A 72,089-nucleotide genomic window follows, 5' to 3' on the forward strand; every position below is an offset into this window, starting at 1 on the left:
GGCCGAACGGCATAGGCAAGATGCAAGTAGATGGTATAGAGTACAGTATATACATATGAGATGAGTAGTGTAGGGTATGTAAATATTATATAAAGTGGCATAGTTTAAAGTGACTTGTGATACATTTATTACATCCAATTTTTAATTATTAAAGTGGCTAGAGATTGAGTCAGTATGTTGGCAGCAGCCACTCAATGTTAATGATGGCTGTTTAACAGTATGATGGCCTTGAGATAGAAGCTGCTTTTCAGTCTCTCGGTCCCAGCTTTGATGCACCTGTACTGACCTCGCCTTCTGGATGATAGCGGGGTGAACAGGCAGTGGCTCGGGTGGTTGTTGTCCTTGATGATCTTTTTGGCCTTCCTGTGACATCGGGTGGTGTAGGTGTCCTGGAGAGCAGGTAGTTTGCCCCCGGTGATGTGTTGTGCAGACCTCACTACGCTCTGGAGAGCCTTACGGTTGTGGGCAGAGCAGTTGCCGTACCAGGCAGTGATACAGCCCGACAGGATGCTCTCGGTTGTGCATCTGTAAAAGTTTGTGAGTGTATTTGGTGACAAGCCGAATTTCTTCAGCCTCCTGAGGTTGAAGAGGCGCTGTTGCGCCTTCTTCAGCACGCTGTCTGTATGGGTGGACCATTTCAGTTTGTCCGTGATGTGTACGCCGAGGAACTTAAAACTTTCCACATTCTCCACTACTGTCCCGTCGATGTGGATAGGGGGGTGCTCCCTCTGCTGTTTCCTGAAGTCCACGTTCATCTCCTTTGTTTTGTTGACGTTGAGTGTGAGGTTATTTTCCTGACACCACACTCCGAGGGCCCTCACCTCCTCCCTGTAGGCCGTCTCGTCGTTGTTGGTAATCAAGCCTACCACTGTGGTGGCATCTGCAAACTTGATGATTGAGTTGGAGGCGTGCATGGCCACGCAGTCATGGGTGAACAGGGAGTACAGGAGAGGGCTGAGAACGCACCCTTGTGGGGCCCCAGTGTTGAGGATCAGCGGGGTGGAGATGTTGTTTCCTACCCTCACCACCTAGGGGTGGCCCGTCAGGAAGTCCAGGACCCAGTTGCACAGTGCGGGGTCGAGACCCAGGGTCTCGAGCTTAATGACGAGTTTGGAGGGTACTATAGTGTTAAATGTATACCATACCTTTGTCTGTACACTATACCTTGAATCTATTTTATCGCCCCCAAAAACCTGCTCCTTTTACTCTCTGTTCTGGATGTCCTAGACGTCCAATTCTCATAGCTTTTAGCCGTACCCTTATCCTACCTCCTCTGTTCCTCTGGCGATGTAGAGGTGAATCCAGGCTCTGCAGTGCCTAGCTCCACTCCTATTCCCCAGGCACTCTCTTTTGATGACTTCTGTAACCGTAAAAGCCTTGGTTTCATGCATGTTAACATTAGAAGCCTCCTCCCTAAGTTTGTTTTATTCACTGCTTTAGCACACTCTGCCAACCCGGATGTCTTAGCCGTGTCTGAATCCTGGCTTAGGAAGACCACCAATAACTCTGAAATCTCCATCCCTAACTAGAACATTTTCAGACAAGATAGAACGGCCAAAGGGGGCGGTGTTGCAATCTACTGCAGAGATAGCCTGCAGAGTTCTGTCCTACTATCCAGGTCTGTACCCAAACAATTTGAACTTCTACTTTAAAAAATCCACCTCTCAAAAAACAAGTCTCTCACCGTTGCCGCCTGCTATAGACCACCCTCTGCCCCCAGCTGTGCTCTGGATACCATATGTGAACTGATTGCCCCCCATCTATCTTCAGAGCTCGTGCTGCTAGGTGACCTAAACTGGAACATGCTTAACACCCCAGCCATCCTACAATCTAAGCTTGATGCCCTCAATCTCCCACAAATTATCAATGAACCTACCAGGTACAACCCCAAAGCTGTAAACACGGGCACCCTCATAGATATCATTATAACCAACTTGCCCTTTAAATTCACCTCTGCTGTTTTCAACCAAGATCTCAGCAATCACTGCCTCATTGCCTGCATCCGTAATGGGTCAGCGGTCAAACGAACTCCACTCATCACTGTCAAACGCTCCCTGAAACACTTCAGCGAACAGGCCTTTCTAATCGACCTGGCCCGGGTATCCTGGAAGGATATTGACTTCATCCCGTCAGTAGAGGATGCCTGGTTATTCTTTAAAAATGCCTTCCTCACCATCTTAAATAAGCATGCCCCATTCAAGAAATGTAGAACCAGGAACAGATACAGCCCTTGGTTTTCTCCAGACCTGACTGCCCTTAACCAACACAAGAACATCCTGTGGCGTTCTGCATTAGCATCGAACAGCCCCCGTGAAATGCAACTTTTCATGGAAGTTAGAATTGGTTTCTAACTTCCATGAAAAGACCCGGGCCAGGTCGATTAGAATTGCCTGCTCGCTGAAGTGTTTCAGGGAGCGTTTGACAGTGATGAGTGGAGTTCGTTTGACCGCTGACCCATTACGGATGCAGGCAATGAGGCAGTGATTGCTGAGATCTTGGTTGAAAACAGCAGAGGTGAATTTAGAGGGCAAGTTGGTTATGATGATATCTATGAGGGTGCCCGTGTAGTTAGAAAGGCAGTTAGAAAAGCCAAGGCTACCTTTTTCAAGCAGAAATTTGCTTCCTGCAACACAAACTCAAAAACGTTCTGGGACATTGTAAAGTCCATGTAGAATAAGAGCACCTCCTCCCAGCTGCCCACTGCACTGAGGATAGGAAACTCTGTCACCACCGATAAATCCACTATAATTGAGAATTTCAATAAGCATTTTTCTACGGCTGGCCATGTTTTCCACCTGGCTACCCCTACCCCGGTCAACAGCACTGCACCTCCCACAGCAACTCGCCCAAGCCTTCCCCATTTCTCCTTCTCCCAAATCCAGTCAGCTGATGTTCTGAAAGAGCTGCAAAATCTGGACCCCTACTAATCAGCCGGGCTAGACAATCTGGACTCTTTCTTTCTAAAATGATCTGCCGAAATTGTTGCAACCCTTATTACTAGCCTGTTCAACCTCTCTTTCGTGTCGTCTGAGAATCCCAAAGATTGGAAAGCAGCTGTGGTCATCCCCCTCTTCAAAGGGGGGGACACTCTTGGCCCAAACTGCTACAGACCTACAGTATATCTATCCTACCCTGCCTTTCTAAGGTCTTCGAAAGCCAAGTTAACAAACAGATCAGCGACCATTTCGAATCCCACCGTACCTTCTCCGCTATGCAATCTGGTTTCAGAGCTGGTCATGGGTGCACCTCAGCCACGCTCAAGGTCCTAAACGATATCTTAACCGCCATCGATAAGAAACAATACTGTGTAGCCGTATTCATTGACCTGGCCAAAGCTTCCGACTTTGTCAATCACCACATCCTCATCGGCAGACTCAACAGCCTTGGTTTCTCAAATGATTGCCTCGCCTGGTTCACCAACTACTTCTCCGACAGAGTTCACTGTGTCAAATCGGAGGGCCTGTTGTCCGGGCCTCTGGCAGTCTCTATGGGGGTGCCACAGGGTTCAATTCTTGGGCCGACTCTCTTCTCTGTATACATCAATGATGTCGCTCTTGCTGCTGGTGAGTCTCTGATCCACCTCTACGCAGACGACACCATTCTGTATACTTCTGGCCCTTCTCTGGACACTGTGTTAACAACCCTCCAGACGAGCTTCAATGCCATACAACTCTCCTTCCGTGGCCTCCAACTGCTCTTAAATACAAGTAAAACTAAATGCATGCTCCTCAACCGATCGCTGCCTGCCCATGCCCGCCCGTCCAGCATCACTACTCTGCACGGTTCTGACTTAGAATATGTGGACAACTACAAATACCTAGGTGTCTGGTTAGACTGTAAACTCTCATTCCAGACTCACATAAAACATCTCCAATCCAAAGTTAAATCTAGAATTGGCTTCCCATTTCACAACAAAATATCCTTCACTCATGCTGCCAAACATACCCTCGTAAAACTGACCATCCTACCGATCGTCGACTTCGGCGATGTCATTTACAAAATAGCCTCCAACACCCTACTCAACAAATTGGATGCAGTCTATCACAGTGCCATCCGTTTTGTCACCAAAGCCCCATATACTACCCACCACCGCGACCTGTACGCTCTCGTTGGCTGGCCCTCGCTTCATACTCGTCGCCAAACCCACTGGCTCCAGGTCATCTACAAGACCCTGCTAGGTAAAGTCCCGCCTTATCTTTGCTCGCTGGTCACCATAGCAGCACCCACCCGTAGCATGCGTTGCAGCAGGTATATCTCACTTGTCACCCCCAAAGCCAATTCCTCCTTTGGCGCCCTCTCCTTCCAGTTCTCTGCTGCCATTGACTGGAATGAACTACAAAAATTCTGAAACTGGAAACACTTATCTCCCTCACTAGCTTTAAGCACCAGCTGTCAGAGCAGCTCACAGATCACTGCACCTGTACATAGCCCATCTATAAATAGCCCAAACAACTACCACTTCCCCTACTGTATGTATTTATTTATTTATTTATTTTGCTCCTTTGCACCCCAGTATTTCTACTTTGCACACTCATCTACTGTCAAATCTACCATTCCAGTGTTTAATTGCTGTATTGTATTTACTTCGCCACCATGGCCTATTTATTGCCTTTACCTCCCTTATCTCACCTCATTTGCTCACATTGTGTATAGACTTATTTTTCTATTGTATATTATTGACTGTATGTTTGTTTTACTCCATGTGTAACTCTGTGTTGTTATATGTGTCGAAATGCTTTGCTTTATCTTGGGCAGGTCGCAGTTGTAAATGAGAATTGTTCTCAACTTGCCTACCTGGTTACATAAAGGTGAAATAATATAAAATAAAATACTGAGCTATAGTCGATGAACAGCATTCTTGCATAGGTATTCCTCTTATTCAGATGGGTTAGGGCAGTGTGCAGTGTGATTGCGATTGCGTCGCATGTGGACCTATTGGGGCGGTAAGCAAATTGGAGTGGGTCTAGGGTGTTAGGTAGGGTGGAGGTGATATGATCCTTGACTAGTTTCTCAAAGTACTTCATGATGACGGAGGTAAGTGCTACGGGGCGATAGTCATTTAGCTCAGTTACCTTAGCTTTCTTGGGAACTGGAACAATGGTGGCCCTCTTGAAGCATGTGGGAACAGCAGACTGGGATAAGAATTGATTGAATATGTCCGTAAACACACCAGTCAGCTGGTCTGCGCATGCTATGAGGACGCGGCCGGGGATGCCGTCTGGGCCGGCAGCCGTGCGAGGGTTAACACGTTAAAATGCTTTACTAACGTTGGCTGCGGTGAAGGAGAGCCCGCAGGTTTTGGTAGCGGGCCGTGTCATTGGCACTGTATTGTCCTCAAAGCGAGCAAAGAAGTTATTTAGTTTGTCTGGGAGCAGGACATCGTGGTTAGCGATGGGGCTGGTTTTCTTTTTGTAGTCCGTGATTGACTGTAGACCCTGCCACATACCTCTCGTGTCTGAGCCGTTGAATTGCGACTCTACTTTGTCTCTATACTGACGCTTAGCTTGTTTGAATGCCTTGCGGAGGGAATAGCTACACTGTTTGTATTCAGTCATGTTTCTGGTCGCCTTGCCCTGAATAAAAGCAGTGGTTCGCGCTTTCAGTTTTGCACGAATGATGCCATCAATCCACGGTTTCTGGTTGGGGAAGGTTTTAATAGTTGCTTTGGGTACAACATCACCGATGCACTTGCTAATAAACTCACTCACCGAATCAGCGTATTCATCAATGTTATTGTCCGACGCTATGCGGAACATATCCCAGTCCACGTGATCGAAGCAATCTTGAAGCGTGGAAAAAGAGAGATGAAGTGATAAATGTGTGTATGATGGGTTAATAGAGATTTTATAAATGTGTGTATAATGGGTTACTAGAGATTTGATTAAGTAACAATACAAAAACCTGGAGAAAACAATAAAAATTGAAGTGATTTGGTGTAACAATAGGGGACTAAGAAAACAATTAGAAATCATAGGTGATATACCCTCTAAATGTACCGATACATTGGCCCCTCCCTCAGTTCCCGTTACACAGCCTCAACGACCACCACCAGTGGTTTTGTGTCCTCCACTGAAAACAGAAGCCCTAACAACAGTAGTGTTACACTGCTATCCTACTCGAGTAGATTGGACCAAACTTACATCCTGTGTTTTGAATGATGGTGAAGATGCCCATGGTTTTTCGATCAGAATGAGAGACTTGTTTTTTCAAGCACTCTGGAATGGCGTCTGATGCGGAGGGGGTTAACAGGCCCCCTGGTATCAGCATTATTGTCAGAGTCTATCTAAAAGATAGCGAAGGAGTCAGGCGCAGGACACAGGTAAGAGTAACAATCACTGATTTACTCAATCCAAAACGTAACAAAATCCCGTTCCAAACAAGGACAAAACAGGACTCAAAATACAACACACCGGAATACACGAAAGACAATCACGCACAAAATAGAAAGGGAAACCAGAGGGTTAAATAAGGAACATAATTATGAGATGGGAACCAGGTGTGTAAACAGACAAAACAAAAGGAAAAATGAAACATGGACCGGTGACGTCGACCGCCCGAACAAGGAGAGGGAACAACTTCGGTGGAAGTTGTGACAGTACCCCCCCCCCCTCCCCCTTGACGCGCGGCCCCAGCAGCGTGCCGACACCGGCCTTGGGGACGACCCGGGGGACGAGACGCAGGGCGATCAGGATGGAGTCGGTGAAATTCCTGGAGTAACGATGGGTCCAGGATGTCCCCCACCGGTACCCAGCATCTCTCCTCCGGGCCGTACCCCTCCCACTCCACGAGGTACTGAAGGCCTCTCGCCCGACGCCTTGAGTCCATGATGGCTCGCATTGTATACGCCGGGGCCCCCTCGATGTCCAGAGGGGGCGGAGGAACCTCCCGCACCTCAGACTGCTGGAGTGGACCAGCCACCACCGGTCTGAGGAGAGACACATGGAACGAGTGGTTAATACGGTAATCAGGGGGGAGCTGTAACCTATAGCAAACCTCGTTTAGTCTCCTCAGGACTTTGAATGGCCCCACAAACCGCGGACCCAGCTTCCGGCAGGGCAGGTGAAGGGGCAGGTTTCGGGTCGAGAGCCAGACCCGATCCCCCGGTGCATACACCGGGGCCTCACTGCGGTGGCGGTCGGCACTCATCTTCTGCCGCCTGATGGCCCTTTGCAGACGCACATGGGCAGCGTCCCATGTCTCCTTTGAGTGCCGAAACCATTCATCCACCGCAGGAGCCTCGATCTGGCTCTGATGCCATGGTGCCAGGACCGGCTGGTAACCTAGCACACACTGAAAAGGTGACAGGTTAGTGGAGGAGTGGCGGAGGGAGTTTTGAGCCATCTCTGCCCAGGTGAGAAACACCGCCCACTCCCCCGGCCGGTCCTGGCAATAGGACCGCAGAAACCTACCCACCTCCTGGTTGACTCTTTCCACCTGCCCGTTGCTCTCGGGGTGAAAACCTAAGGTAAGGCTGACCGAGACCCCCAGGCGCTCCATAAACGCCCTCCAGACTTTAGACGTGAATTGGGGACCCCGATCAGAAACGATATCCTCAGGCCGGAATACGTGGGTGAACAGGGCCTCCGCAGTCTGTAGAGCCGTAGGGAGACCGGGCAAAGGAAGGAGACGGCAGGACTTAGAAAACCGATCCACAACAACTAGGATCGTGGTGTTACCCTGCGAGGGTGGAAGATCCGTCAGGAAATCCACCGAGAGGTGTGACCACGGTCGTTGTGGAACGGGAAGTGGTTGTAATTTCCCTCTGGGCAGGTGTCTAGGTGCCTTGCATTGTGCGCACACCGAACAGGAGGACACATAAACCCTCACGTCCTTGGCTAACGTGGGCCACCAGTACTTCCCAGCAAGACAGCGCACTGTCCGACCGATGCCAGGATGACCAGAGGAGGGTGAAGTGTGGGCCCAGCAGATCAAACGATTGCGGACATCGAACGGAACATACTTACGCCCAACCGGACACTGGGTAGGAGTGGGCTCTGACCGCCGAACACCGCCCGAACAAGGAGAGGGAACAACTTCGGTGGAAGTCGTGACAATTATGTGTGTGGGTTTCCAAGGTCTCTGAGATACTCAACCAAATTACTCCAGGTTGGCAAGCTAAAACCCTACCGGAAGTTACTATCCTACTTCAGCATTGCATGGGAACTATTAAACATAAATCCACCAAAACTGACCATCAGCTACAGTTTAACATGACAGGAGCTTTTTCAACCTGGGGGCCGCGGTCGAAGCAGGGGACGGGGGTTGCAGCCATGGGTCTGGGTGTGGCAGGGGTTGTAACAATGGAGCAGCTAGGGGGGATAGAGAGAGGGATAGGAATAGGAATGGAGATAAAGGCATCTTCTATTGTCACGACCCCAATCACTGAAGAAGTGAATGCTCAAAAATACAAGAAATGCGGGAAAGGAATAACCAGCCACAATAGGGACATCCCTCAGGGGAAATAACATCCTTGATACAGTAATGCCCACAGGTAAAGGTGGACCAATCTGGCCCAAACATTATGGTAAAAATACAGGGAAAATAAATTCCTATGTTGGTAGATATGGGTGCAACTACATCCACCTTTAGTGAAGAAACTGGACTTGACTTACCCCTAATCAATAAAACTGTAACCGCTTATGGGATTTCCTCCACCCCGGTAGTACATTTTGAAACAAAACCCATGCCCTGTTCTATAGGACCAGTAAACGTTGAACAGGATTTCCTATATTCAACCACTCAAACATTTAATTTACTGGAAAGAGACTTGCTGACAACACTAAATGCTACAATTTATTGTACTACCGATTTAAGTTTTTGTTGATATCCCTAACAATGAAATTCTAAACCAATTCATGAGTAGGGAAATTGAACCTCTCCCCGAAACGGAGAGGGAAACTGTCTCTGTCTCAAGTTCCAGACTCATTATGGACAGACCACTCCAATGTCAGTGGACTGATAGGCAGTGCTAGTCCAGTTATAATACATTTTGATCCTAAAAAGAAACTATAGTCTCGACAGCTACCTTAAAAAGGAAGCTCCCTCCAAAGTTTCTCTCCCCTCCTTCTGAATTGGCTGATGTATTCAGAATTTTGGCGCATTACATATTAATCTCAAAATAGACATTTAATGAGTGTGAAACAGAAAGTAATTATCCAACGGAAATTGGATATTCACTCAAATACGAACAATGCCTTCCAATAAGGAAAAGTAAAAGGGAGCAATGGCATCCCGGTGAACAGAACTTATCATGTTTTTTTTATTTTATTTTTGTTAACCTTTTTGTTTGTAGCTCTAGGTACAATAGGGGTGAGAGCAGAACATTGTTTGAGAGTGATCCATGTGTATTCAGAGAAGTGATTGAGAGGGCTTTCCTATTGGAAAGAGTAAAGGGTCCTAGTTGAAGGAAACAAATACGGAGACTAGTGAAAGTAACAAAGACAGTGATAAAGAAAGCAAAATGGAAAAATTCATGTTAATCATGATCTTTCAGTTGATGTCAAATTGAATGAGTGCTGACAGTATGGTGAATGGTAATACTGTATGTTATTAGTGGCTTGAGATAGCACTCTAATAATGCAATATCTTAGTAATATGGAGAAGCTAAGGTTTCAATACAAGGTCACATGACGAATACAAGTGTGAAAAGCATTTGGTTGCCATTGTTTGGTTTTATTATGCACCTAAGCGAACAGAGGGTTTGAGCTTGGGACTGATATTAAAATAGAGGCCGCCATTTGGTGTTTGGGTTCAAGATAAGCTTCCTGTGGACCCATAGATAAGGCACCAGTGAAAGTGAGTGGTACTCACTGAACTCAGGCTGTAAGGGACACAGTGGGAACATTTGGAACAGAGGTATGAATAATAATTTCCAATATTATTATTTATAAATTTGATAGAGGTTGAATAATATCAGTGATTTAAGTAAGAAGGTAATGTAATCTAAAAACAATAATCTGTTTCAATTACGTAGAACACTGTCCAAAATTGAAGTGAGTAGATCCAAATAAATGTTTTAGTACACGGACTGTAGAAAAACAAGAAAGAGCTGATAAGATGGCACCAACTTTGTGAAGGCCCTAGCAGATTTCATATTTTGACTAGTTGATGTCCCAGGGACAGAAAGTACATATAAGGGCACAAGGCGAAACCCAAATGCAGACACAGGAGGCAGGCAGATGGTTGAGCTCCGATATTTATTATACCAAAAGGGGTAGGCAAAAGGCAGGTCGGGGACAGGTGAGAATTCATAAACCAAGTCAGAGTCCAAACAGTACCAGGCGATAGGCAGGCTCGAGGTCAGGACAGGCAGGGGATCAGTGAACAGGTCAGAGTCCAGACAGTACAAAGGGATAGGCAGGCATGAGGTCAGACCAGGCAGAGTGGTCAGGCAGGCAGATACAGTGTCAGGACAGGCAAGGGTCAAAACCAGGAGGGCTAGGAAAAAACAGAGACCGGGGAAAAGGGTGTTCCGGGCATACTCCACCCAGACCAGTTGTCGGCTCCAGGTAGTGGGGTTGGTTCAGGCCAGGCATCTTAGGGTCGTTTCTAGGTCCTGGTTAGCTCGCTCCGACTGGCCGTTGGATTGGGGATGGAATCCGGAGGACAGGCTGGCTGACGACCCAAGAAGGGTGCAAAACGCTTTCCAGAACTGAGATGAGAACTGAGGACCACGGTCGGAGACCATGTCCACCGGGAGTCCATGGATCTGGAAGACGTGCTGCACCATAAGCTGGGCCGTCTCCTTGGCAGAGGGTAGTTTAGGGAGAGGGATGAAATGGGCGGCCTTGGAGAACCGGTCCACTACCGTCAGAATGACAGTGTTGCCATCAGACGGAGGGAGCTCAGTGACAAAGTCCAGAGAGATATGGGACCAGGGATGATGAGGGACAGGTACTGGCTGAAGGAGGCCAGTAGGAGCTTGCAGTGGTGTCTTGTTCTGAGCACACAGCAGTATCTCCTCCCCACCAGATGTTCATGACCACAGAAGCGAACTTAAATGACCTGACGGATCTGGCCACTGTTTCACCCTTCATTGGGTATTCAGATTGCCCTATTGGAAATGACCCCGATCCCTACGAACCTCCCCTTTTCTCCAGATTATTATTATAAAGTTACCTTTCAGGAGTTCCATTCAGACCACCCCTTTCTGTGTAAAATGCCAATTTCCCAGAAACCAGAAGGTTTTAAGTTCTGTCTGACAACAGCTCAGATATATCATGTATGGTGATGCTTATGGTTTCCATAGCATCAAAGGGGGAATTGTTGTGACAGAATTGGGGTGAGCTGTTGTATCTTCTCAAGCGTTATGTTATTGTTCTGTGTTGGACTGTAATATGCCTTTCATAGAATTCTGTTATCACTACACCTTAACATGAGGCTATTGTGTTCTTGAACTGTTGCTTGTATAAAAGAACTGTTGTGTAAACAATATGATAGTATTATCACCTCCCACTATATAAGGAACATGTAACCATTTATTCTTCAAGCTCTTTCCCTGACTGCAATCAGAGGGGGATCTACCTTCCAGCTGCTCATATGTATTAAAGATTCACTATTATCATTTTAAATTAGTCTCTGCCTAATCTTTGGCTCGAATTTTCCACAACAAGGCCTATTTATTAACCTTTTAAGACCATATTTTTTAACTATTACTTGTAAATAGCTGTTTTTTTCACATTTTTGAGGGCCTGTAAAATTTCCACTGATCAGCAGGACACGTTTTGTTTGTGAGTTTTGACAAAGGCTACTGTTATTGTCATGTTCGATGGGGACTTGCATGATTCGTGGCCTATCTATTACATTCAATCACCAAGATGATACTTTTTTCTTTCAATAATATTTTTTTAAATATATAATATCAGTCCCAATGAATAGAGAAACATTTTTTATTTATTTTTACTTAGAGTCAATTATAAATGTGAAACGATGTCAATAACCATAAGGTCGATTCAATTCAGGATCAGCTCATAAACCGCATGAGGGTTTAGTTTTAGTGATGCAGCACCGTATAGCTGGAGGAGTGGCTGCTGCTGGTGCTCTCTCACGAGCTGCGCATCTGGACCAGTGATGTGTACAAACCCTGGATGACTAACAAGGGGCGCTGTATTGAAGCCATCGCGCAGCCATCTTGGTACTCCTCCATCGTAAAAAAATATATTTTGGAAGCGATAGAGATGCATGTATTAATGTCTACATTCGTTTTAGACACGTGTATTCTATTACAGACACCTTAATGCACACTTTTGAATTATATTATGTGAGCTAAACATAAAAAACATTTGTTGTTGTTGTTGTTGTTGTACTAATGTTACTGTCTCCACTACAAAAAAGTATACCTACATACATGTTATTTTGTCCTTGAAACATTTAATTGAAATACTGTAGAATTCCATTCATTCCTATGGAAGACCGCGCCTACCGGGGAGGGCCAATATGGCCGACCGGTGGCTTCAAAGCCACACAATAGACAATACATAGCATCAGCAATCCAGGGTTTATATGCATAATTCATCTGGACCGACGGAGGTAGAGATGAAGAGAGGATGAGAGAGAGCTGTCCGCACCATGTGAGATCTGACATTTGGATGAAATGATGCGCGAGTAAATTGCGAATGATAGCTTGATAGAGCCAGTAGGGCTATAGTTTCAACATGGTAACAACGTAGTATATGGGCCACATATGCATTTGACCATCGTGATACGAATCTATTGCAGTTGAGGAGGATGGGCTCGCAACTGGTACAGACTCTGCGTCAGGGGGTTTGGGCATCATTGACCGGAGGTTGGTACCATGACCCGGACCAGAACACATTCAATAACTCCTGTCACCTCTATTTGTGGATGTTCCTTCTTATGTTGCCACTATCACTACATTTGGTGAGTATAAATTCAATCGAAGGCCCAGATCTTGTGTTGGCTATAAGGTTTAGTGCGCCGCATCACTAAGCGCCCTTTTCATTTACAAACACGGTTCTCTTGGAGCAACATTCCGTTCTCATATTTGATTTACAGTGATATTTTTATCCTCAGCACTGAAACGTTTCCGCTTATTTATTAATTGTATTGGCAGAAAATGGAATGGTCGCATTTTTCTCTGCATGCTGTAGGCTAGTATGTAGCACAGTGATGGAACGCATGGCTGCCACAGTGATGAAAAAGCAGAAAAGTCCAGGCATTGTAACACTGACTGTAGGTAGCCTACACAGCGTTCACAAAGACAAACGGCGGCACACCTAACCTTTCTCTGCCGTTTGGATGTGATAGTATAGCCTACAGCACGCACTCATCTGCATTTGATCAATTTATTTTAGTGGCTAGTAGTCCTACGTCATTAATGATGCTGTTTGGGTTTGGTTTAATTTGGTCAAGATAGCCTATAAAAAATTATTTCCGGCACCAAATGTTGTGGTTGTGGTCTCTTTAATGTGTCACTTTATTTCCATTGTAATGGAATTGAATGTATTTTCATTTCAAGAATTCTATGCTATTTGTTGTACAGAATAGGCCTACTATGTTTCAGAATATGGCCTATTGTCTGGTTAAATAAAGGAAAAGTTTCAATTAATATTCATTTAAGAAAAAACCCACAACGCTTGTTTCAGAGTTTATCTATAAATAACTTGATAAAAAAGGTCAAACGACATACAGTATGAGCTACTCTGAAGACCAAAAGCCTTCTGATTATTTGTGCAGATGTTAAAGTGATGAAGGACTGTCATTCTTATGTAATGGTGTAATATTGTCCCACCACTAACCCATTTCAAGGAGATTAGTTTTGTCCTCTATTTCAAGTTCTTATTTTATTCCCTATACCACAGAATGTGATATTGTGTCACTTCATAAGGGCCTGAATTTCCATACGCTCGATTTCTCAGAAAATAGATATCGATATATGTTTTTATACAAATAATATAGAAATAGCTCTTGTCAATTAATTGTTTTTGGTTGATATATTACTTGACAATAAAATAGGCTGTAATTTTAAATAAGAATTTGTTCTTAATTGATTGACTTGCCTAGTTAAATAAAGGTAAAATAAAATACAAATTGAATACAATGTTATTGTGTGATTATGAATTTTTTGGACTTGGTCCTCAGGGTTTGATGACAAGGAGCTAAGCACAAAACGTATGATATCCCTTAGGCTGACAGTTCCTCTGAATTATAGATCAGAGCAAGTCACAAGCCCACGGTTTTACTGTTCATAATTTCATGTAGGCCTATAGCATACCTGTGTTTCCACATAAATGAACACCATGGCTAATGCACATATTTGTTTCTAGTGACAGGTTGGTTGATTCCTCTGATGACTCACTCATCTCAGTATGTAGCTGAGTGGCCACATGACTACATTATATGGTCGGAGCATTGACTTTTCATTCAGATCATCCTCAGACAATAGTTTTTCTTTCAGTGTCGCTCTTGGCTGTTTGAGCATAATATTGCAGTCCCAAATAGCTGCTTTGGTGTTGTGTTTCAGACTTAATTTGAGACTAGTTATCATATTATTGAGGAAAGGTTGGGATGCACTCTGTGATGAAGAAGATTACCATTTTTTTTAATGGGAGATTATTTTATTGTCAGGATATGTGTTTTGAGATATTGAGGGAGTTTGTGTGTTCTATCCTCAGGCTCTTCCGCCCACCACCATGGCACTTAGTATATACTGCACCTCAGTCACCATCTTCTTCATCACGATAAAGATGGTCAACTATCGCCTTCATGTGATGTTTGATAAAGGTGACGTTGTGCCCCCAAGCAGTCTCTCTGATGTCATCCAAGGTGCAGAGAATAAAAGCAACGCGTCAGATTCATGTCTTGCTGCTAAATTAAGGTGAGCCTGTTTATAAAAACAAAATGTATGACAAATATAATCCAAAGTATACAGTCCATTCGGAAAGTATTCAGACCCCTTGACTTATTACACATTTTGTTACATTACAGCTTTGTTCTAAACTTGATTAAATTATGTTTTACCTCATCAATCTACACACGATATCCCATAATGAGAAAGTGAAAACAGGTTTTTATAATTTTTTGCAAATATAAAAAAAATAAAAAACAGAAATACCATATTTACATAAGTATTCAGACTCCTTGCTATGTGACACGAAATTGAGCTCAGGTGCATCCTGTTTCCATTGATCATCCTTGAGATGTTTCTACAACTTGATTGGATTCCACCTGTGGTAAATTCAATTGATTGGACATGATTTGGAAAGTCACACACCTGTCTATATAAGGTCCCACAGTTGACAATGCGTGTCAGAGCAAAAACCAAGCCATGAGGTCGAAGGAATTGTCTGTAGAGTTCCGAGACGGGATTGTGTCGAGGTACAGATCTAGGGAAGGGTACCAAACATTTCTGCAGCATTGAAGGTCCACAAGAACACAGTGGCCTCCGTCATTCTTAAATGGAAGACGTTTGGAACCACCAAGACTCTTCCTAGAGCTGGCCGTCCGGCCAAACTGCAATCGGGGGAGAAGGTCCTTGGTCAGGGATGTGATCAAGAACCCGATGGTCACTCTGACTGAGCTCCAGAGTTCCTCTGTGGTGATGAGTGAACCTTCCAGAAGGACAACCATCTCTGCAGCACTCCCCCAATCAGGCCTTTATGGTAGAGTGGCCTTATGGAAGCCACTCCTCAGTAAAGGCACATGACAGCCCGCTTGGAGTTTGCCAAAAGAAACCTAATGGACTCTCAGACCATGAGAAACAAGATTCTCTGGTCTGATGAAATCAAGATTGAACTCTTTGGCCTGAATGCCAAGCGTCACGCCTGGAAGAAATCTGGCACCATCCCAACGGTGAAGCATGGTGGTGGCAGCATCATCATGCTGTGGGGAAGGTTTTCAGCGGCAGGGACTGAGAGACTAGTCAGGATCAAGGGAAAGATGAATGGAGCAAAGAGATATCCTTGATGAAAACTTGCTCCAGAGTGCTCAGGACCTCAGACTGAGGTGAAAGTTCACCTTCCAACAGGACAACGACCCTAAGCATACACCCCAGACAACGCAGGAGTAGTTTCGGGACAAGTCTCTGAATGTCCTTGAGTGGCCCAGCAAGAGCTTGGACTTGAACCTTATCGAACATCTCTGGAGAGACTTGAAATTAGCTGTGCAGCGATGCTCCCCATCCAACCTGACAGAGCTTGAGAGGATCTGTAGAGAAGAATGGGAGAATCTCCCCAAATACTGGTGTGCCAAGCTTGTAGCGTCATACCCAAGAAGACTCAAGGTTGTAATCGCTGCCAAAGGTGCTTCAACAAAGTACTGAGTAAAGGGTCTGAATAATTAAATGTGATATGTTGTTTTTTTAAATATAAATTTGCACAATTTTTTTATTTTTTGCTTTGTAGATTGATGAGGAAAAAAACAATTCAATCCATTTTAGAATAAGGCTGTAACGTAACAAAATGTGGAAAAATTCAAGGGGTCTGAATACTTTCCAAATGCACAATAGAATGTCTCTTTTGGGTAGTGCTTTTGTCTTGAAAAACATGATGTCATCCTTTGATAAATGAACTACCACAGATGACCACATACTCTACGTCTTTCCAAATAGGAAAAGCAGCACGGTTCCTGACAGTGTTGCCATGACAATGTTGACGAGAAACAGGCCGAGTCCAGTCATCCAGGTTACAGTGAAACAGACAGAAACAGACCCTGGGTTGATTGGTGTGGTTAGTGTACTATTATAACTACCCTCAAGCTCCATTCTACTACTATATTATATTATGGAATAGACATTTTTGAGTTAAAGCTAAGATGTGAATGAGCACTGCCCCCCCCCCCCCCCCATTTTTCTATTCATCATCATCCATATCTTTTGCCCTTACAGGAGGGCCCAAAATCAGAAGACTTAAAGAATACTGAAGGTACTGTACTCTCCTATATTTTTAACACTGGTCGGATTCCCCCCTATAGAAATGGGTTTTCTATTTTCAAATCTCACTGTGAGAATAAAATGCTCTTCCTGGAATGCATTGTGTGGATGTAGTGATAAAATGATTACTACTCATTATGCTAGCCTAGCACATTATTGCTTCAAATATGCTCAGATAAGCATGTTGTCAGCTTCCAATAAATATTCTCACATAATGTTGGTTTTGCAAAGTGTTGCTGAGAAGATCTATATTCTTTATTGTTAGTTAAGAGAAGAACTTGTAAAGACTGAGACGTTTTTTTTCTTTCATTTATGAGCCATTCTAAATTCCTGTCAATATGCTCTTTGTAACATTAATATATCTGTTGCAGCCCAGAGTGACAGTATCCCCAAGGAGAAACAACCCAGAGTGAGCCTACAGCCTGAGCAAGAGCTCTCCCCAGAGGACCTGTCTAGCCCCAACCCTGACCAGGCTGCCCCTCTCCTGCTGGGGGAGCAGAAGCATGTGGCTGATAGGGAGATTGCTGATGAGGGACTGCCCTCCTCCAAGGGGAGTGATGAAGAAAGCACAGATGAGACAAAGCAGGAGAAACAGCCGCAACAGGACCCCAACAACAACTCTCTAGAGATCATTCAGGAGCGTGATGACCCCCTCCCACCTCCTCCTCAGAATGACCAGCCAGAGGAGACATACTGCTCAGATGAGATCGCTGTTGTCTTTGTGGACAACTCTGGCCCATCAGCCCGCCTGGATGAGAACGACATGGTCAAGATCATCATCACCATGAGCTGTGATGCCCAGACGGCTGCGGAACTGGAGGAGTCGGTCAAACAGAGCATCCTGGAGTCTGCCCAGGCACAGATGGGCATCGACCCCCATGGAGGGGCTGCTGGCGACTGCCTCATCAAAATCCCTGTTATCACCTTTGACTCACCTGAGGATGATGAACGGAGTGGTGCAGAGAATGAAGGGGAACCCTTATCTGAGGCTGACTCTGCTCAGCTGCAGACCCCAAGCCCAGACGGCCAGATCACCAAAGAGTTGATGAGCGCTGACTCTGCCGCTCTGGACTGCCGGGACATAGAGTACAATGAGGCAGACCTGGAACACCCCAGCCCCCAGTTGACCACAGCCGACAACAGCTCCTCTGGCATCGATGTCCACTCCCACCCTGACGAGAACGACCCTCCGGACCTCAATGTGGATGCAGATGGCTTCCTGCGAATCCCGTCTATGTTCAGGAAGTACGGCCCGGGGGGCAGGACACACGTGCGAGGCCTGAGCATGGACAGCGGGAAGGATGCAGTCCTCATTGCTGACAGATCACAGAATAAACAGACCACCATGACCTCATCCAAGTCAGACCTGGAGGCCAAGGAGGGCCAGATCCCCAACGAGTCCAACTTTGTGGAGTTTGTGTCGCTGCTGGAGTCCATCAACAGCACCAGGGGAGCCAGTGGCAGTGAAAAGCCACCAGAGGAGGTGACAAATGAGGATGACAGAGCCATGGAGGAAGGTGGGTCCAGGTATATGTAGGTTGTCAGATAATGATGATATACATGTAGACAGTTAAGATTTTAGGAGAGAAGCTATTGTCTCTGTTGTGCAAATAGCTGTTTTACTCATTCTTTATTGGTAAAATTGAAAATGAGTGTTGCTTTTGCAGAGGACGTCACTGCAAAAATTGAGGATAACACAGAGCCAGAGAGACAGCAGGAGCGGCCAAACCCTCCCAATACTCTGGCCACAACAGACACCCTCCACACCATCCCCGAAACACGGATCCCCATTGTGTCTCCAGACAGGTAAACCTTTTCAAATGTCTCTTAGATATAAAAGGTCATCATCACAATTTACTTTATTTTGTTATTTGATCTGATCTTTATTGTAAATGAATGCATTTTTTTAATATAATCGTTGTATAGTTTGTCCTCTACTCTCAGTCCCCAGACAGACCGAGATAAAGACCCAGACTACGACTCCCTACCCTCCCAAACATCTCAGTCAGAGAGCTCCATGCTCCAGGTCATATGCAGACCAGAGGCCACCAACAAGGAGGACGCCTATACGTTCCATACAGTCCACAGTAAGTGCAAAATATTGTTGTGCGGCATCAGTTCACTGAAGTCTCCAAACTGGTTACAAACACTGGATAATGTGGTAGTGAACTGACCCTTCAATAATCTCCGCCCTAGAATTTTGGCTAACCAATCGCAGCACTTCAATGGATATCAACTGTCGATACATCGGACAAGCATCCGTTTAAATCGCATGAAAACTGAGCGTTTTCTTCAAGAAATAAATGTTTAAATGGCTAAATAATTGAATAGTATCTTGCTACTGCGATTCTTGAAATGCAGAGCCTGTTGGAGTATTTTTTTAAAATGTGAAATTATACTTTTGTTTAGTTCAGCTGGTTAGCTAGCTCTAAGTCACATTGACCACCAAACGTTGCTAACACTAGCTAGCCACTTAATATAACCTGTTTTTCTCAAAATGTACAGTATGTTAGCTAGCTAACTCCCGTCTGCTGTCAACATCAGGATATGACCCACTAATTGGCTCCAAAAGTGGTTATAGCTTTGACTGCTTGCTGACAGTGAATTCAGAGCCAGTCAGTGGCAAGCTACACTACAAACTTAATTTTACCAGGTTCCCGTGAAGCAATTGTAATGACAGTCCACCACAACATACCCAAGAGTTTCCTGATTAGCAAGGGGTAGTCTGTATTTAATTTAATTGTGTATTAGAAACACAGTTTGAGATCATTGTGAGGAGATTTCGGCAGTGGTTCAATGGGAAATTGGGCTTCCCGGGAAAATGTTGGCAGAGGTTGCAACAGTAACCAAGGGTCAATTGTCTGTGCTATTATTGCCCAACTATTGTATAACATACTGTAGTGTAACATACTGTATATCACTTACGTCATATCAGGTAGGTGTTTTAAATGTGAGGTTCTGTCTGCTCTCTATTCCAGGAGACAGACCTCGTAAGCTGTATGCTGAGAGAGCCCTAAACCTACCCCTCGGAGCTGAACTTATCACAGGCAACATGTGGTACTATAACTTCAATTATTTAATATGTAATATTTGTATGAAGTTCTTGTTGTGTTCTATTTACATTTGACAATGTTTCATTTGAGTTGTTTTTAAACGTCATGGGCTTTTACATGTGAACCTTGTCGTGTACCCAGTGATCTCCTGTCTACTTCCTCCAACTCGGAGTGCCAGGACGGGCTGGCGGGTGGACATACAGACTGCCCCTTCCAGCGCCGCATCATCCCTTCACACAGGCTTCGGCCTCGGAGAACTCACCCTGAAATCTTCCAGGTGACTACACCCCCCCCCCCCCCCCCCTCCACCTCAACCCCTTTCCCCCATCCCTTTTCCCCCACCACCCATTCCTCCCCTCCTTCCCTCACCCAAAATCTTCCAAGTCACTACACCCCGCCTCTCCACTCTTTCATCCCCATCTCCTCTCTCCACTCCACCCATAAACCCCTATCCATCCCAGACAGTGGACGCAGGCAACCAAGGCCAAGCGGTGCTCAGACGCAGCACTGCAAATCAGAGTGCTGGCCATTAATCAAACTATAGTGACTCTGTGAGCAGAACAGAAACTGCCTGCCTGGCTCAGACATCACATAGCACATCGTTCCTCTCAGCGCCTAATTCACAATGTATGGTTCACACCACACACACACACACCACACACAAACACACACACACAGGAAATACACTGGGTGAAATGTACTGATGATTATTACTTACAATGTAGCTGTATGAGAACTGATCTAAACATTATCTGTGTCATGACAGCGTGTAGTCAGTTATTATGAGACGAAACTAACAGTCATGACGGTTTAAGACATCTATTATGTCAGTGTTATGTAACCCTTATGACTAAGGGTTCAATTAAAGTGATATTGAGATTTATTTTACACTACAACCTGAATTCCACCTCTGACAGGAGGAGGACTCGATTGATGAATCATCAGAGACCTCCACACAGGAAAAGCCTTCTCGTAAGCTGTACTACAAGCTCAAGCTTTTTCCTGGGAAGTGGGTAAACATATTGTATGACCGGCTCGCCTTGTTGGCGCTATTGGACAGGTAAGAGAAAAAGCTCCCATTCTATCTTTCCTTTTCCATCTCTCAGCGATTGATCAACTAGTTAACAGAGACTTTACTTTGACCTTTGCTCTCTCTCCTCAGGAACCAGGATGTGGTGGAGAACATAGCAGTTGTGTTCCTGGCTTTCCTGGTGGCCTTCCTGGGATTCATCCTGCTGAACCATGGCTGCTTCAAAGACATCTGGGTTTTCCAGTTCTGCGTGGTCATAGCTAGCTGCCAGTACTCATTGTTAAAGGTAAGGAAGGTATCTATTTTGTAACAAAGGATAAGGCTTAATCAACCGTACAACCGTTGCTTATCTGTGTTGACATAATTCAGATCAGTGATAGGATACCAGATCTGTGATAATACTGTGCCATTTTCAATGCTCTACCACATACTCCACTGTAACAATGGAATTAAGCTTTAGCTAAGTACTTTTTATCTGACACATTGCTGATGGAAACACATTTCTCTGTCAGTCATTGACTGTATATCAGTTAATCACGTTAATAACACTTTGAACAAATTGTTTGTATTACAGAGTGTCCAACCTGATGCAGCCTCGCCAACACATGTGAGTCTGTATGGAACATATTCTAAAGGCATACTGTGAAGATACAAGTAACTGCCAAAATAATGGAAACACTTGATTAAATGAGGGATACAAAGTATATTGAAAGCAGTTGCTTTCACACAGGTGTGGTTCCTGAGTGAATTAAGCAATTAACATCCCTTCATGCTTAGGGTCATGTAGAAAAATGCTGGGCAGGCCATTATTTTGGCTACTGTGGTTATGCCCCCATAGGATGACAACACCCCCATCCACAGGACACGAGTGGTCACTGAATGGTTTGATGAGCATGAAAACGATGTAAACCATATGCCATGGCATTCTCAGTCACCAGATCTCAATCCAATTGAACACTTATGGAAGATTCTGGAGCGGAGCCTGAGACAGTTTTTTCCACCACCATCAACAAAACATCAAATTATGGAATTTCTCGCTGAAGAATGGTGTCGCATCCATCCAATAGAGTTCTAGACACTTGTAGAATCTATGGCAAGATTCATTGAAGCTGTTCTGTTGGCCCAACGCTCTATTGAGACACTTTATGTTGGTGTTTCCTTTATTTAGGCAATTACCTTTACATTTTCACTGGTTGTTTAGTATTTACATGTTTTCAAACTAGATGGTTCAAGGCTTTCTCTGCTTCATTTCTCTCCCCTCTTGATGTTTTCCAGGGACACAATCAGATTGTTGCCTACAGCCGGGCTGCTTATTTCTGTATTTTCTGTGGCCTTATTTGGATTCTAGAACAGATGTTAAGAAGGAAGGATCTGCCTGTGTCCACTGTATATGGCATCACCATAGTATTAGCAGATGCTCTCAAATTCCTGAGAGACATTTTAGTGGGTAAGTCACATACCATAAATCATTTCTTTTACCTTTTTTCAGTCATCTCTGTTAAATAATTTTAGATTATATTTTATTTTGACATTCTAAAAAGCTTATAGTTCTAAAGTCCTGTCTGTTCTATATTCGACAGGCATCACTTACTGCTTTCCTATCACATTTCTCGTTGGCCTGTTCCCACAAATCAACACCTTTATGATTTACCTTCTCGAACAAATAGACATTCATTTCTTTGGTGGAACAGGTGAGTAGCACTCTCTTTTCTGTTTTGCTTGACCTTCATAGTCATGAACTGAATGCATACTGTACCACCATAAACTTAGCCCTTAACCTAATTCCTGTGTTTCCACTTCCTTTGTCAGCTGCAACTGGACTCCACTCAGCAGTGTACAGTATATTCCGTAGTCTGACAGCATTATCTTTGCTGTATGGTTTCTGTTTTGGAGCTCTGAAGGTAGGAATGAATTCATTATTGAGTAAAGACGTGTATGATTACATGAAGGATATGTTTTGCACTGCGACGGAACAGTTTGTTGCTGCGGAGGCAGTTTAGTCGAGCTTGAAATGGTACAAAAATCAATATTTCTATTCTATTCTAAAGGAGCCCTGGGATGAACAGCATACCCCAGCCTTGTTCTCTGGGTTCTGTGGCTTGCTGGTGGTTCTATCCTATCATCTGAGTGGGCAGAGCAGTGATCCGACTGTGCTGATGTAAGCCGCCTGCTTTTCTGCTCCTATTGTTATGCCTGCTAACATGCTGACTGTATGAGAGTTGTTAGTGCTAAGGCTAAGATATTCTCCTTTTTTTGTGTACATACAGGTCTCTGATCAAGTCCAAACTGATGCCCACTCTTGTGGACAGTGAGGAAGAGGGTGAAGACTCAGAAGACATCAAGGATCCTCTTCCAGAGAAGCTCATGAATTCAGTGGTAAGTCAGAGACTTGCATTGTTTCCTCCACTTCCACTCAAATGCTGTCCTCTGTTTTTGTTTCAGGACAAAAGTTTGACTTTAACACATTATTATATTCCGCAATTGTGATATTGTATGATTTGCTTTTGCAGAAGGAGATTCTTCTTTCGGATCTTGTGGTCTGCTCCATTGCCTACATTTTAACTTTTGCTATTACTTCAAGCACTGTCTTCCTGTCCCTAAAGGTGGGTTACCTACATCCAAACACCATCCCTAAACGATGTGTCATAAATGTTGTTTGTGTCGTAAAGCAATGTTGTCTCATCAGTAAATAATTACTGTGGTGTCATAAATAAAATGTTATCTGATCGGTTCAGTATTCAGTCAACCCCCTTTTCTCTCCATCTCGCTCTCTCTCCTTTCTCTCCATCTCTCTCCCTTTAAATCCCTTTCTCTCCCTCTCTATCCCTTTCTCTCCCTCTATCCCTTTTTCTCCCCTTTTCTCTCTCTCTCCCGCTATATCCCTTTCTCTTTCTCTCCATCTCTCTTTCTCTCTCTCTCCTGCTCTCTATTTCTCTTTCCTCTCTCTCTCTCTCTCTCTCTCTCTCTCTCTCTCTCTCTCTCTCTCTCTCTCTCTCTCTCTCTCTCTCTCTCTCTCTCTCTCTCTCTCTCTCTCTCTCTCTCTCTCCATTTCTCTCTCCATTTCTCTCTCTCTCCCTTTCTCTTCCTCTCTCTCCTTTTCTCTTCCTTTCTCGCCACAGCCCTTTGTGACCATAGTACTGTATGCGCTGGCAGGGACAGTGGGCTTTGTCACCCACTATCTCGTACCCCAGTTACGGAAGCACCACCCTTGGCTCTGGATCTCCCACCCAGTGCTAAAGAGCAATGAGTACTCCCAGTTTGAACCCAGAGGTTAGTCCTGTCTTTATTGTTTATTTAAAAAAAAAAAAGTGACACAATGCAGTCTTTCCTACTGTAGACCTTTTGAATCTCTGACTCTTTGGTACAAATTTGATGAAAGACTACATTTAATAGCCTATAGTTCTATACACGTGTGGGTTCAGTTAGTTGGGGAAGACCTATCTCCCGTGCTTTCATCTATACGGATTTGTCAAGTACTGCAAAAGTAAGAAACAGCTCTTGCGTGTTGTGATTAAAGTTGATTTCATTTTCCAGATGATGCTCAGTTGATGTGGTTTGAGCGTCTCTACGTGGGCCTGCTGTGTTTTGAGAAATACGTGGTTTACCCAGCCATCATTCTGAGTGCGCTCACCAACGATGGATTCTCACTCAGTCACCACAAGAAGCTAGGCATCCAGTAAGTACCTTTCTCCTAAAGTTTTTAATAAAAAAAACATACTCCCTCCTTTCCCTGAACCAAGACCCAGACCTGGGTCAAATGCAAAAGTATTTGAAAGTATTTGATGTACGCTTGGTGTGATTTAGGGTTTGCACTTTTGGAACTATTCCAGTGGTTCCATTGTACCAAGCTAACTAAATCAAGTGCATGCCAAGTATTGGACGTATGTATTGAAGGTTGACGTGTATTGTCATGAGTCTTGCTTGCCCTGGAGGCAGAACTGATTGGTTTCCACTAGATAGGCCAACTGATTGTCGATATCATAAAAATTCATGAAAACAAAAATGTGCTTTTTGGTCTTAATTTAAGGTTAGGGTTAGACATTAGAGTTAGCAGTGTGGTTAAGGTTAGGGTTACGTTTAAAATCAGATTTTATGACTTTGTGGTTGTGCTAGCTAGTGACCAATCTGCAGAGCTGCCTTCAGTACATGAGTCATCTCAATAAATGCCAACCTGTGTATGTATTTGACCCAGGTCTTCTAAGAACCATTTTCAGTCTGTATAACATTCAGTTTGGAATGTAAAGTTAATCTCTTTGCAGGTAGACAGAATGAAATCCTTTAAACTTGCCTCTGTCTCGCTTACGTAATTACCCTAAAATGTCAACATAAATCTTAATGTACAGGTCACTGCCAAAATAACGGAAACACTTGAGTAAATGAGCATTGCAAAGTATATTACAATTAGGTGCTTCCACACAGGTGTTGTTAATTATGCAATGAGTTAATTAAGCAATTAACATCCCGTGATGTATAAAATGCTAGGCGGGCCATTATTTTAGAAATCAAAAGGAAAAGGCGCAACACTCGCTCACCATTACATTTTTTTGTTTTATTTAAGCTAGGTTAAAAGATTAACGTTTTAGCCTTCATCTGAATAATCATCAGGATTATTCTGATGAAGGCCGAAACATGAATCTTTTAACCTTGCTTTTTTTTTGGTTGCACATCGACTGGCGTCGGTTGGTTGAGCGTCCGCCACTTCTTTCCACTGGTATTATTTTGGCTACCGTGGTTATGCCTGCATCCACAGGACACGAGTGGTCACTGAATGGTTTGATGAGCATGAAAACGATTGAAACCATATGCTGCGGCCGTCTAAATCACCAGATTTGAACCCAATTGAACACTTATAGGAGATTCTGGAGCAGCGCCTGAGACAGCATTTTCCAGCACCATCAACAAAACAGCTGGTTATGGTATTTCTCATGGAAGAATGGTGGCGTATCCCTGCAATATAGTTCCAGACACTTGTAGAATCTATGCCGAAGTGCATTGAAGCTGTTCTGGTGGCCCAACACTCTATTCAGACACTTTATGTTGTTGTTTCCTTTATTTTGGCAGTTACATGTAGCAGCTGGGGAAACCTTATCCAGAAACACACAGTTCTTCATAAGTTTATAAAGTCTCCACCACTCCCTTCTGTGCATCTTGGAGGTGGAACAAAACCCTTAGTACCTTAATCAATCACATAAATATCACTTTCAACCCAGTCTGAATTATGTACAGGTACTAACTAGTAGACAGTCAGTCACTTTGATGTCATCATCTGAGCCTGGTCATCATGACAACAGTCACTTTGCATGTCACTTCCCTTGCTAGGGAAGAAAGTGTGATGTATATACAATATTCGCTAGTATTGGTGCATTTGTCTCCCCTGCTCCCCTCCCACTCCATGTCACCCCTCTGCTTTGCTCCGCTGTGTCACGCCTGTACACCTGAGTCGCTCAGGTCTCTGTGTCTCGCTCCAGCTGTGATGTCTTGTTGATGACAGTTGCTGGGATGAAGCTCCTCCGCGCCTCCTTTTGCAATCCCAGCTTCCAGTTCGTCACTCTCATCTTCACTATCGTCTTCTTCGAGTTCGACTGCAGCAGGGCCTCAGAGACCTTTCTGCTGGACTTCTTTATCATGTCCATTGTCTTCCACAAGGTCAGTCTGCGATGTGACCGGAGACTGGTATACACACTCCCAATGACAGACCTCTCACTACAATAAGATAGGAAAGGAATACAACTCACTATGACTGCGGTCCCCAAACTCCCTACAGTTGATTAACAAACATACCGTTTTTTCGGGGTCTATATGAAGCAGCGAACACCTGCCAGCTGCTCTGTATGTAGTGGCCCCTACTTTTGATTATATTGGATTTATTTTTAGGATCTGGTCTAAAAATAACTGGCTTTGCTGTCTGTCAGTGACTCACAGCAGGTCTTTGTTCCTCTACAGCTCAGTGATCTGCTTCACAAGCTCCACTTCATCATGGTCTATATCGCACCGTGGCAGATTGCATGGGGCAGCGCCTTCCACGCATTCGCTCAGCCCTTCGCTGTGCCTCGTATCCTTTGGTTTTGACATGTGTAGGAACTACACAAGCTTGCGCATATGTTTTGACGTTGCTCTGACTGAAACTGTAATGTAACTGCGAATTTGACAGAAGATATGTGAGTGTGGTAAACCTGTTGTCTCCAATTTAATTGATACCTGGTGGATTTTCCTTGGTTGTGGTGATTCTCCTTCATGATGCAGCTCAGACTCAGCCATGTTGCTGCTGCAAACATTTGTGACGACTCTGTTCTACACCCCTCTCAGCCCCTTCTTGGGCAGTGCCATCTTCGTCACCTCCTACCCACGGCCCGTCAAGTTCTGGGAGAGGAACTACAAGTAATGGCCTTTCACCGACCACAGCATGAGATAAAGCACCATGAAATATGCATGCACCCCTTAAAGCACCACGGTGTGTCGGCCGCACCCCAGGGCATTCAGCCTTAGAGATGGGACGTGGGAAAGTCCATTATGAATAAAGAAGGGGACAAGGGACATCCGACTCAATTTGAGTCTATGACCAAACCATTGAGTTAGGTCGCTGTCAATAATTATTCATTTGGTGAAAGTTCATTGTTAGTCACTCACATCTGTTTCATCTGTTTTTAATGTGCTCAGAAAATATGCAAGTGGTGAATTATATGGCCTCCTAGAGCCCCTGTTGACATCCATATAAGGACATTTCTTTCTCAGAGATGATGTCATGCACTCAGCTGACTGAGCCGTGTGTTAGTGCTATCCTGGATCCTTGGGATCCTTAAACCCTAACCACTACCCTTACCCTAACCTTAACCTTAACCCTTACCTTAACCATTTTAAATGTAAACTTCAAGGGGGTAGGAACGTCCCAAAGATTCCGGATAGCAAGGACCCTGAGCTAAGTGCTCTAGGCTAGGGGTATACAAGCAGAGTATAGAGACCACTAAAGATTATGGATAAAATAAGTCTTACTCAAGACGTTTACCACTGAAAAGAATTGTCACAGTTCCGGTCTGCTTAAGGGATGTCTCTCCCATTGCGATAGCAACTGGGTCTGGTCTGCTTAGTTCATTGACTGTATATGAACCAGAAAAAAGGATCGAGTGAGATGTCTCGCTTCCTTTTCCGTCTCTAACTCCACTCCAGTCACTGAGTTATTGATGAGGATATATGTAATTAATTTAACACACAGAAAAGGTCCTAAAAATAAACCAGAATTAGACAATGTTTACCTTATTTTACTGTCTCCCTAATCTATGGTTTTGTACCATTTTGCAGCACCAAACGCATTGACAACTCTAATAGCAGACTGGTATCTCAGGTTGATAAAGAGACAGGTAACCTATTAAGTTTATTGAATAAATATCAACATGTTTTTTCCCCTAATTAACGTTAAAATAATAATCTGAATTAGAATTTCTCAACTCTACAAAGACCTTCTCATGGTTAATACATGTTGGTTTGTTGGTGATGTCAGTCAGTGTATTTTACATAAGCCTTTATTCCCCCAGGATGCGATGACAACAACCTGAACTCCATCTTCTATGAGTATCTGACACGCTCTCTGCAGCACTCTCTGTGTGGTGACCTGATGCTGGGCCGCTGGGGGAACTACAGCTCTGGAGACTGCTTCATCCTGGCCTCTGACTACCTCAACGCCTTCGTTCACCTCATTGAGATCGGCAATGGTCTGGTCACCTTCCAGCTCCGAGGCCTGGAGTTCAGAGGTCAGATACTGACTAATATTCAGCAACACAGTGAGGAGCACTATACCACACCCAGAACCATATAGATCTATATACATATAGATACTCTGTGGCTCTGATCACACTCTACTGATATGGGAAATATCTTGACTGTTTTGAATGTTACATGTTTGATATGTTTCATTTAATTCTGAAGTTATTCAATTTTTATCTGAAATTGTTTTCTAATAATCCTTAACCTTACATCTCGACCACAGATTTAAAATCACCATTAACATGATGGTCTGTGCTCCTTCTCCTCCTCCCCAGGTACATACTGCCAGCAGAGGGAGGTAGAGGCCATCACTGAGGGGGTGGAGGAGGATGATGCCTGTTGCTGCTGTGAGCCGGGCCACCTGCCCCACATCCTGTCCTGCAACGCGGCCTTCAACCTGCGATGGCTGGCCTGGGAGGTCACCACCACCAAGTACCTGCTGGAGGGCTACAGCATCAGCGAGAACAATGCTGCCACCATGCTGCAGGTGTACGACCTGCGCAAACTGCTCATCACCTACTATCTGAAGGTTGTAGACATTTTTACTTCTTATGGAAATGTAACAGACAATAAAGGTTTTTGAATTTGCATTTAACCTATGATCTAAGCAGTATTATAAACTGGGTGGTTTGAGCCCTGAATGTTGATTGGCTGAAAGATGTAGTATGTCACAACGTATACCACGTGTATGACACAAATTACTTGTTTACAGTTCTAATTATGTTGGTAACCAGATTATAATAGCGATAAGGCACCTCAGGGGTTTGTGGTATATCGCCAATATACCACGGCTAATGGCTGTATCCAGGCACTCTGTGTTGCGTCGTGGATAAGAACAGCCCTTAGCCGTGGTATATTGACCATATGCCACTCCCCCTAGGCCTTATTGCTCAATTATATTATTTAAAAAAAAAAACTTTCAGCATCTTTGTAATTCATTACCGGTTTTATTTCATAAGCAGTTAAATACGTTTCATCCCACGGTAAGTCTGAGCTTGGTCTTATGCAAGCAAAAGGGAGTAGACCATAAAATCATCAATCTTCTGTTATTATTCCCTTTTGTTTCACCTCTAGAGCATAATCTACTACCTGATCCACTCTCTGAAGCTACAGACGTGGATCAAGGATTCCTCTATCACGGAGGCTCTGGTGTCTTACACCAAGTGGCACCACATAGAGAGAGACCCGGCCGTGTTCAGCGTTAAGATAGACGAAGACTACGTCCATTGCCTCCAGGGCGTCACCAGGGCTAGCTTCTGTAACGTCTATCTGGAGTGGATCCAGTACTGTGCCAACAAAATGGAGGAGGTAAGTAGAGATGTCAGATTGCAATGAACAGTACAATCATGCATGTAGTCAGGAAAAACTCCAGGCCCTAGTCTAGTTAATTTTTCCTGATAAGGTCATGTGGTCAAGAAAAACTCCAGGGCCTTATCATGACATGCAGTATGACCCCATGTTGTACAGTTTGGTTTCCTTGCTGCTGGTCATTTCAGTGGATGTGAACAATGAGAACCTTTGACCTTTGTGCTTTGCCAGCCTGTGGACTGTGACGAGGACTCCCCTCTAGTCACTCTGTGCTATGCCTTGTCTGTGCTGGGCAGGAGATCATTGGGGACAGCATCTCACAACATGTCCAACAGGTAAACCTTCCATTGCTGTCAAATATTCATTCCTTTCATGTTAAATATGGGATTTATTACCCTCCAGGCATGGACGGTAAAAACACATCAATCTACACTAAGCTGTAGTTCCATTGAGATTCCATAAGGGGGCAGCTACGGCTCTCGTGTGGTCAGGTGCCACAAAGAGGGACCTCGGAAAATTACAATTGGCTCAGAACAGGGCAGCACGGCTGGCGCTTAAATGTACACGGAGAGCTAACATTAATAATATGTACAGTATATCACAAAAGTGAGTACACCCCTCACATTTTTGTAAATATTTGAGTATATCTTTTCATGTGACAACACTGAAGAAATGACACTTTGCTACAATGTAAAGTAGTGAGTGTACAGCTTGTATAACAGTGTAAATTTGCTGTCCCCTCAAAATAACTCAACACACAGCCATTAATGTCTAAACCGCTGGCAACAAAAGTGAGTACACCCCTAAGTGAAAATGTCCAAATTGGGCCCAATTAGCCATTTTCCCTCCCCGGTGTCATGTGACTCATTAGTGTTACAAGGTGTCAGGTGTGAATGGGGAGCAGGTGTGTTAACTTTGGTGTCATCGCTCTCACACTCCCTCATACTGACTGGTCACTGTAAGTTCAACATGGCACCTCATGGCAAAGAACTCTCTGAGGATCTGAAAAAAAGAATTGTTGCTCTACATAAAGATGGCCTGGGCTATAAGAAGATTGCCAAGACCCTGAAACTGAGCTGCAGCACGGTGGCCAAGACCATACAGCGGTTTAACTGGACAGGTTCCACTCAGAACAGGCCTCGCCATGGTCGACCAAAGAAGTTGAGTGCACGTGCTCAGCGTCATATCCAGAGGTTTTCTTTGGGAAATAGACGAATGAGTGCTGCCAGCATTGCTGCAGAGGTTGAAGGGGTGGGGGGTCAGCCTGTCAGTGCTCAGACCATACGCAGTACACTGCATCAAATTGGTCTGCATGGCTGTCGTCCCAGAAGGAAGCCTCTTCTAAAGATGATGCGCAAGAAAGCCCGCAAACAGTTTGCTGAAGACAAGCAGACTAAGGACATGGATTACTGGAACCATGTCCTGTGGTCTGATGAGTCCAAGATAAACTTATTTGGTTCAGATGGTGTCAAGCGTGTGTGGCGGCAACCAGGTGAGGAGTACAAAGACAAGTGTGTCTTGCCTACAGTCAAGCATGGTGGTGGGAGTGTCATGGTCTGGGGCTGCATGAGTGCTGCCGGCACTGGGGAGCTACAGTTCATTGAGGGAACCATGAATGCCAACATGTACTGTGACATACTGAAGCAGAGCATGATCCCCTCCCTTCGGAGACTGGGCCGCAGGGCAGTATTCCAACATGATAACGACCCCAAACACACCTCCAAGACGACCACTGCCTTGCTAAAGAAGCTGAGGGTAAAGGTGATGGACTGGCCAAGCATGTCTCCAGACCTAAACCCTATTGAGCATCTGTGGGGCATCCTCAAATGGAAGGTGGAGGAGTGCAAGGTCTCTAACATCCACCAGCTCCGTGATGTCGTCATGGAGGAGTGGAAGAGGACTCCAGTGGCAACCTGTGAAGCTCTGGTGAACTCCATGCCCAAGAGGGTTAAGGCAGTGCTGGAAAATGATGGTGGCCACACAAAATATTGACACTTTGGGCCCAATTTTGACATTTTCACTTAGGGGTGTACTCACTTTTGTTGCCAGCGGTTTAGACATTAATGGCTGTGTGTTGAGTTATTTTGAGGGGACAGCAAATTTACACTGTTATACAAGCTGTACACTCACTACTTTACATTGTAGCAAAGTGTCCTTTCTTCAGTGTTGTCACATGAAAAGATATACTCAAATATTTACAAAAATGTGAGGGGTGTACTCACTTTTGTGATATACTGTATGTAAATCTTTCACGGCTCAAGATGGAGAAGAGATTGACTTCATCGCTACTTGTTTTTGTAAGAAGTATTGACATGCTGAATGCACCAAGGTGTCTGTTTAAACTACTAGCACCCAGCTCGGACACCCATGCATACCCCACAAGACATGCCACCAGAGGTCTCTTCACAATCCCCAAATCAAGAACAGACTATGGGAGGCGCACAGTACTACATAGAGCCATGACTACATGGAACTCTATTCCACATCAGGTAACTGATGCAAGTAGTAGAATCAGATTTTAAAAACTGATACAAATACACCTTATGGAACCGCGGGGACTGTGAAGAGACACACACACAGGTACAGACACACCCATACGCACACACACGCTAGCACACGCACTCTACACACACGTACATTGTAATATTGTTGTCTGGTGGTTTTATCCATTTTGTGTTGTAGATATGTAGTGGTGTATTTATGTTATATGATGTACTGTTTTATCTTTTGTTTTATGTGTGATGTAAGTGCCTTAATGTGTTTGGACCCCAGGAAGATAAATACCGATACAGTTGAAGTCGGAAGTTTACATACACCTCAGCCAAATACATATAAACTCAGTTTTTCACAATTCTTGACATTTCATCCTTGTAAAAATTTCCTGTCTTAGGTCAGTTAGGATCACCACTTTATTTTAAGAATGTGAAATGTCAGAATAATAGAAGAGAGAATGATTTATTTCATCTTAAATTTTTTTCAGCAAATTCCCAGTGGGTAAGACGTTTACATACACTCAATTAGTATTTGGTAGCATTGCTTTTAAATTGTTTAACTTGGGTCAAACGTTTTGGGGAGCCTTCCACAAGCTTCCCACAATGAGTTGGGTGAATTTGGCCCATTCCTCCTGACAGAGCTGGTGTAACTGAGTCAGGTTTGTAGGCCTCCTTGCTCACCCATGCTTTTTCAGTTCTGCCCACAAATTGTCTATAGGATTGAGGTCAGGGCTTTGTGATGGCCACTCCAATACCTTGATATAGATACTTTTGTACCTGTTTTCTCCAGCATCTTCACAAGGTTCTTAGCTGTTGTTCTGGGATTGATTTGCACTTTTCGCACCAAAGTACGTTCATCTCTAGGAGACAGAACGCGTCTCCTTCCTGAGCAGTATGACGACTGAGTGGTCCCATGGTGTTTATGCTTGCGTACTATTGTTTGTACAGATGAACGTGGTACCTTCAGGCATTTGGAAATTGCTCCCAAGGATGAACCAGACTTGTGGAGGTCTACAATTATTTTTCTGAGGTCTTGGCTGATTTCTTTTGATTTTCCCATGATGTCAAGCAAAGAGGCACTGAGTTTGAAGGTAGGCTTGAAATACATCCACAGGTACACCTCCAATTGACTCAAATGATGTCAATTAGCCTATCAGAAGCTTCTAAAGCCATGACATCATTTTCTGGACTTTTCCAAGCTGTTTAAAGGCACAGTCAACTTAGCGTACGTAAACTTCTGACCCACTGGAATTGTGATACAGTGAATTATAAGTGAAATAATCTGTCTGTAAACAATTGTTGGAAAAATTACTTGTGTCATGCACAAAGCAGATGTCCTAACCGACTTGCCAAAACTATAGTTTGTTAACAAAAAATTGGGGAGTGGTTGAAAAACGAGTTTTAATGACAACCTAAGTGTATATAAACTTCCAACTTCAACTGTACAAATACACTGTAGTATCACAGTGTACGCAAGTCTCTTTAAACTCTAACCCTCTGTTTGCTGTAATGTGATTAAAAAAGACAATGCTCCCTTTCTCTGTCTCTCTAACTCAGTTTGGAGTCCTTCTTGTATGGGTTCAACACTCTGTTCAAAGGAGACTTCCGTATCGCTACTAAAGATGAGTGGGTGTTCACGGATATGGATCTGCTGCAGAAAGTGGTGGCCCCAGGTGTGAGGATGAGTCTCAAACTCCATCAGGTATTCACAATAGCCTATCTTGAAGACAATAACATTTGCTCTCTTGTTCCCTTATTGAAGTAGAATATGTAGGTGACTGTACATTTAACCTTAACTCTTCCTGTGCATTCTCAGTGGACTGTACATGTATCTATTAACCATGGTATCTTGCTGTACAGTGCCTTCAGAAAGTATTCACACCCCTTGACTTTTTCCAAATGTTGTTGAGTTAAACTGAATTTAAAATTGATTAAATGGCCTACACATAATACCCCATAATGTCAACATGGAATTATGTTTTTACAAATGTTTACAAATTAATTAAAAATGAAAAGCGTAAATGTCTTGAGTCAATAAGTATTCAACTCCTTTGTTATGGCAAGCCTAAATATGTTCAGGAGTAAAAATGTGCTTAGCAAGTCACATAATAAGTTGCATGGACTGTGTGCACTAATAGTGTTTGACATGATTTTTGAATGACTACCTCATCTCTGTACCCCACACATACAATGGTCTGTAAGGTCCCTCAGTTGAGCAGTGAATTTCAAACACAGATTCAACCACAAAGACCAAATAGATTTTCCAATGCCTAGCAAAGAGGGGTACCTATTTGTAGATTGTAAAAATATATATATTTATATATCCCTTTGAGCATGGTGAAGTTATTCATTTCACTTTGGATGGTGAATCAATACACCCAGTCACTACAAAGATACAGGCGTCCTCCCTAATTCAGTTGCCAGAGAGGAAGGAAACCGCTCAGGGATTTCATCATGAGTGAATTTAAAATTGTTACAGAGTTTAATGGCTGCGATAGTAGAACACTGAGGATTGATCAACAACATTGTAGTTACTCCACAATACTAACCCAAATGAAAAGAAGGAAGCCTGTACAGAATAAAAAATATTCCAAAACATGCATCCTGTTTGTCCTGAATACAAACTGTTATGTTTTTGGCAAATCTAATACAACATACAGTATTACTGAGTACCACTCTCCATATTTTCAAGCATAGTGTGGCTGCATCATGTTATGGGTTTTCTGGTAATCGTTAAGGACTGGGGAGTTTTTCAGGATAAAAAAGACGGAATGGCGCTAAGCACCAAATCTACACTGGAGTTTCTTACCAAGAAGACAGTAAATGTTACTGAGTGGCCGAGTTAGTTTTTACTTAAATCTACTTGAAAATCTAAGATCTGAACATGGTTGTCTAGCAATGATCAACAACCAATATGACAAAGATTGAAGATATTTGAAAATAATAATGGGCAAATGTTGCGCAATCCATGTGTGGAAAGCTCTTAGAGACTTACTCGCAGCTGTAATCACTGCCAAAGGTGATTCTAACATCTATTAAAATATATATATTTAACCAGGCAAGTCAGTAAAGAACAAATTCTTATTTACAATGACGGCCTACCCCGGCCAACTTGTGCGCCACCCTATAGGACTCCCAATCACGGCCGGATGTGATGCAGCCTGGTTTTGAAACCAGGTACTGCAGTGATGCCTCTTGCATTGAGATTCAGTGTCTTAGACCACTGCGCCACTCTATTGACTCAGGGGGTTGAATACTTATATATCTAATAAATGTTTCATATATTTTTTTTTCAAATGTTTGAATTTTTCTTCCACTTTAACATTACAGAATATTTTGTGTAGATTGTTGACAAAAACATTAAATTAAATCAATTTTAATCCCACTTCACTTTGTAACACAAAAAAATGTGGAAAAAGTCTAGGGGTGTGAATACTTTCTGAAGGCACTTTACAGTAGAGCTGCAAAGATTGATTTATTTAGGCTAGGATGCAATCAAAGACGCATTGTCGATAAGTGCACTGACTGCACTTTGCTTTTAAAGGTTATTTACCCTTGAGCTGACATCTGCAGCATTTACTGTGAATGTGATTCCCGCAAATGTCAAGAGAAATTGCCTTTAAAATGAGCAATTCACGGGTAAATAGGCGGATGTCGGCTCCAGTGCAAATTGCGCTATAAAAGTTTTCGACAATGCTCTGTTAATTGAATCCTGTCCTTTAAGTGGTTCAGTAAATCCCTGAAATAAAGCTTTTACTTATGGCGGTTCTACTTACTGCTCTGTTCCTTGGTTGTTCTCAGGACCACTTCACATGTCTGGAGGAGACAGAGGAGCCAGCCATCTTGTACGAGGCCATTAGTAACTACAAGACCAGTCTGGTGATCTGCCATGAAAGCGACCCAGCCTGGAGGAAGGCGGTTCTGTCCAGCCGGGACACTCTTCTCACACTGAGACACATGGTGGATGACGGCACGGACGAGTACAAGATCATCATGCTCTACAAACGCCACCTCAGCTTCAAGGTCATTAAGGTGGGTGTGGGATGAATGGTGTAGGGTGTAGTTGCCCCTATACACTGATCTTGGGTCAGTTTAGCATTTTCCCCACCAATGGTTAAAAAACTTTACCCCAGATTGGAATGAACAGTTGTGCTGAACACATGATGAATTCCAAGCCCCTATTCTGTAGCCACTTCTGTAGATCAGTGAGGAGTGTATAATGTAAGCAATATGGCAGTTTTTCTACCAACCAAAAGACAAGATGAAGCTATTACGATATTGCTTACATCTATCCAGTGCTTTCAGATCTATAGAAGTGCCTATGGTATTATAGTTCAAACTGGAATTATTCAGAATTGCTGTCTATTCAAGCTGTGTGAAGCTGTCTGGAACATGAGATTACTCTGATGTGCCTTCAAAAATTATTCACACCCCTTGACTTTTTCCACATTTTATGGTGTTACAAAGTGGGATTAAAATGTATTTAATTGTCTTTTCTTGTCAACAATCTACACAAAATACTCTAATGTCAAAGTGGAAGAAAAATGATAAATTATGTATTTAAAAAAATAAAAAATAAAAAAAATATGAAGAAAAAATACTAGTATATCTTGATTAGATAAGTATTCAACCCCCTGAGTCAATACATGTTAGAATCACCTTTGACAGCAAATACACCTGTGAGCCTTTCTGGGTAAGGCTCTAATAGCTTTCCACACCTGGTTGATTGGTTGATAATTATTGATAGACAACCATTTTCAGGTCTTGACATAGATTTTCAAGCAGATAAGTCAAAACTGTAACTCAGCTTCTCAGGAACATTCACTCTTCTTGGTAAGCAACTCCAGTGTAGATTTGGCCTTGTGTTTTTGGTTATTTTCCTGCTGAAAGGTGAATTAATCTCCCAGTGTCTGGTGGAAAGCAGACTGAACCAGGTTCTGTTTCTTTTTTATCCTGAAAAACTCCTCAGTCCTTAATGATTTCAAGCATACCCATAACATGATGCAGCCACCACTATGCTTGAAAATATGAAAAGTGGTACTCAGTAATGTGTTGTATTGGATTTGGCAAAAACAAAAACACACTTTGTATTCAAGACAAAAGTAAATTGCTTTGCCAATTTTTTTTGCAGTATTACTTTAGTGCATTGTTGCAAACAGGATGCATGTTTTGGAATATGTGTATTTTGTACAGGCTTCCTTCTTTTCACTCTGTCAATTAGGTTAGTATTGTGGATTAACTACAATGTTGTTGATCCATCTTCAGTGTTCTCCTATCACAGCCATTCAACTCTAACCTTTTTAAAGTCACCATTGGCCTAATGGTGAAATCCCTGAACAGTTTATTCTCTCTGGCAACTGAGTCCTGTCTGTAACTTTGTAGTGACTGGGTGTATTGATACACCATCCAAAGTGTAATTAATAACTTCACCATGCTCAAAGTGATATTAAATGTCTACTTTTTTAAATTATTACCCATCTACCAGTAAGTGCCCTTCTTTGCGAGGCATTGGAAAAACCTCCCTGGTCTTTGTGGTTGAATCTGTGTTTGAAATTCACTTCTCGACTGAGGGACCTTACAGATAATTGTATAAGTGGGGTACAGAGATCATGTTAAACTAATATTGCACACAGAGTGAGTCCATGCAACTTATTATGTGACTTGTTAGGCAAATGCTTACTCCTGAACATATTCATGCTTGCCATAACAAAGGGGTTGAATACTTATTAACCTAAGACATTTCAGCTTTTCATTTTTAATTAATTTGTAAAAACATAATTCAACTTTAACATTATGGGGTATTGTGTGTAGGCCAGTGACAAAAAACTCAATTTAATCAATTTTAAATTCAGTCTGAAACACAAAATATGGAAAAGGTCAAGGGCTTTGAATATTTTCATAAGGCACTGTATATTAATAGTTTAGAGTGAGCAGTGAGGGGTGGACGAGTTGTTGGTTTGGTTAATGAAGTAAAGAAACTTTATCCAAATGGGTCTGCCATATCCAGTTGATTAAAATTGTGATTTAATCAGAGTAAAGAAATGTGGAATTGGACAAGGTGTGTGATGTGTTTTCAGGTGTCAATAGTACTACCCTGATCCCTCTCTCTGCCATCGCCAGTAGATTGAAGTCATGATTTAATCCTAGTATCATAGTTGATTAAAATGGTGATTTAAATCAAAGAAGTATGGATTTGGACTGTGTCATGTGTATTCATATGTCAGTAATACTACCCTCTTCATCCTCTCCTCTCTTCTAGATCAATAAGGAGTGTGTAAGGGGCCTGTGGGCCGGCCAGCAGCAGGAGCTGGTGTTCTTGCGCAACCGCAACCCAGAGCGCGGCAGCATCCAGAACTCCAAGCAGGCCCTCCGAAACATGATCAACTCGTCGTGCGACCAGCCACTGGGCTACCCCATGTACGTGTCCCCCCTCACCACCTCCTACATGGGCACCCACAAGCAGCTGAGGAGCATCTGGGGCGGCCCTCTCAGCCTGGACAGCATCAGGACCTGGCTCTTCTCCAAGTGGCTGCGGTGAGTGCTGGCTGCCAAGGGGAAACAGAAGAGTATCCTTTATCAACCAGTCTGCTAGAGCTCTGCTCCCCTATGGGTGGAATCCAATCAGGGACTTTTCTGCTGTGACAGCACCACTCTTTCCAAACCCTATAGGGCTAAAGTGCTGCGACATGTTTGGCTGCATCCAGAGAGATTGAAATAACTAACTGACCATTAGCATCTTCTGTTAGGCTAATGGAACTTTTATGTTTAGAGTGTTTATTGGCTGGAGGTACGGCTGCACTGTGTAAGCCTTTTATAGGTCCATGCTTTCGATTGACATTAGATGTAGATTTTTCAATTCAGATTCATTGCCCTTGAGTTAAACATCATTTTAATAGAGCTGTCGGACGGCATATAAAGGTAATATAAAGGTAACACACACACGCTATGTGTGTGTGTGTGTTGTGTTGCAGGGTGCGGAAGGATAACCTGACCAGTTGTAACAGTGGTGTGAACATCGAGGATGTGGACTGTGCAGGCGGCTCCTCTTCTCTGAGCCACAACCCAAACTCCATCACCTCCCAGAGCCTGAGTCTTTACCAGGCCAGGCCCAACAGGACCTCTCACGCCAATAGGCAGCACGCTGCAGGTTTGGTTCACCAGCTTTTCTCTACTGGAGATGCACACGTATGCTCAACAAATGCAATACATGATACGTTTAAAGGGATGGTTCACCCAAGTTACTAATTTACATATTGGTTTCCTTACCATGAAAGCATTACACATCTAAGTAGAGTACATTGATGTGTCTTGCACAGTTATGTTCAGGGTTTTGCCATGTTAGGTTCTGACATCTATGTTCAGGGTTTTGCCATGTTAGGTTCTGACATCTATGTTCAGGGTTTTGCCATGTTAGGTTCTGACATCTATGTTCAGGGTTTTGCCATGTTAGGTTCTGACATTTATGTTCAGGGTTCTGCCATGTTAGGTTCTGACATCTATGTTCAGGGTTCTGCCATGTTAGGTTCTGACAGCCATGTTCATGGTTCTGCCATGTTAGGTTCTGACAGCTAGGTTCTGCGAGCTATGTTCATGGTTCTGCCATGTTATGTTCTGCCAGCTATGTTCATGGTTCTGAAACGTTAGGTTCTGCCAGCTATGTTCATGGTTCTGAAACGTTAGGTTCTGACAGCTATGTTCATGGTTCTGACATGTTAGGTTCTGACACGGACTGTGTCTTCTTTTCTTTATGTGCATCCAGCCAGGAGAGAGTACCGGAGCCGCTCAGTGCAGCCCCAGAGCCAGCGGCCTCCAGTCACCAGCCAGTCAGGGCCCATCCTGGACAGCCAGCAGGTGTCAGCTTCTGCCAACGGCCTGGTGCAGCGCCTCTCCAACAGCCAGCTGTCCTTCAACACCTCAATCGCCTCCATCTTCTCCCAGGTGCCGCGGCTCTCCACGGCCGGGGGCCAACTGAGCTCCCAGCTCCAGGCTGCAGCCCACCACCGCTCAAGCCAGGTGTCCTCCTCCAGTTCCACCCTCAGCCTGCTGTTCGGCAAGAGGAGCTTCTCCAGCGGTCTGGTCATTTCCGGCTTGTCGGCGGCCGAGGGGGGCAACACCACGGACACGCAGTCATCCAGCAGCGTCAACATCGCCATGGGTGGACCCTCCTGCCGGTCCACTAGCCGAGCCACACAGGTAGAAGCTCCAGCCCGATAACATATTTAGTAGCATTTATTAAGCTTAATTCATGAGACTATATTAACGTTTAACTATGTTGTGGTTACCTATGTTAGCATTTAATGTCAACAGTTGATTGGGGACACTTGTCAGAACCTTTAAATAAGTCAAATTCAAATGAGACTAAATTTGCTTTTTAGTTGGTACAATGCATCAGATTTCAGATTGTATTAAATAAATGTAATGAAATAATTCTGAATGAATTTTTAAAAATCTATCTTTTCTCTGTTGCCCCCCAGTGGACATCAGAGCCCTACGAGAGTATAGATGCAACCTACTCCAACACTCCCAATGGCGTGAAAGACAACAAGCCTTCAAGTGACAAAGGCTGCACACAGGTCGCAGATAAGAGCCAGGAGGACACAACAACTTCTGAAACCCACGAACTTCCAGAGCAAAAGACTATCTGAGACCACCAACACCTGCCTCACTCTGCAGCATGTTCAGCCCCAGTGTTCTGAATGTAAACAACAATGCCTGTTGCTCGAGTGACAAAATAAACTTTTTTGTAAGAAAGACAACTCCTGCACCGTTCATGATCCTATACCGGGAGGGTTGTCCAAAGGGTTGTGAATTATGTGGTGTGTTAATAGTGTACTAAAAACTCATAAACACTTAACAAATTAAACACATTCAAAGGTTCAGTCGTGTTCAGGGTGTCGCTGGATCACTGGATTCATTTCATACTGTGGAGTAAATGTGAACAATAATCACAGATCACTTTAAGGATATATCTGGTGCATGAGATATGGGCACTTTCCATGGACTGATGTTAATTTTTCACAATGTGCTCAGTGTACCAATAAAAAACCTAACAAAAGGTGCTTGAAACAAAGTTTTGAGCGTTCATAAATTGGAAAGTATTTTGTCACTTTCTAAAGGTTGTATCTCTATTGGTTGGTGAGGTGCTGGCTGGGAAAGTACAACACATAAGCCTTTTCTCAATTGTGCAAAAGTAAGTCCTCTCCTCGACTCCTCCGTCTTCCTCTCCTCCATGACCCGGAAACTGATAATTGGTCCCCATATGTTTTGAGTGTCAATTCGTTAATAGGTGAACAGAGGAGTTTGCTCCTCTCCTCGATTGCCTCTGCAGAGGATTCTCAGGTGTATCCTACCGCAGATGTTTTCTTGTGGGAGAAAAGCATGCATATGTTTAAAAACAATACACAACTGATCCTTTTAAGTATAGATTGTCTAGCACACCTCCATACGTTTATTTTTACCACACTAAGGGTAAAAACCCTCTGAATGGCACACATACACAATCCATGTATCAATTGTCTCAAGGCTTAAAAATCCTTCTTTAACCTGTCTTCTCCCCTTCATCTACACTGATTGAAGTGGATTTACCAGTGACATCAATAAGGGATCATAGGTTTCACCTGGATTCACCTGGTCAGTCTATGTAATGGAAAGAGCAGGTGTCATAATGTTTTATACACTCAGTGTATATAAAACAGGAAAATCCCGTTTCTGACTGCACTGGGCCTCTAATGAAATGATGGGTGTCCATATTCGCTCTTTAAAGGACCTTTATATCAAATAGTGTCTGTTACAGGTGAGTAGGTTTCAAAATATATAATAATACTGGGAGAGATGGAGACCCGCACACTGTCGAAAATGAGGAAAAATCCAAAACAGGTTTAAATGCAAAAATAGAGATTATTTATTGGGACATCATGATGCCCAAAAAGTGCATTGTGCAGAAAAGTTCATAATGTAAGGTGAAAAAACAAAACAAACGTTTCGGCATCAAGCCATCAGGGTTGCGTTCAGTATGCCAGAACGGTACACAATGTTGAATTCAACAGACACGGAAACGGTACTGAACGACCAGTTAAAAAAAATTGTGATTATGGTGGCCCAGAGGGCAGTTACCATATTATGGTGTGCTGCACGAGTTTTGCGAATTCAGATGGCCACACCCATATTGATCAGGTCAAATCCACCAAATGATCTTACTAGATCATGTCCCAAAGTGAGTTGTCGAACCGAGTCGACTGGAAGTCAACCAAAATAAAAGCATAGTGTGTATGAGAGAATGGAGGTTTAAAAACTGATGGATTGCTACATGACTTACACACATAGTGCAACATGCAATACAACAGATCCAATTTTCTCTAAAACCAGTTTATTAAAAGGTGTACAATGTGCTCTGAAATTAGAGAGCCAGAGTTTGTTAACCAGTGGTGAAATAACAGTTGTCAGCAGTTGCCCAATATCACACCAATATTATGGTGTACATGACAGGAGGCTGGTGAGGGGAGGACAGCTCATAATAATGACTGGAATGAAGTGAATGGAATGGTATCAAACACAAGGAAACCATGTGTTTGATGTGTCAATACCATTCCATTCCAGTCATTACTGGTCCTTTGTAGTTCAGTTGGTAGTGCATGGTACTTGTAACACCAGGCTAGTGGGTTCAATCACAGGGACCACCCATTCTTAAAATGTATGAATGCATGACTTTAAGTCACTTTGAATAAAAGGCAATAAATGGCATTTATTATTCATATGAGCCCGGCGTCCTCCCCAATAAAGGTGCCACCAGTCGCCTGTGGTGCACATGCTTAATGTTGAATGCATTCAGATATAAGGCTGGATCTAATGTTGCCCGTCTGATGCCAATGCTACATTGGAGTCATTCAACGTCTCTAGATTAGCTGAGGTGATTTGTCTAGAAACAATTTATCCTTGATTGCGAAACGTTTTTGGAAACCTTCAACACTCAGCTTAATTATCATCCAAAAAATAACTTTACAAAATAAAATAAAAAATAGACTTACTTACTGTTAGCTGTTTTACCACAGATTTGTTTGACACAGCTTCGAGACAAATTTCTTTGTGTTCCCGAGTTTCCATTTAGCTAAGGAAGTATCACAGTTCAGTTTAATGTGCAACGCATAACACCTATGTGTGGTTAAACGGCGCACAGTAAGTTTACCTTCTGTATTTGTAAAATTATTTTGGGGTGATATGAAATTAGTTTCTGGAGTTTCCAAAACCGTATAACACGCAATCTTTATTAACTTTTGACAGAGCGTTGGGATTGTTGTACACATTGGCTCCACTGTGGTTGAGAGCTAGATCTAATGTAGAACGATAAAGAGCCTGCAAATTATAGAAAAGCAGTTGGGAAATGAATGTTTCAATTTCAGATACTTATTATTAAGTCAATGAATGTGAATAAATGAAGGTGGTTAACTTCTAACCCCAGTGCCATATCTGCAGTGGCAAACATTTTGATTGTGCCAAAATCTTGCACATCCAATATTCTACTCATTATGACAGTGCGAGACATGTTTTATATATTGTACATTTCATGCATATACATTTGAACAAAGAACATCACATTTAGGGTTAGATTCAATCCAATCGCCCTTTGCCGGCTATGCACCTATTAAAGGCAATGTTTCCGTGTTCACGGAGACCGGAAACGCTACATAATGTTTTTTTATTTGTTATTTTTATTTAACCTTTATTTAACTAGGCAAGTCAGTTAAATAACAAATTATTATTTACAATGACGACCAAACCCGGCCGACGCTGGGCCAATTGTGCCCCGCCCATGGGACTCCCAGCCTGGATGTCAGCTCAATCGGAAATTACCATTAAATGTCAATCGCGCTATAATGGGATCTTCCTCGATCACTATTTATTGGATACAGAGTAAAAAATATTAAAGGTGTCTCAGGCAGTATTTGGAGTATCTAAATATAGTGTAACCTTAACCTACAGTGGTGTAAACTACTTAAGTCGTTTTTTGGGGTATCTGTTCTTTACTTTACAATTTATATGTTTGACAACTTTTACTTCACTACATTCCTAAAGAAAATAATGTACTTTTTACCCAAAAGTACTCGTTACATTTTGAATGCTTAGAAGGACAGGAAAATGGTCAAATTCACGCACATCCCTGGTCATCTGTACTACCTCTGATCTGGCCGACTCACTAAACACAAATGTCTGGGTGTTGGAGTGTGCCTCTGGCTATCCATAAATAAATAAAATTAAAAAACAAGAAAACGGTGCCTTCGTGTTTGTTTAACATAAGGAATTTTAAATGATTTATACTTTTGCTTTTGATACTTAAGTATATTTTATCAATTACATTTACTTTTGATACTTGAGTACAGTATATTTAAAACCAAATACTTTTTGACTTTTACTGAAGTAGTATTTTACTGGGTGACTTTCACTTTTACTTTAGTAATTTTCTTTTAAGAAATCTTTACTTTTACTAAAGTTTGACAATTGGGTACTTTTTCCACCACTGTCGATCAATGTATAGAGAGAGAGCAGTGCTGTAAGAGGGTGCAGTCCAGAAATTAGATGAGAGCTCTACCATCTATGCCAAAAGCCTGTGCCTCTGATGGCGACAGTAGAACTGTGATCACCGCATTCTACAGTATTCCCATGCTAGAGTATTCACTGCATGCCATAGACGTACATAGAGGCTGTCAGTCAGTCAGGACCAACACATTTTCAGTGGTAACCCTCATTATGGGCCATACAATCACTACCCTCTGGGCATCAGTAGATACCGTCATTCTGGCTCCTATATGGCTGTAAGGCAGTTTTCAGGCTGTTGTGAAAGGGTTCATGGATACTTGTTAGTCAGTGAGACCAGTCTCAGATACAGACCACCGTTACGGCTCCACGTCAGTCAGCACCTACGCAATCGCCTCTTTCAGAACCATATATACTATTCTGCCATTCTATCTCTCTCCTGTTGGATTGGGGGCTTTAATGTTTGCCAGAGAATACCTGGAGTAGCTCTTGTTACCATCATGGGGGCAGTAGTTGGTTGGGTTTGTGGAGGTAGGGGGCATGTAAAGGGATCCCATTAAAAACTTAGAGTCAAATGTTTTCAGAGCCTGCAGCTGGTTCAGAGCCCTCCGACTGATTGACATCTCGGAATGGCAACATCTCATAATAAGCTGTTAACTGGGTTGAGTGCAGACAGAAACACTTTGTTCTGGACTGGGGCCCGTCCAACCCAAACAGGCCCTCGCACCTGAATCTAATCCCACCTCTCCACACTGCTGAGGCTGTGGGGAAGGGAGTGAGAGTTTTGGGAGGCTAGGGGAAGGAGTGGGGCACAGCTTTTTTTTACTGGGTGAGCTCCGTTCCAGACTATCCTACCAACGGGACATTAAAAACTGTAATATCTTATGTTTCACCGAGTCGTGGCTGAATGACGACATGGATAATATACAATTGGCTGAGTTTTCCCTGCATCGGCAAGACAGAATAGCTACCTCCAGTAAGACGAGAGGTGGTGGTCTGTGTCTATTTGTCAGTAACAGCTGGTGCGCGATATCTAATATTAAGGTAGTCTCTAGGTTTTGTTCGCCTGTCTATATTTTTTGTAGCTGTCTAATTACCACCACAAACCGATGCTGGCACTAAGACTCGCTCAATATGGAAGTGGTCAGATGACACGGATGCTAAGCTACAGGACTGTTTTGCTAGCACAAACTGGAATATGTTCCGGGATTCATCCGATGGCATTGATGACATCATCCCCACAGTGACCGTACGTACATATCCCAACCAGAAGCCATCGCTTACAGGCATCATCCGCACCGAGCTAAAGGCTAGAGCTGCCGCTTTCAAGGAGCGGGACACTAATCTGGATGCTTATAAGAAATCCCGCTATGCCCTCAGATGAACCATCAAACAGGCAAAGCATCAATACAGGACTAAGATTAAATCCTACTACACCGGCTCTGACGCTCTTCAGATGTGGTAGGGCTTGCAAACTATTACGGACTACAAAGGGAAACCCAGCCGTGAGCTGCCCAGTGATGCGAGCCTATCAGACTGGCTAAATGCCTTTTATGCTCACTTCGAGGCAAGCAACACTGAAGCATGCATGAGAGCACCAGCTGTTCCAGACAACTATGTGATAACGCTCTCCGTAGCTGATGTGAGTAAGACCTTTAAACAGGTCAACATTCATAAGGCCGCGGGGGCCAGACGGATTACCAGGATGTGTACTCAGAGCATGCATGGACCAAACAAAAGTGTCTTCACTGACATTTTCAACCCCTCCCTGACCGAGTTTGTAATACCTACATGTTTCAAGCAGACCACAATAGTCCCTGTGCCCAAGAACGCCAAGGTAACCTGCCTAAATGACTCCCGCCCCGTAGCACTCACGTCTATAGCCATGAAGTGCTTTGAAAGGCTGGTCATGGCTCACATCAACACCATCATCCCGGAAACCCTAGACCCACTCCAATTCGCATACCGCCCCAACAGATCCACAGATGATGCAATCTCAATTGCACTCCACATTGCCCTTTCCCACCTGGAAGTCTAGGCCCAAAAGGCTCCTTAACAGCTTCTACCCCCAAGCCATAAGACTGCTGAACAATTCATCAAATGGCTACCCAGATTATTTGCATTGATGCCACCCCCTTTTTATACACTGCTGCTACTCACTCTTTATTATCTATGCATAGTCACTTTACCCCTACCTATATGTACATATTACCTCAATTACCTCGACAAACCTGTACCATTGACTCGATACCCCCTGTATATAGTCTCGTTATTGTTATTTTATTGTGTTACTTTTTTTACTTTAGTTTATTTATTTAACTCTTCTTTTTTTTTTTTACTGCCTTGTTGGTTAAGGGCATGTAAGTAAGCATTTCACGGTAAACTCTACACCTGTTCGGCGCATGTGACAAATAACATTTTATTTTATTCAAAGTAATTTCTGAAAGAACTAACTTACTTTTAATCCGTTACATTTTACCAAATCACTTCAGTTACATAGATTTATATTATTGTATCATCGCTGTTGGATTAAAACCTTGTAACTCCAAATTTGTTTATTATTATTGTAGCAGAGTTAAAATGGTTATTCCATCAAACTTCTAATTATTAGAATAGTACACAACGCAGAACAGAACAACCAGGTTAAGGGTCAGTGGCCAAAGCCCGCGAACAGGAATATTCCAAGTTCAGACAGAAGGGGGAGTCAGATCGCTATGATCGGCAGGAACTTTACTTTTGGTGTCTATTTTTAATTGTTGCGCTACTGGTGCTACCTGTTGATGTTAGGTAGGCAGCTACAGTAGCTGAATGATGTTAACATCTTCGGGTTTTGTTTGATTAAATGTATTTTATTTCATCTGGGTGCTTGTGTCACCTACTAACACCCTGGTACTACCCGTAGCTCCCGTTCTCCTCAGTCCGAGAAAACACTGAGAGAGGAAGGTATGTGTTGCAGATTAGTCTGTAACGTGAAATAAATAAAACATCCCAAGGTTAATGCTGTAGATATTGTTATAAGGGGGTGTGAGACTATTGAAACATGTAACTTTCTTGTTAATTGTTATTAATATAGTTTACAGAGTGCTAAAAGTGCTGCTGTTGCTAGCTAACGTAAACTCACATAAACTTGTACATCGCCTTGGTCCGTACAATTGCCCTTATTTTAGCGCCCCAAAAACGTAATACTTCCAGATCAACTGTAATGTCAATACCATTGTAAAGTACAATTTCTCCCCTTTCCTACAAAATCGATTACATGACCTAAACACTGCCCGTTTCTGCATAATTCAAGCAGGCAATGAGCCCCGTCGGATCTTTTTAAAAATGGCGGGTGGGGAAGCGAAACTAATGCGTGGTAGTGAGAAGGACAGATGTCGTGTGGGAAAATAGCTTTTTTCACTCGAACTGTCCAACTTATCACCTTATCGCCTCTAAAATGTAAATAAAACACTATAACGAGTTTATATAATGTTTCATTACATACCTATTTGAAGGTTTGTGTTGAATTTGAATCGGGTTTTTAGGGCTGTGCTAAAGTGATCTTAGAAGTAAACAGCGGCTTTGAGAATGATGATCGCATGCAATGATGACGAAAAAAGTTTGTAGCCTCGTTTGAATGTCGCGGTTACGCACATTTGTATGGAATGGGGTGAGTTTACGTTAGCATGCCTTTCTGTGATGCAGACGGTTAGCTGAGCTGCCGACTGGTGCTGGCGTTGCATTGTGGGAGATGTAGTTTGGTCCTCTACAGTTGAATGGAATAGAGGCGATTTCAAGTTGTAACTTGTTTATGTTGCAGTGTTTTTGTACATGAGTTGTTGTATTTTGGTACTGTCAACACTGAAAGCACCTAACAATGTATTGGGGATGTGAGACGGGATATGTGTTTTACCTTTCTTCATGCTCCTGTGTAGAACAACTTGTCAGATTGTGCATTGGAGACTGTTGTGTTCCTGTCCTGTCTTTTCATAATACTATTGCAGGTATGGTTCTATTGTCTAAGAATTAAGATTATACATTCTTTGTATTAAGGACTGGTTATTATTTTATAGTATACATTATGGCTTTATGTATGAGTGTGATTGGGTGAGTCCGAGAAAACACTGAGAGAGAAAGAACAACTTGTCAGATGGTGCATTGGAGACTGATGTGTTCCTATCCTGTCTTTTCACAATACTATTCCAGATCAACATAAAAGCCCAAAAGACAGCCGTGGTGTCACTCTTCATTTCTTGGTTCTCTTGTGGTACATAAGAAACCCGCTACATTATGTACTTTCTTTTTTTTTTAACATGAATCGATACTAATTGTTCACCTTTATGTCTGTATGAACGTTTCACAACCTCTTGACCAATAAAGTGTATTCAAAATAGCTTGTCATCAAAACTCTGAGAAAAGTTGTCTGTCAATCCCCGTGTCTCCACCACGGCTCTTGAAGTGAAGCACGCAGCTTCACTGTTGAGAGTTTTGTTCGTGTGTTCTTAGCCAGACACGATCAGAGGTAATTTATATATATTTTTTTTAAACTTTTACCACTTTTTCTCCCCAATTTTGTGGTATCCAATTAGTAGTTACAGTCTTGTCTCATCGCTGCAACACGATGGGACAAGAACATCCCTGCCGGCCAAACCCTCCCCTAACCCGGACAATGCTGGGCCAATTGTGCGACAGAGCCTGGACTCGTTTTTCTGTTACACTTTATTACCTTCCACCTTTGTAATATTAAATATATCTGGAGTAAGATAAGTATTTCTCAGATATAATTCTGCTGTTGATATTGTGTTTTGAGGGAGAGTGCAAATGAAATGGCTAGCTTTGGCTAACCTAGGATCTGACAGACATGAGTTTAATCTCATGTTTTTAGCTTTCCATATGATTTCGGTTTGTTGGCTAACTAGCCACCTTGTCATTGGCATAACGAGTGAACAAATTAATCAGATGTGTGTGACAATAGCTAACTAGCTATCACATTAGGTTGCCACTAGATATTATGGTTAAGCTAGCTAGCTGCATTGTCACCCATGTAGCTAGCTAACGTTAGCTAGATCAACAGGTCAGCCCAGAGCAGCATCCTCCCACTACGTTGCTCTCTCCCACTCTGTGTGTGTGTATCTAAATGTCATTCTGTTTTAATGACAAGGCCTGTAAGCACATATGTCATACAGTGAGTGCATCATCTAATTAAGCTTACCCCTTGACTTATTCCACATTTTGTTGTTACAGCCTGATAAAAAAAAGTTAAAAAACTTTTTGGACTTGGAAAACATCATCAAACTCAATTGCCTTTTCTTATAAATTTTTTGTTTGGCTTTCCCACATTTCAAATTCAGTAGGGAGATGACAAGCCTAGTCTACGTGAAGTGAATATGTTGGGTCCTCTTCACTAGCTGACCACCACTACCAAGACCTGTGTCAAGATCAGTTACTCACCCCACCGGCCCTCCCCTTAAACTCTATGTATAAGAGAGCAGGTCTGGAATCAGTGTGGCAGGATAAGATGATTACACAGCAATTTTACATGACGGTTTTTCTGGGGGGGGGGATAACAAGGAGGCAACTTGATTTAACTCGGATAGCTTTTATTCAAATGTTTATAGTGCAAAAAGTTAAACAATTAGTAAATCATGCCGCAAGAGGTACCCGATCAGGGCAAATAGGCACTGGAACAAATAAAGTCAAATCTGAGCGGTGCCAGATTCTGTTCCGGCTCAAATTAAGCTCTGGAAACGCAGCAGTTGGCGTTCCCTAACAGAAATATGCAAAAACCCTCGGCTAGGATCTCGCTAGCTTATGCTTGGCTCTGCCCACCTCCTTGCTTGTTCCGCACGCTGTGCATAATTGGCTCCCATTGTAAACGACGCCGATGTGCACATGCTCTTTAAAGAAAGGCACATGCACTTTAGACAACAGTTCGCTGATAAAGTGGAGAGGTTACATAATGAGATATGAATGAGCAAGATCATACATTTTTTTTTATTGGCAGCCAAGCACCAATCATCATGTCACCAGCATACAAAAAATATCCTTATAGATATGTATTGGAAATCTGCATCAAGCTCATCAATGTGCGAAGTTCATTCTAACTTATTTAATTTGCCTAATAAACTCTTCATGCCTTTTCCACATCGTGGTGGGAGGACAACAAAACATATCATTGTGTGACTCCACATTTACCTCGACTCCACATGATGGTTGGGGAGGGTACGTTATTTCTAATAAGGGTTACATGGAGTTCTCTGAAATAAAAATGGATGGCCCTCCCTTCAGCAGTGGCATGCATTCATGGATGCCAAGGGAAGCCAGGTTCCCCAGATATTTTACAAATAAAAATTCTAACATTAACTTTCATCTCTCTGTGTTTTCATAATTTTCCTTAAATTCGCAAGTGGCTGAATCTCACCAGAGAAATCATCTGAGCAAGGGAAACTGTGCCCCTCTGTCTCAGTATGTGTAGCCCATGTATCTGATGCTTTCTGGAACAAAAGATGTTGCCGCCATAACATTTGATTGATTGATGCCAGCAAAGATTTGGCCTCCCTTGATTGAAAAACTTATAAAACAATTTGCCAATCAGCGTTGAGCTGAGGTCATCTGTGGGTTGTCCTGGCGCAGCAAAACTCTCCCAAAAGGAGGCCAGTTTGGATTTGGCTCCACACCAATCAAATCACATCTTGAGCAAAACGTCATCAGTCAGAAAAACGTGTCTGTTTCTGGTCTGCTGGTGTTGATGTCCTGTAGTAGCTAGCTTGCTAAATCGGCCCTTTCCTAAGCCATGGATGGAGATAGGGATTTGGACTTGTGGTTTTGCTGGTTCATTGTTGCCCATGCAAAGAAGTTACACTAGCAAGCATTTTAGCTAGGTAGTCTATGAAAACAAAAACTAAAAGCGTTCAACTAGTCTACAAGTAGGGTGAGTCCCACAACTTAAAAAAAAAACACACACGATATTTTGCAACATTGATTGGACTAAAAGGTTTTCGGTATCTTTAAGTTTCTTTTCAGTGTATTAAACTAAGCATACAGTGTTGTGAAAAAGTATTTGCCTCCTTTCTAATTTTCTCTACTTTTGCATATTTTTGATACTGAATTATCAGATCTTCAACCAAAACCTAATATTAGATAAAGGGAACCTGAGTTAACAAATAAACACAACAATTACATACTTATTTCATTTATAACAACGTTATGCAACACCCAATGCCCCTGTTTGAAAAAGTAATTGCACTCTTACACTCAATAACTGGTTGTGCCAACTTTAGCTGCAATGACTCCAACCAAATTCCTCCTGTAGTTGTTGATCAGTCTCTCGCGTTGCTGTGGAGGATTTTTGGCCCACTCTTCCATGCAGAACTGCTTTAACTCAGCGACATTGGTGGGTTTTCAAGCATGAACTGCTCGTTTCAAATCCTGCCACAACATCTCAATTGGGATTTGGTCTGGACTTTGACTAGGCCATTCCAAAACTTTACATTTGTTGCTTTTTAGCTATATTCATGTATACTTGATTGTGTGTTTTGGATCATTGTCTTGCTGCATGACTCAGCTGCGCTTCAGCTTCCACTCCAGCTCACAGACGGATGGCCTGACATTCTCCTGTAGAATTCTCTGATACGGAGCAGAATTCATGGTTCCTTCTATTAAGACAAATAGTCCAGGTCTTGAGGCAGCAAAGCATTCCCAAAACATCACACCACCACCACCACCATGCTTGACCATTGGTATAAGATTCTTACTGTGGAATGCAGTGTTTGGTTTTTGCCAGGCATAATGGGACATATCACAATCTCTTTCAATAATGACAGGAATGGAGGAGGTCTTTATTACAGTGAGATTGCTAAGGTGAACACCGCCATGTTTTGTTTTGCTCAACCTAGGTCGAGGTACAGACACGTTCTCAATGGGGATAGCTGAGCTGACTACACTGACTGTGCTAGTGGGAGACTCCATTAAGCTGGCAGTCTGGCTAACAGCCCGCTGCCTGGCCTGCACCCCATCTCATTGTGGAGCTAGAGGAGTTAGAGCTCTGTTTATGTTCATAGATAAGATGAGAGCACCCCTCCAGCTAGGATGGAGTCCGTCACTCCTCAGCAGGCCATGTTTGGTCCTGTTTGTGGGTGAGTCCCAGAAAGGGGGCTAATTATCTACAAATTCTATATTTTGAGAGGGGCAGAAAACAGTTTTCAACCAGCGATTGAGTTGTGAGAGTCTGCTGTACAGCTCATCACGCCGAGTTAATCTATGCAGCCTACTCAATCATTTTATATAGCGTTCCTCACTGAGTTCCCTGAATTCCCATTGGACCTTGTAGTCATGGCAGATAATATTCTAATTTTTGGTGGCTTTTGATATTCACATGGAAAAGCCCACAGACCCACTCCAAAAGGATTTCGGAGCCATCATCAACTCAGTGGGTTTTGTCCAACATGTCTCCGGACCTACTCATTGCCACATTTATACCCTGGATCTAATTTTGTCCCGTGAAATAAATATCGTGCATCTAAATGTTTTTCCTCATTATCCTGGACTATCGGACCACCATTTTTTATTACGTTTGCAATCGCAACAAATAATCTGCTCGATCCCAACCAAGGAACATCAAAGCCGTGCTATAAATTATCGGACAACCTAAAGATTCCTAGATGCCCTTCCAGACTCCTTCCACTTACACAAGGATGTCGGAGTACAAAAATCGGTTAATCACCTGAGGATCTTAATTTAACATTGCGTAATACCCTAGATGCAGTCGCACTCCTAAAAACAAAAAACATTTGTTACAAGAAATGTACTCCCTGGTATACAGAAAATATCCGAGCCCCGAAGCAAGCTTCCAGAAAATTGGAACAGAAATGGGGCTCCACCAAACTGGAAGTCTTCAGACTAGCTTGGAAAGACAGTACCTGTGCAATATTGAAAAGCCCTCACTGCTGCTTGATCATCCTATTTCTCCAACCTAATTGAGGAGAATAAGAACAATCCTAAATGTATTTTTGATATTGTCGCAAAGCTAACTAAAAAGCAGCATTCAACAAGAGAGGATAGCTTTCACTTCTTCAGCAGTGATAAATTCATGAACTTCTTCGATGAAAAGATCATGGTCATTAGAAAGCAAATTACGGACTCCACTTTGAATCTGCGTATTTCTCCAAAGTTCAGTTGTCCTGAGTCTGCACAGAACTGCCAGGACCTAGGATCAATGGAGACACTCAAGTTTTTTAATCCTGTATCTCTTGACACATTCAGGAAAATAGTCATGGCCTCTAAACCGTCAAGTTGCATACTGGACCCTAATCCAACTAAACTACTGAAAGTGCTACTTCCAGCTCTTGGCCCTCCTATGTTGAACATAATAAATGGCTCCCTATCCACCGGATCTGAACCAAACTCACTAAAAGTTGCAGTAATAAAGATTCTCTTAAAAAAGCCAAACCTTGACCCGGAAAATGTAAAAAACTAAATCGGCCTATATCCAGGCCAGGTTGCAATTGTAAATGAGAACTTGTTCTCAACTGGCCTACCTGGTTAAAAAAATATGAAAAAAAATAAATAATCAAACCTCCCATTCCTTTCAATTTCTTTTGAAAAGCTGTTGTCCAGCAACTCACTGCCTTCCTGAAGACAAATAATGTATACGGAATAGAGGTCGACCGATTATGATTTTTCAACGCCGATACCGATTATTGGAGGACCAAAAAAAGCAGATACCGATTAATCGGCCGATTTTTAAAATTGATTTGTAATAAAGACAATTACAACAATACTGAATGAACACATATTTTAACTTAATATAATACATCAATAAAATCAATTTTGCCTCAAATAATGAAACATGTTCAATTTGGTTTAAATAATGCAAAAACAAAGTGTTGGAGAAGAAAGTAAAAGTGCAATATGTGCCATGTAAGAAAGCTAACGTTTAAGTTCCTTGCTCAGAACATGAGAACATATGAAAGCTGATGGTTCCTTTTAACATGAGTCTTCAATATTCCCAGGTAAGAAGTTTTAGGTTGTAGTTATTATAGGAATTATAGGACTATTTCCCTCTATACCATTTGTATTTCATTAACCTTTGACTATTGGATGTTCTTATAGGCACTTTAGTATTGCCAGTGTAACAGTATAGCTTCCATCCCTCTCCTCGCTCCTACCTGGGCTCGAACCAGGAACACAACGACAACAAGCCACCCTCGAAGCAGCGTTACCCATGCAGAGCACTCCAAGTCTCAGAGCGAGTGACGTTTGAAACGCTATTAGCGCGCACCCCGCTAACTAGCTAGCCATTTCACATCGGTTACACCAGCCTAATCTCGGGATAGGCTTGAAGCACAGCGAAGAGCTTCTGGCAAAACGCACGAAAGGGCTGTTTGAATGAATGCTTACGAGCCTGCTACCGCTCAGTCAGACTGCTCTATCAAATCATAGACTTAGTTATAACATAATAACACACAGAAATACGAGCCGTAGGTCATTAATATGGTCGAATCCGGAAACTATCATCTCGAAAACAAGACATTTATTCTTTCAGTGAAATACGGAACCGTTCCGTATTTTATCTAACGGGTGGCATCCTTAAGTATAAATATTCCTGTTACATTGTACAACCTTCAATGTTATGTCATAATTACGTAAAATTCTGGCAAATTAGGCGGCCCAAACTGTTGCATATACACTGACTCTGCGTGCAATGAACGCAAGAGAAGTGACACAATTTCACCTGGTTAATATTGCCTGCTAACCTGGATTTAGCTAAATATGCAGGTTTAAAAATATATACTTCTGTGTATTGATTTTAAGAAAGGCATTGATGTTAATGGTTAGGTACACATTGGATTATATCCAACGCAGGACACGCTAGATAAACTAGTAATATCATCAACCATTGATTGATTGTTTTTTACAAGATAAGTTTAATGCTAGCTAGCAACTTACCTTGGCTTCTACTGCATTCGCGTAACAGGCAGGCTCCTCGTGGAGTGCAATGTAATCAGGTGGTTAGAGCGTTGGACTAGTTAACTGTAAGGTTGCAAGATTGAATCCCCCGAGCTGACAAGGTAAAAATCTGTCGTTCTGCCCCTGAACGAGGCAGTTAACTTCTCTAGGGTAGGGGGCAGCATTCGGAATTTTGGATGAAAAGCATGCCCAAATTAAACTGCCTGATTCTCGGACCCAGAAGATATGATATGCATATAACTGGTAGATTTGGATAGAAAACACTCTAAAGTTTCCAAAACTGTTAAAATAGTGTCTGTGAGTTTAACAGAACTGATTTGGCAGGCGAAAACCTGAGAAAAATCCATTTGGGAAGTAGTTTTTGTTGTTTTGTAGTTTTCTATTCAATGCCATTACAGTATCCATTGACTTAGGACTCAAATTGCAGTTCCTATGCCTGCCACTAGATGTCAACAGTCTTTAGAAATTGTTTCAGGCTTGTATTCTGAAAAATGAGGAAGTAAGAGCAGTCTGAATGAGTGGACCCTAAAGTGTCACAGAGCTTTTTCATGCGCACGACCGAGAGAGTGCCTTTCTTGTTTACCTTTTATATTGATGACGTTATTGTCCGGTTGAAATATTATCGATTATTTAGGCTAAAAACAACCTGAGGACTGAATATAAACATCGTTTGACATGTTTCTATGAACTTTACGGATACAATTTAGATTTTTTGTCTGCCTGTTGTGACTGCGTTTGAGCCTGTGGAGTACTGAAGAAAACGCACGAACAAAACGGAGGTTTTGGATATAAAGAGACTTTATCGAACAAAAGGAACATTTATTGAGTAAATTAATGTCTGCTGAGTGCAAACATATGAAGATCATCAAAGGTAAGGGATTAATTTTATCTCTATTTCTGACTTGTGTAACTCTTCTACTTGGCTGGTTACTGTTTGTAATGATTTGTCTGCTGGGCTATGTTCTCAAATAATCGTAAGGTATGCTTTCGCCGTAAAACATATTTAAAATCTGACACCGTGGTTGGATTCACAAGAAGTTCATCTTTAAACCTATGTAAAATAACTTTTGTTTTCTGAATTTTTATAATGAGTATTTCTGTAATTGAATTTGGCGCCCAGCAGTTTCACTGGCTGTTGAAGAGGTGGGACGCTAACGTCTCACGTACCCAAGAGAGGTTAACCCACCGTTCCTAGGCCGTCATTGAAAATAAGAATGTGTTCTTAACTGACTTGCCTAGTTAAATAAAGATTAAATAAAGGTGTAAAAAAATACCGATTAATCGGTCGACCTCTAATACGGAATGCTTCAATCTGGTTTTAGACTAATCATAGCACTGAGACTGCACTCGTGAAGGTGGTAAATTACCTTTTAATGGCGTCAGACCAAGGCTCTGCATCGGTCCTCGTTCTCAAAGACCTTAGTGCTGCTTTTGACACCATCGATCACCACATTCTTTTGGAGAGATTAGAATCCCTAATTGGTCTACACGGACAAGTTCTTGCCTGGTTTAGATCTTATCTGTCAGAAAGATATCAGTATGTCTGTATGGATGGTTTGTCCAAATCAATTGTAAGTTTCGACCACTATTGTTTTCACTATATATTCTACCTCTTGGTGATGTCATTCGGAAACACAATGTTAACTTTCACTGCTATGCAGACAACACACAGCAGTACATTTCGATGAAACATGGTGAAGCCCCAAAATTGCCTACCCTGGAAGCCTGTGTTTCAGACATAAGGAAGTGGATGGCGGCAAATGTTTTACTTTACTCGGACAAAACAGAGATGCTAGTTCAAGGTCCCAAGAAACAAAGAGATCTGCTGTTGTATCTGATCTTGATGGTTGTACAGTCATCTCAAATAAAACTGAATGACCTTTGCATTACTATGGAACCTGATCTCACTTTTGACGAACATGTCAAGAATATTTCAAGGACAGCTTTTTTCCATCTTCGTAACATTGCAAAAATCAGAAACCTTTTGTCAAAATATTATGCAGATAACCTAATCCATGCTGTTGATATTCCTCTAGTGGTGTGGGGGCTGTGCTTTGGCAAAGTGGGTGGGGTTATATCCTGCCTGGTTGGACCTATCCGGGGGTATTGTTGGACGGGGCCACAGTGTCCCCGACCCACCCCTGTCTCAGCCTCCAGTATCTGATGCAATAGTCTATGTGCCGGGGAGGCTAGGGGCAGTCTGTTATATCAGGTGTAATTCTCCTGTCTTATCTGGTGTCCTGTGTGAATTTAAGTATGCTCCCTCTAATTCTCTTTCTCTCCCTCCCCTCCCGGAGGACCTGAGCCCTAGGATCATGCCTCAGGACTACCTGGCCTGATGACTCCTGGCTGTCCCCAGTCCATCTGGTCGTGCTGCTTCAACTGCAGTTTCAACTGTTCTGCCTGCGGCTATGGAACACTGACCTGTTCACCGGACGTGCTACCTTGTCCCGGACCTGCTGTTTTTCGACTCTACCGCACCTACTGTCTCGACCTCTGAATGCTCGGCTATGAAAAGCCAACTGACATTTACTCCTGAGGTACTGACCTCTACAACCACTGTGACTATTATTTGACCCTGCTGGTCATCTATGAACGTTTGAACATCTTGAAGAACAATCTGGCCTTAAATGGCCATGTACTCTTATAATCTCCACCCGGCACAGCCAAAAGAGGACTGGCCACCCCTCAGAATCTGGTTCCTCTCTAGGTCGCTTCCTAGGTTCCTGCCTTTCTAGGGAGTTTTTCCTAGCCACTGTGCTTCTACATCTGCATTGCTTGCTGTTTGGGGTTTTCGGCTGGGTTTCTGTATAACACTGTGACATCTGCTGATGTAAAAAGGGCTTTATAAATACATTTGATTAATTGACCCATGTCTGTGCTGACTTGTGGTAACTCTGTGGTTCTAAATCAGTAATTGTTTAGTAAACTGTCAAACATCAACTTGCTTGACCATGCTGCAGGTCATATAACTGTCTGTTATATGCAATATTTGCTTTGTGGGCTATAGTATATACAGTGCATTCGGAAAGTATTCAGACCCCTTGACTTTTTCCACATTTTGTTACGTTACAGCCATCACTACACACAATACCCCACAACGACAAAGCGAAAACAGGTTTTAGGAAATTTTCGGTAAATTATAAAAAATATAAAACATACCTTATTTACATAAGTATTCAGACTCTTTGTTATGAGACACGAAATTGAGGTACTTCAACAAAGTACTGAGTAAAGTGTCTGAATACTTATGTAAATGTGATATTTCAGTGTTTTATTTTTTGTAAATTAGCAAACATTTCTAAAAACCTGTTTTTGCTTTGTCATTATGGGGTATTGTGTGTAGATTGATGAGGGAAAAAAACATTTAGTCAATTTTAAAATAAGGCAGTAACCTAACAAAATGTGGAAAAAGTCAAGGGGACTGAATACCTTCCGAAGGCACAGTATATAGGGTACCAGTCAAAAGTTTGGACACACCTACTCATTTAAGGGTTTTTCTTTATTTTTCCTATTTTCTACATTGTAGAATAATAGTGAAGACATCACAACTATGAAATAATACATATGGAATCATGTAGTAACCCCCAAAAATGTAAAACAAATATAAATATATTTTATATTTGAAATTCTTTAAAGTAGCCACCCTTTGCCCTGATGACAGCTTTGCACACTCTTGGCATTCTCATCCATAAAAACAGTTACATTCCTCCACAAATAAGTCCCCAATCAATACTTTAAACTGCCCAAACGGCACCAGAACATCAAGATGAAATTAAGTTTGAAATTTTTTCCAGCGATACGGTGCATTAAGACTAAAATCAGATTTACCTAGCTCGGTGGAGACCCAGGAACCTCAAGAGTTAACCAATCCTGTGAATGGGTTAGGCAACTCAGGTTTCTACTGTATACTGTATACTTCAACAGCAGAGTTAGATAAGACGGAAGTTTATGAAGTATGGACTTGTAAACAGAAAGGGAGAAATGTAGAACTCTACGGGTCTTCAGCGAAGTCCTGCCAACCTTTTGATACAGGATGCGGTGATGAGTATCAACTGTCACCTGTAACAAAATGAAGGGCACTATGGTAGATGGTACAGTATCTACCCAAAGGTTTAAGATTAGTAGTTGCTGCACTTTGATAAATAATATCACCATAATTGATACACATGGGGCTCCCGAGTGGCGCAGTGGTCTAAGGCACTGCGTCTCAATGCTAGAGGCATCACTACAGACACCCTGGATTGGATCCGGCTGTACCACAACCGGCCGTGATTGGGAGTCCCATAGGGCGGCGCACAATTGGCCCAGCGATGTCTGGGTTTGGCTGGTGTAGGCCGTCATTGTAAATAAGAATATGTTCTTAACTGACTTACTTGCCTAGTTAAATAGTGGTTAAATACATTTAAAAAGTAAAAATAAATCATAACCAGTGGCGATTTTAGCATGTAAATCTTGGTAAATCAGCAGAGCAATTCATTCAGCCTTGTTTACTGCCTTTTTAAAAAACATAGCTGATATGGCTGACCATATCTCCCTGGCATATTACATCATTTGTGCAGCAGCATATAAGACATTTTTGGATTTACCTTGTTGTGCGCGACGGTCCTTCAGTGGCAAATTTTGTCATCAAAGAAAAAGATTTACAATTCCGAGTTGGATGACCGTTCAAAATGTATTTTCCCAGTCTGACTTCCCAGTTGCAATGCTTGCGGTTAGCCACTGTCACCGATTCCATCCAAACAACTCATTGTTGAATTTGCGATTTCCAAGTTGTGTAATGTTTACGTCCAATGGCCGATGAGCACCGATACATTTTATCTATATTTTCTCTTCAATATTTCTAATCGTATGACAAGGATTAAAAAGGATTTGCGAGTAGACTTGATTCACAATGGTGACTGCTAGTTTAAATTGTGAAAGTAAGATGTTGACATGATCAGTCCAATCAAAGCTACTGTACATATAACTTGATTTGACGTCATTTGTGGCCAATGACCTTGAGCCTTCTTGGAAGGGCACCTGTAATATAACTCTATGGTAGGACCGAAAGGGCTGAAATTTTGGATGTCTACCATTACTAAAGGACTGAAGCTAGGCAATTGCGCAAGGTCCCCATGAGTGACAGAATACTGAGCCAATCACGGCGCAATGCTCCCATTTTCTGCTGGCCCGCCCCACCACCACAGAAAGCACTGAGTTAGGCTGAAACACCTGCATTTTGGAGCTGCCTTACTCAAGAAAACAAAAAGAGACCATGATTGTATGCGGCTTTATTAACTCAATTATATTTGCAAACTGATGTGTGACACGTATTAATGCCAAAATAACATGCAAGCCCCCCCCCCCCCCCCCCAAAAAAAAATGTGGGTCTCAGAACAGGTGAGTAGGCTCTATGCATTATACCGCCTCCAACATTCTAATTTACTTCCGATCGGGTTGATGACTTCCGGAGCGAGTTCTGCTCTTGTTTTTATCATTAACTTACTAGCTATCGTCGATGCATTTCTGACTGAAATAGTTCGCAATGACTACGTTTAAATTACAGCCCCGCGAAGGAGGTGCTAATGAACATTATTCAGTGCCTCTGTGTTCAGTTTCTTCCAAATGTAATGGTATTGTGAGCTTCCATCGTTTCACGGTCGATGTAGAGCTGAGAAAAAGGTGGTTGGTGGCATGGCAGTACGTCGTCACCAAACACACAAAGGTGTGTAGTACACATTTCGTCGAAAGTGACTTTGTTGAGGGAAGAATTGGGGGGCGACAATACCTAAGAGGTGTTGTTACTACTTTTCTTTGCGTGGAACTGGCACATTCAAAAGAGACCTGGTGTTTGGGAAAGAAGACTGAAACCTCCTGCTCCGACGGAGGGGATGAAGAACAAGGTGCTCTGCCTATGGACTGTGCCGTCTCTGATCCGGTCCAGAGCATGGGCCAAGCCAGTGTAAATGTACATGTGTTTATTTGCTAGCAGCAAAATAATAATTTGTTTATCTACGACGTTAATCAATAATGTGTGTTGCAGTGAATATCAAATCAAATTTATTTATATAGCCCATCTTACATCAGCTGATATCTCAAAGTGCTGTACAGAAACCCAGCCTAAAACCCCAAACAGCAAGCAATGCAGGTGTAGAAGCAAGGTGGCTAGGAAAAACTCCCTAGAAAGGCCAAAACCTAGGAAGAAACCTAGAGAGGAACCAGGCTATGAGGGGTGGCCAGTCCTCTTCTGGCTGTGCCAGGTGGAGATTATAACAGAACATGGCCAAGATGTTCAAATGTTCATAAATGACCAGCATGGTCAAATAATAATAATCACAGTGGTTGTCGAGGGTGCAGCAAGTCAGCACCTCAGGAGTAAATGTCAGTTGGCTTTTCATAGCCGATCATTAAGAGTATCTCTACCGCTCCTGCTGTCTCTAGAGAGTTGAAAACAGCAGGTCTGGGACAGGTAGCACGTCCGGAGAACAGGTCAGTGTTCCATAGCCGCAGGCAGAACAGTTAAAACTGGAGCAGCAGCACGGCCAGGTGGACTGGGGACAGCAAGGAGTCATCATGCCACGTAGTCCAGAGGCATGGTCCTAGGGCTCAGGTCCTCCGAGAGAGAGAAAGAAAGAGAGAATTAGAGAGAGCATACTTAGATTCACACAGGACACCGGATAAGACAGGAGAAGTACTCCAGATATAACAAACTGACCCTAGCCCCCCGACACAAACTACTGCAGCATAAATACTGGAGGCTGAGACAGGAGGGTTCAGGAGACACTGTGGCCCCATCCGAGATACCCCCGGACGGGGCCAAACAGGAAGGATATAACCCCACCCACTTTGCCAAAGCACAGCCCCCACACCACTAGAGGGATATCTTCAACCACCAACTTACCATCCTGAGACAAGGCCGAATATCAGTTTGTGTGGAGCTTGTATTGGCTTTAATTAGGCAATGAGTAACAGGGGTGGGGGAAAGAAATCAAGTAAACACAGAATAGCCAGAATGCAAGATTGAATACAATGTTAGAGATGTGTAATTGATTAACTGAACTGTTGAACATTTGATGAAATACTTATTTTTCATAAAACCACTAAACTTGGAACCCATGCAGGGGATCCATTCAGGTGCGAGAGACACTTCTGCAAGTAGTGGTAAAAATAAAAGTGGTCAACCTTCTCTCTTATAGTTTTTGAAACCTGTAGATCTCTATACGTCCTTTCAACTAGGATGTCCTCCTGTGCACAGATGACAAAGTCACACCAGCTACAACCTGTGAGAAGGATTTGACATTGCACCTGCCAGTAGTAAGCATGAAATCTCTTCAACTTCAGCTCTCCATTCTGTATCTTCAGGTAAGGGCAGTCAACATAACTTGGTACATTTGGGCACTTGACCTCTAAGAGTCCAAAGTGTGGTCTCACACTGGGATCAAATATGATGCCACCTGGAAAGGATCCTAACTACGGAGCATCTGGGTGCACTACGAAGCCACACGGAAAGAAGTTAACATTCTTCAGTGTGCAGTACTCCTGTACAGTCACTGGCTCCATGGCTAGCCCCCTCTTCGCCATGGTCTGCATACCAGATCCCTTGAACATCCGCTCAGCTAGGTGGTCAGCTGAGGTCTCTCCCCGGACATGGAAAACCTCTCGGAAACGAGAGGATGTTATTCTCATTTTCCTGAGCTTATGCCATTCCGGGCTGCTGCTCTGCTCCCTTGTAGCAACCTCGACTTTGTGTGACATCTCGTAGGTTGTCTCTAATGCCTTGAGGTGGAACTGCTCCTGATGGCTAAGGACGTAAGCACACTGGGAAGCCTGAAGCTTGTAGCCATCTAATGGAAGTATTGGTGGAGAAGTGGCATCGGCAATCTTCACAATTTCACGGGTCTTTCGCTGTGGAAGCTGATAGGACAGAACACTGCCGGCTTGCACTGGCCCAAAGGCGGACTCAACCAGGGGTACGTCAGCTGACATTTCCATTGTTGTCACAAGAGGGGCAGTAAGTGGAGAAAAGTTGGCATACGTTTCTGAGATGCGGAGAATGTCTATGTCAGGCATGTATCCATTGAGTGCTTTGTAGAGAGAACTTATGCAAAACATTTTAAAACCTTAACATCAGGTTGGAGAGATTACTATGACAAAGACTCATGTAACTTTTCCAGAAACAGCACAAGCCCGAAAGTTCAAATAAAATGAATAAAAATATACAGATTTATAGATTATATATTTAACCCCAGTCTTTGTCCCAAACATTTGTCATTATCATCTGGATACAATCACAAGAAAATGTTTTCTAAAATGTTTCCATTCTAGGAACCTCCAACTTACCTTATTCCATCAGCACACGAGTTAGCAGGTTTACGGAACTCTATCCCATCAACCGGGCCTGGTTTCACACCCTAATTAACACGGATTTACTCTTACATAGGCGAATACTTTTCAGGTGCATTTTTTTATGGATATTGATAGACTCACAAGTGTTCTTGGCTTGTGCCAACGCTGTTCTGTGTCTGTGCAGCTGTGAACTGGTGGTGCAGCAGGAATGTTTAGTTGAGAGTAGTGTACTGTCTGGTAAAGAAGTGCCACCAGATGATTGCACAGAGCACTTCCTGCAACACAGGAGCAGTGGCTTTGGACCACTATCACTGGTACGGAGTGCTTTAACACCATCTGTGAAGATAAGTGAAGTGACTGAAGTGAGAAACAAGAATGATGTTATGTGCCCATAAATAACAATCAATCAATCAATCAATTTTATTTTATATAGCCCTTCGTACATCAGCTAATATCTCGAAGTGCTGTACAGACACCCAGCCTAAAACCCCAAACAGCTAGTAATGCAGGTGTAGAAGCACGGTGGCTAGGAAAAACTCCCATGAAAGGCCAAAACCTAGGAAGAAACCTAGAGAGGAACCAGGCTATGAGGGGTGGCCAGTCCTCTTCTGGCTGTGCCGGGTGGAGATTATAACAGAACTATGCCAAGATGTTCAAAAATGTTCATAAGTGACAAGCATGGTCAAATAATAATCATGAATAATTTTCAGTTGGCTTTTCATAGCCGATCATCAAGAGTTGAAAAACAACAGGTCTGGGACAGGTGGCGGTTCCATAACCGCAGGCAGAACAGCTGAAACTGGAATAGCAGCAAGGCCAGGCGGACTGGGGACAGCAAGGAGTCACCACGGGCGGCAGTCCCGACGCATGGTCCTAGGGCCCAGGTCCTCCGAGAGAAAGAAAGAGAGAAGGAGAAAATTAGAGAGAGCCAAGATTTTCAAAATGTTCATAAATGACAAGCATGGTCAAATAATAATCAGGAATAAATCTCAGTTGGCTTTTCATAGCCGATCATTAAGAGTTGAAAACAGCAGGTCTGGGACAGGTAGGGGTTCCATAACCGCAGGCAGAACAGTTGAAACTGGAATAGCAGCAAGGCCAGGCGGACTGGGGACAGCAAGGTGTCATCATGCCCGGTAGTCCTGACGTATGGTCCTAGGGCTCAGGTTCTCAGAGAGAAAGAGAGAACGAGAGAATTAGAGAGAGCATACTTAAATTCACACAGGACACTGGATAAGACAGGAGAAGTACTCCAGGTAACCAACTGACCCTAGCCCCCCGACACATAAACTACTGCAGCATAAATACTGGAGGCTGAGACAGGAGCGGTCAGGAGACAATAAACATAGTAGTGTCTAGTCTTATTAACGAGGGGCTCATTTAACTATACAGGAATAGATTGTGTCTCAGTAACACAATTACCAAACACTGCATCAACAGATCTTTACCAAATAACCTGTTAAGTGGGCAATTCTAAACTGGGATTGGGACCCATCATTAATATCTATCTACTGATAAGATTAAACGTTGACACTGTCTCCAACACATTTTGACAGTGATGACAGTGTCTCACAAGAGATGTTAAACAAGGTCCCTAGTAGCTATCTATAACCTTTCCCTACTCTCATGCTGTGCTGTGCGGCTTTTCACTCTTCCTCATGGATCTGTGACAGGCAGCCCTCACGGTGATCTCCCCTGTCAATGTATCTTTGTTAGATACTGTGTAGAAGACATGAATAACAATTATTTTTAGCTAGCAAATATAGCTAGCAAGCATAACTTAACCAAGCTAATGAAAATACACACATTCTCAGGTAGATTCTGTCAACGTTACATCATTTTACGAAGTAACTAGCTAGCTACAGTTAATAGTTAAATTAGCTAGCTAATGATTGTAGCTAGCTAACGTTATATCTGTCACTGACTTGGTACTCACCTTCATAGTTGTCTATGTAGCTTCCTATATACATCTTGAACCCCTTTTCATTCTTGCTAGCTGGAGTCTCGGAGGCTGATTTAACAATTCGATGTACATTATTAATATTAATTTGAGGCAAGTCCTGAAGACACCTAGTAAAAAACTGCGACATAGTGGTAGTAACGTTATATCGTTGATAACAACTAGACTGACCAGAAATTGCCACAATGATAGGAAGTGTGTTTAGAACGTTCGATCATGGAATGTGCATAAGGGCTATTCATTGGGGCTTTGTCTCTAAAGCGTTCCACAGGAATGCTGGCACATGTTGACTCCAATGCTTCCCACAGTTGTGTCAAGTTGGCTGGATGTCCTTTGGGTGGTGGACCATTCTTGATACACACGGGAAACTGTTGTGTGGAAAACCCAGCAGTGTTGCGGTTCTTGACACAAACTGGTGAGCCTTCAACCTAATACCATACCCCATTCAAAGGCACTTAAATATTTTGTCATGCCCATTCACCCTCTGAATTGCACACACACAATCCATGTCTCCAATTGTCTCAAGGCTTAAAAATCGTTCTTTAACCTGTCTCCTCTCCTTCATTTACACTGATTGAAGTTGATTTAACAAGTGACATCAATAAGAGATCATAGCTTTCACCTGGATTCACCTTTTCAGTCTATGTCATGGAAAGAGCAGATGTCCTTAAGGTTTTGTAGGCTCAGCGTATGTTTTTTAAAATGTCAAATGTATAAAATATAAAAGTATAAAGGTATTGATATGCGTGAACACATTCGATTGGAGAACCATCTAATGAGTGTTGTTAATCTGAAACATTCTGACGAGAGTTTAAAAACAATATGGATTTTGTTTTGCAACAAGTTTTAAATCAGCAAGGGATTCCTGCATAGCTATAAAATCTGGTTGTAGTTTTGACACAGCCAGATCAACAGTAGGAGCAATAGCATGCATAACAGTATCATCCGCATATAGATTAAGTTAAAACAATTTACCGGATTGGCCATTGGTGTTTATATAAATAGTGAAGAGAACAGGTCCCAAAATTGACCCCTGTGGTACACCATTATGTACTTCAAGAAATTCAGACTAAGATAGTCATGAAACCGGCGTTGGAGCTCAGGCCTATCGAGGACAACTTATTCAAAAAACTAGTATGATCAAAAGTATCAAAAGCTTTTGACAGGTCCACAAACAAAGCAGCACATTTCATTTTAGTATCTAAAGCATTGACAAGATCATTAACATCTAAAGTGGTTGATGTAATAGTGCTATGCCCAGTCATAAACCCTGATTGGTTAACAATCAAAATACATTTCTCAGATGAAAAAGAGCAAAGTTGTACATTTACTAAAGATTCAAGAATCGTAGCTAAACAAGGAGTCCTTGAAATAGGCCGATAATTATTCAGATCCCTACTATCCCCGTCCTTATAGAGTGGCAGCATAAGCTGATTTCCATACTTTTGGAATATTTTCTGATAAATGTTGAATAAAAAATGTGGGTTAATGAGGCAACAATGAAACACTTAAGCAGACCAGGATCTAATTGGTCGGCCCTTGTGGATTTCTTGTTGTCTATTGCTAGCAAAGCATCCAGGACTTATTTTTGTGTAAATAGCCTAAAAGAAAAGCTTTGACTATCATTTATCTGATCATTTAGCAACCTTCCCCTAACAGCATCAAGCCCAATTTCATTGTGAATAGGCTCAGAAGTTCTTTCAAAGAGATAGCCCGCTGAAATAAAATGGTGAGTAAATGGATCAATGGTGGCATTTTTTGCCGTAATGAGGCCAGTGTCAGGCTTATACACAAAGGTATCCCTGGTGTAAAAGTAACCAAATGTGTATACTGCGTAATGACGAATAAGCAATCAAATGCAGGGTTTTTCCGCTTTCAATTCGTAGCAGGGCAGCTATTGATACAGAACACAACTCGAGTTGTTTTGTTTATCAGGACAATATGACCTAAATTCAGAATTTATGTTTAATCAAGGAATGTTTGCTTGAAAATCCCTTAGGAGTTCAAATTTTTTTAAGTATACAAGGGAGATCTATGTGATTTAACAACCGTATCATAGTCTTACTTTCTGTAATTACAGAAAATGATCAAGCATTTACACAAATGTGGGTTCTGCTCTTTTAACTATATATTTTGTATAAGGAAAACTGCTACTAAATCAGCTTGTTGTAAGTAAGCCAAGTGATCTACCCAATTGCATAGAATATGAAAGTGCCTTTGATATTTCCCAAACAAAGTGACTGAGATCCTTAATTCGTCAGTTTGCATTATCATCTAAGCTCTGATCTGCTTGTTATGGTGTCCAACAATGTTATTTCTCTCTCTCTCTAACCTCGCTCATTTGCTCCACTATTCTCCTAACATCTGTCAGCTGGCTCTTCACATTGGCAGCCCACATCTCATGATGCTTCTGAACGTCTGTTTATTCATGAGCCATCTTTAGCCATGTTTCTCCATCTAAACTACAGCCAAATTTGGCCTTGTATGAGAGAGAGATTTAACCTGCATGTTTAAGATTCAGAGCTCTGTGAAATGTTGTGACAGTTGTGGCTACGTGCAATTAAGTTGTCTCAGCGATGTTAAAAAGGCGACAAAGTATTAGTGCAGACAAAATATTAGAGTTGAATGAGATAAGTTCACAGAAATGCGATACGATAAAGTATGATTTAGGATTATGTTTGAGTCACGGTGGAGCATGTGTCATGTCTGACTAGATTTCCTTGTTTATTTCCTATATTGTGCACTACTTTTGACCAGAGCCCTGGGCCCGTATCCAAAAATCTCTCAGAGTAGGAGTGCTGATCAAGGATCAGTTTTGCCTTGTAGATCATAATGAATAAGATTATATGGACAGGTTGGGACTTGATCAGCACTCCTACTCTGACACGCTTTGTGGATACAGGTCCTGGTCAAAGGTAGGGAATAGGGTGCCATTTGGGACATAACCCAGGGGGGTTAAGCGATGTTTTCAGACGATCGCTTCTCATCTCGAAAATGGATGTATTTTCTCTCAATGTTAACATCTTTTAACCCTTATTTTTTTTAACGGAGTAAGATTGTCCACAATAGTATTGAAGACATCTGCAAAAAGTTTCAGAGATAGCTGAAATACAATCAAGGTCACAAAAATAAAGATCATGGGGGAAAAAAGCCTGTTCACTTAAGTTTTTAAAGTTTCTCTTTGTGATGACACAAGGCCTAGATTTTTTTATTCTCAAATCTCTAACACAAACAACTAGGCAATGGTCAAATCAAATCAAATTTTATTTGTCACATGCGCCGAATACAACAGGTGAAATGCTTACAGTGAAATGGTCACTAATGTCTTGTGCGAAGATACTAGAATAAACACATTTCTCTGGTGTATTCGTTAAAATAAGAACAATCAGAGTTGACTTTGAAGGATCTTTAGGGTTGGGCCGTGTAGGCTTAGTCACCAGCTGGATTAGGTTTAGATCATTACACATCTTTTAGATTGTCTGAAGCCTGCATTTCCCAATCATAATTTAGGTCACCCAGGATAATAACTTCTGATGTAGTAAAAGAAGACAACAAACTAGTTAACTCCTCGAGTGCACAAAGGTTAGCCGAGGGAGGACGGTAGACACCTGTAACTGTTCAAATGAATGGGTACAAGATAACAACTGACAACACCCCTGGCAGTATAGACGATGTATAGACGATCAGTACGATGATAACACTTACAAAGGATGGGAGGTATTACCTGAGCGGGGCTACTGTAGGTCTGTCTCCGAGTCAAAATCTTAATGCGACCTTGAAATGTGAAGAGAGGGTCCAGGCTCCTAGATGGTTTGGGTGGAGTCCATCATCTTTTGTTTTGCAAAAAGTGTCCCAGCAACGGCACTGGACTAGAGATAATCGGCTGCTTTTCAGAGCCTTTCAGGGTGTTTATCAGCTCAATATAAACCTTTTTCATTAGCTCTGATTTACCCTTTTGATATCATTTGATCCCACATGCACTACGGCAGCTGCAGCTGATGTAGGACTGACAGAAGAAATCCTGTGATATCCTTCACCATAGCCCCCAGGTAGTGCATGGTTTAGTTCTCCAGGAACCGAGATGTTCCTTACCATGGAGCTACCAATAATGATGGCTGGACGAATGTGAGTGGCTGTGGACGGGAGATGGGGGACCAATCTGGATTTAGGAAATCCCATTCCACTGACACTTGCCTACTAAATGTAACTGACCACATCAGAAAGGAAGTAGATGGAGGGAAATCTTGTGGTATGGATATGTTATATCTCCAAAAGTCGTTTGATACAGTGGATCATGAGATTCTGTTAATCAAACTAAGAGCCATGGGCTTTAACAACTTAGCAGTAAAGTACCTCCTGTATATAGCCTCACTATTGTTATTTTACTGATGCTCTTTAATTATTTGTTACTTGAATTTTTTATTTAACACTTATTTTTTCTTAACTGCATTGTTTGTTAAAACATCTTATGGCTGCATCCCGCTACCGGGATCGATATGACAACAGCCTGTGAACGTGCAGGGCGCCAAATTCAAACAACAGAAATCTCATAATTAAAATTCCTCAAACATACATGTGTTTTATATCATTTTAAAGGTAATCTTGTTGTTAATCCCTCCAAAGTGTCTGATTTCAAATATGCTTTTCAGCGAAAGCACTACAAACGATTATGTTAGGTCACCACAAAACCACAATAAGCACAGCCATTTTTCCAGCGAAAGATAGCAGTCAGAAAAAGCAGAAATAGAGATAAAATTAATCACTAACCTTTGATTATCTTAATCAGATGACACTGGACTTCATGTTACACAATACATGCATGTTTTGTTTGATAAAGTTCATATTTATAACAAAAAAATCTGAGTTTACATTGGCGCGTTACATTCACTAGTTCCAAAAACATCAAGTGATTTTGCATAGCCACATCGTTTCAACAGAAATACTCATCATAAATGTAGATGATAATACAAGTTATACACGGAATTATAGATATACCTCTCCTTAATGCAACCGCTGTGTCAGATTTCAAAAAAACATTACGGAAAAAGCAAATCATGCAATAATCTGAGACGGAGCTCAGAACAATAGCCAAATTAGCCGCCATGTTGGGGTCAACAGAAACCAGAAAATACATGATAAATGTTTCCTTACCTTTGATGAACTTCATCAGAATGCAGTCCTAGGAATCCCAGGTCCACAATAAATGTTTGATTTGTTCAATAATGTCCGTTATTTATGTCCAATTAGCTACTTTGGTTAGCGCCTTTGGTAAACAATTCCAAAGTCACAAAGCACCTCCACTATAACGTGACGAAATGTCCAAAAGTTCCGTAACAGTCAGTAGAAACATGTCAAACAATGTACTGAATCAATCTTTAGAATGTTGTTAACATACATCTTGAATAACGTTCCAACCGGAGAATTAGATTGACTTCAGAAGAGCGGTGGAACGAAGGTCCTCCTCATGTGAAAGTGCATGGTGAAAGCATGCTCAGCTCGTGGCAGTGATTACTCATTCCTGTCTCCTTCGGCCCCCCTTCACATTAGACTCATCAGACAAAGTTCTATTGACTCTTGACATCTAGTGGAAGCCGTAGGAAGTCAAAACTCATCATTATCTCGCTGTAATTTCATTGAGAGCTTGGTTGAAAATCTGCCACCTCAGAAAAAATTCAAACAGGAAGTGGAACTTCTCAGGTTTTTGCCTGCCATATGAGTTCTGTTATACTCACAGACATAATTCAAACAGTTTTAGAAACGTCAGAGTGTTTTCTATCCAATACGAATAATAATATGC

General features: G+C 42.5%; 1 protein-coding gene across 2 annotated transcripts; it reads left to right on the plus strand.

Annotated features, from left to right (window-relative positions):
* Positions 1-12,502: 12,502 nt before the first annotated feature.
* Positions 12,503-41,617, plus strand: pcnx2 (pecanex 2). Of its 2 annotated transcripts, none has more exons than XM_071409449.1 (34): positions 12,503-12,879; positions 14,634-14,836; positions 16,568-16,685; positions 16,844-16,880; positions 17,260-18,405; positions 18,556-18,694; positions 18,815-18,975; positions 19,867-19,945; positions 20,083-20,218; positions 20,859-21,001; positions 21,104-21,257; positions 21,546-21,578; positions 22,247-22,418; positions 22,552-22,662; positions 22,781-22,872; positions 23,020-23,129; positions 23,239-23,347; positions 23,482-23,574; positions 24,091-24,241; positions 24,506-24,647; positions 26,440-26,617; positions 26,915-27,023; positions 27,220-27,349; positions 28,268-28,326; positions 28,501-28,716; positions 29,005-29,258; positions 29,804-30,037; positions 30,269-30,372; positions 34,087-34,231; positions 36,331-36,561; positions 38,789-39,063; positions 39,501-39,676; positions 40,289-40,722; positions 41,004-41,617. In XM_071409449.1, the coding sequence occupies exons 1-34, from the start codon at positions 12,727-12,729 to the stop codon at positions 41,172-41,174; spliced, it is 6,198 nt and encodes a 2,065-aa protein (XP_071265550.1). In that variant the 5' UTR covers positions 12,503-12,726; the 3' UTR covers positions 41,175-41,617. The 2 variants fall into 2 exon arrangements, with proteins under 2 accessions (XP_071265550.1, XP_071265551.1); XM_071409450.1 differs by having other exon boundaries at positions 18,833-18,975.
* The last annotated feature ends 30,472 nt before the right edge of the window (positions 41,618-72,089 follow it).

Source organism: Salvelinus alpinus, chromosome 7, assembly GCF_045679555.1.
Source record: "Salvelinus alpinus chromosome 7, SLU_Salpinus.1, whole genome shotgun sequence".
Lineage (NCBI taxonomy): Eukaryota > Metazoa > Chordata > Actinopteri > Salmoniformes > Salmonidae > Salvelinus > Salvelinus alpinus.

What these genes read in the sequence shown, in the direction of transcription:
- pcnx2 (XM_071409449.1), top strand. Translation starts at nt 12,727, where the DNA reads ATGGGCTCGCAACTGGTACAGACTCTGCGTCAGGGGGTTTGGGCATCA. An exon ending in AGTGATCCGACTGTGCTGAT is followed by an intron (nt 23,130 to 23,238) that starts GTAAGCCGCCTG and finishes GTGTACATACAG; the next exon opens with GTCTCTGATCAAGTCCAAAC. An exon ending in CACAAGAAGCTAGGCATCCA is followed by an intron (nt 24,648 to 26,439) that starts GTAAGTACCTTT and finishes GTCTCGCTCCAG; the next exon opens with CTGTGATGTCTTGTTGATGA.